This window comes from Salvia miltiorrhiza, chromosome 3, assembly GCF_028751815.1.
Source record: "Salvia miltiorrhiza cultivar Shanhuang (shh) chromosome 3, IMPLAD_Smil_shh, whole genome shotgun sequence".
NCBI classification, from domain to species: Eukaryota; Viridiplantae; Streptophyta; class Magnoliopsida; order Lamiales; family Lamiaceae; genus Salvia; species Salvia miltiorrhiza.
This window is the reverse complement of record NC_080389.1, coordinates 50,100,409-50,172,497: the sequence shown is the minus strand read 5'-3', so window position 1 is coordinate 50,172,497 and position 72,089 is coordinate 50,100,409. Positions and strand designations below refer to the sequence as shown.

Below are 72,089 nucleotides of genomic sequence, written 5' to 3'. Positions count from 1 at the left end.
TTATACTGACGGGCTTTGATTTTTTTAAAAAATAAATACACATTTCTACGTATTAATCATGGGCTTTGTTTATACTGAGCTTTAAAAATACATAATTGATAAAATTAGTAAATTACTCTTCAGTTTTTTTATTATACAATGGTCGAATTCAAAATTATATATACTACTTAAAAAAATTCATCGTGCAGCAAAAATGGAATAATTTGGTTAATTGTCTAATTCAAATCAATTCACATTGATTTTTTAAGACTTTATTGTCAAATTTGATTAATGAAAATATATTCAATATATATCTTACGAAAATAAATTATTTCGATAATTAAAAATAAATTTAAAATGAATAAAGAATAATTATTTAAAATTTCAAATTATTTTTTCTACTCTCTTTTTAATGTTGAACGTTATGTCATCGGCAAAAGTTACAAATTAAAGGTTTTTTCAAATTAATCTTATTTTTAATATTAATATTTAATAAAATATAATAATCTCAATCACAGATATCATACATTATTTCATACCTAAAAAATTAGGCCTAAACATACATACAATTCGGTTAAAAAAAAAAAAAAACAATTTTCCAAGAAAACATATTATAGCACCTTCATATCACACAAGATTATTACCACATCTCTTTTTCTTTTTGTTTAACTAACATGTAACAAAAATGTCAGCAAGAGAGAAAATGGGCACTTCTTAATTTCTCTATATTTCAGTTTCGGGACAAAGTAAAACTTTATATTGGGCATAAGAAGAAATTAATACCCGAGCCACATGGTAACCAGATCAGAGCTGCCAGAGCAAGAGCTAACCAGAGCAGAGATGCCAGAGTCAGAGCTAACCAGAGCAGAGCTGCGAGAGTTTCTAGAGCCGAACTGCGGAGCCAAAGCCAAACTACCAGAATCAGAGTCAGGCTGCCAGAGCCAAAGTCAGAGCTAAGTCATTAGAGTCAGAGCCAAGTCGACAGATCCAGAGTCAGAGCCAGAGCCAAGTCGCCAGATCCAAGGCGGGTTAAGCTCTGCACTCTGGCAAGGCGGGGGCTGTGCTTTGGCTCTGGTAAGGCGGGTTAAGCTCTGCACTCTGGCAAGGCGGGGTTGAGCTCTGGCTCTAGCAAGGCGGGGGTTGAGCTCTGGCTCTGGTAAGGCGGGTTAAGCTCTGCACTCTGGCAAGGCGGGGTTGAGCTCTGGCTCTGGCTCTGGCAAGGCGAGGGTTGAGCTCTGGTTCTGGCAAGACGGGTAGCTCTGCTTTGGCAGGGTGAGCAGCTCTGCTCTGGCAAGGCGGGTTGAGCTCTGTTCTGGCAGGGCGGGCAGCTCTGCTCTGGCAAGGCGGGTTCAGCTCTGCTCTGGCAGGGCGGGCAGCTCTGCTCTGGCAAGGCGGGTTGATCTCTACTCTGGCAGGGGGCAGCTCTGCTCTGGCAAGGCGGGTTCGGCTAATAAATACACATTGCTAAGTATTAATCATGCGCTTTGTTTATACTGAGCTTTAAAATACATAATTGATAAAATTTGTAAATTACTCTTCGGTTTTTTTATTATACAGTGGTCGAATTCAAAATTACATATACTACTTAAAAAAATTCATCGTGCAGCAAAAGTGGAATAATTTGGTTAATTGTCTAATTCAAATCAATTCACATTGATTTTTTAAGACTTTATTGTCAAATTTGATTAATGAAAATTTATTCAATATACATCTTAAGTTAAATATTACGAAAATAAATTATTTCGATAATTAAAAATAAATTTAAAATGAATAAAGAATAATTATTTAAAATTTCAAATTATTTTTTCTACTCTCTTTTTAATGTTAAACGTTATGTCATCGGCAAAAGTTACAAATTAAAGGTTTTTTCAAATTAATCTTATTTTTAATATTAATATTTAATAAAATATAAACATCTCAATCACAGATATCATACATTATTTCATACCTAAAAAATTAGGCCAAAACATACATACAATTCGGTTAAAAGAAAAAATAAAAACTATTTTCCAAGAAAACATATTATAGCACCTTCATATCACACAAGATTATTACCACATCTCTTTTTCTTTTTGTTTAACTAACATGTAACAAAAATGTCAGCAAGAGAGAAAATGGGCACTTCTTAATTTCTCTATATTTCAGTTTCCGGACAAAGTAAAACTTTATATTGGACATAAGAAGAAAATAATACCCGAGCCACATGGTAACTAGAGCAGAGCTGCCTGAGCCAGAGCTAACCAGAGTCAGAGCTAACCAGAGCAGAGCTTCCAGAGCAGAGCTAACCAGAGCAGAGCTGCGAGAGTTGCTTGAGCCGAACTGCAGAGCCAGAGCCAAACTACCAGAGTCAGAGTCTGTTAGGTCCTGAGGGTCTCGAATAGGTGTATGGGGAGGGGGGAATACACCTATAGGCTATTTTTACTTAATCTACTGACCTCAATCAGAGGGATCTCAGTCAGAGATCAAAACGAAACTTTGCACGCAAACAATGACTCCTGTTTTACTGAAATCAGTTTTGACCAACAGGGTTGACGACTGATACTGAATGCTCTTCAGTAATGATTTATCAGTTAAGTTGCTGGAACTTAACTGATCCAAGTATGGGCTTCAGTCGTGTTTGCTAAGATAGAGATGATATCACTCTTCCTTACTATCAGAGGATAGTTTAGTCAGATTGATATCATACGCAGCGGAAATTAAACTTAGTTTCGTAATAGCCTCGGTGGAACAAGTTGTAGGATTAATGTTTCTCTTTGCTGTTAGTCAGTGTTCAGTTTTATCAATTGAAATAGCACAAGTAAGAATGTAAAACTGAAAGCTGTAAACAACACATAGACTTTTACGTGGTTCGGAAAAACCCTTTCCTACATCCACGGCTGGTTGATCAGACCAACAATCCACTCCGCAAGTGCTTCACTGGTGCACTGCAAACCGTACCCGTGTGCTTGCCTGGTGCACACAACCGTAAACTGAAGAAAACCCTTCTTCAGCACCCACACAACCTCGCGTAGGATTTCCCTGCTAAGCACACCTCGTGCGCAGACTTTTCACTCAGAGTTCAGAGTACCTTCCTGAACTCCGAACCACTCAAACACTCTTATGGGGGGGAGGTTTGAACGAGTGCCAACTATACTTACAAAGAACAAGTTCTTTGAAGCAAGTTTGACCTTTGGTTTCTGGGTAAACAGATATATGCCTAGGGTCTAAGAGAATGTATGTAATCAGCACTGACTGATTTTGGCTTTGGAATTCTCTTCTTCGATTCAAGCTTTTGGGCGGTTAAGCTTTAGGCTGAGTAGCAATTTTGGCAGAGCTTCAGCTTATGTCGTTGAATCGGTGAAGGTTGATGTGATCCTCGAGCGCTATTTGTAGGAGAACTCTTGAATAGATCCGTTGGCGTAAATCGTCCTCAAGATTTCTTCCGTTGGAGAGCAATTCAAATTTGGGCTGAGGCTTCAATCTTCGAGGTTTCTTGTCTGTGTGGAAATGGCTCTCTTCGATGGACAGGAGATGTGAGGTCTCTGAAAAGTAACCACCAGATAGGAATGACCTCTGCAGAGATAAGATATTCTGAGATCTCTGCATTTAATGCGGCTGTACTTGTGCGTACGTGGCTTCCTCTGAACGTTGGAAGATCAGTCCTAGGAGGAATGTTCAACTGATACTTGACTTTAGTATCAGTCCATTGCGCGCATTAAATAATCAGTCTTCAACTGATTCTTCAACTGATACTTCAGTTGGTATCTGCAGTCTTCAGTCTTCAGTCTTCGTTCTTCAGTCTTCAGTCTTCGACACCGCAAGCTAAACTAGAAACGAACTCTAACACTTGAGTTCAAAACGATTCTAGTCTATTACAGTTAAGTCCTATGAATTTTGGTATCATCAAAACAAGGGTTATGATATTCCACAATGTTCCCAGCAATTTCTCCCTTTTTGATGATGCCAAAACCACACAGCACTTCTAGACAGCAAAAAGACTGAACTCACAGTACAAGTTCTAAAACTGGGGTGAAAACAGTTCCCCCTTAACAATAGAACCTAAAAACTTGTACTTAGAGTAAGAACGAAAACAGTTCTAAAACAGAACATAAAGAAGACAGAAAAACCATAATCAGAGCCTGGACAAAGAGTCATTGTCTTCAGGTTGAGATCAATAAGAAGTTCATTTCATTAATGAAGACTGATAAGCCATCAGTCGAGGTACAGAGCAAGACTTACATTGGAGTAAAAAGAAAAACAAAAACATCATGGGAAACCCATGGACTCCAGTAGTCTGGCTGCGCCTTGAACTTCTTGATCTTCATATTCTGTCTTCGTGTCTTCATGTTCCTAAGCTTGTTCCACTCTCACTTGTGTTCCTTTGAATTGAGGTCTTTTCCTCTAGCTAAACTTCCTCATGATCATCCTGATGAAATAGGATGATCATTTTGCTTGATCGTCTTCAGTCTTTTGAGAATAAGTCTCTTAAGAATTTTCCCCTTTTTGGCAACATAAAAAAGGTGGGATTTTGACTGAAGGATGAAGCTAAGACCATTGCGTGGAAACAGAATCGCAGAATGGTCCAGAGAAAGATGCTGAGGGTCAGAGGTAAACGGAGAACGCAGAGGGTTTAGAAAAGAAAAAATAAAGAGTGAGGAGAGGAGGGATGAAGGAGACGGAGAACAGGGTGGGATCAGGTTTGCATGGCTCTCGAGACTGGGAAGAAGAGAGCAGCCATCATGCAAACCAAAGGAGGTTGAGGAGAGGGTTGATGGTGAAGAGAAAGAAGCACACGAGAAGAGGTGTGTGGGAAAGTAAAATCGAATTAGTGGCTATCGTGAGGATAGACACTGTCGATATTGCACCGGTTGACAACGAGCTCCTGCTCATTGTTGTTGCTTGGCATCGAAGCTTCACAGTGGACGAGAGGCCTTTTTGTGAAGACGATGAAGTCTGTGTTATTTCAGACAAATACTTCAAGCCGATGCACCGGGCATGAGGATAGAAGACACTCGCTTCGCTGGATACAAGTGAGGGTAGAGCAAACTTTGACGCCGGAGAGACGTTGAGATCCAGTGGAAGGGTCCGGTGAAGACCAAGTGTGTGAGCGTCATTCTTCCACTCCATGACTTTGCAGTCATAGATTCCTCCTTTAGTCGGAACAAATTTTCTCTGCAACTTTTGGAAAGATTGAAAATATTTCTCACAGTGAAGGCTGTGGAGAGTTGTTAGTTGATGCAGAAAAAACGTGAAGACAACATGGTATAAATAGACAAGATGTGAACCATGTAAGAAGATGAAAAGGTTTTTCGAAAACTGTGCCCAAAATGCATTTGAAGAGAAAATTCGCATCCGCCGTCACTGCGAGGGACTGCGTCTTCAAAAAGTTGAAAGGCATCATTGCATTCTGTCACGTCAATGAGCTTTTCAAGAAATTTTATAGCAGGGGCAAAAAAGTTGGAAAGATTTTTGGCAAAAAGATCAGGACAAGTTCAATCAAAACAGATTTTCCCTTTATAAAAATCTTGTCCTTCTCGGATATTCCATTTTCCAACAATTCCAACAATCAGTTAAAGTTTTTGAAAGAAACTGATCAGTTAGAGAAAAGATTTTGAACTAAAAACTTAAAGCTCTTAACTGAAATAACTGATTTTGAAAGGTAAGCATTAAAAAATACTTACTGATCAACTGAACATCGTAGTCAGTTCATACCACGTGATCCTGGTTGATTCATCAGGATGTCTTCTTCTTCAGATGAGCATTCAGACTTCATTGCTTTCCACGTTGACGATCGTAGAAGCAGCAGTTGGTTGACCACCAGTCAGCATGACTGTTTGAGAAAATCTTCAAACACAGCATCACTCTTCAGGGTTGATGAGGCCGATCTCTGCACATAGATCATTGAACCTCTCTTCTGGAAGAGCCTTGGTCAGCAGGTCCGCTCTCTGAACAGCAGTGGGAATCCATTCCACAGAGACATTCTTCTTTTCGACATGATCACGAATGAAGTGATGTCGAATTTCAATGTGCTTTACTCTGGTGTGGTGAACTGGATTCTGGGAGATTGCAATAGCACTGGAGCTGTCGCAATAGATAGGAACTTCCTTTTCGTCGATCCCATAGTCCTTTAGTTGATGGACTAACCACAAGATTTGTGAGCAGCAGCTTCCGGCAGCAACATATTCAGCTTCAGTTGTAGAGGTGGCGACTGAAGTCTGCTTCTTTGAAAACCAAAAGATGAGCTTGTTGCCTAGGAATTGACATGTTCCGGAGGTTGATTTGCGATCAAGCTTGCATCCACCGAAGTCTGAATCTGAATATCCGATGAGCTTGATGTCGTCGTCTGCTGGATACCACAATCCTAAATTGGGCGTGCCTTTGAGATATCTCAGAATCCGCTTTGCTGCATCCAAATGAGCGTCCTTAGGATCTGATTGATATCTTGCACATACCCCGACTGTAAATGCGATATCTGGTCTGCTCGCAGTCAAATACAACAAAGATCCAATGATTTCTCTGTACTTCTTCGAAGAGACAGATTCTCCTGCTGAACCTGGATCAACTTTCCAGTTTGTGTTAATTGGGATCTTGACTGACTTCATGTGCTGAATACCGAACTTAGCTATCAGTTCATTGGCATACTTGGACTGACTGATCAGTATTCCTTCGTTGGTCTGCTTGACTTGCAATCCGAGAAAGAAATTCATTTCTCCCATCATGGACATTTCAAACTTGTTGGTCATGATGTCAGCAAACTTCTTGCACATGCGTTCGGATTTGGATCCGAAGATTATGTCATCGACATAAATCTGAACAAGCAAGAGATCTTCTCCTTCTTTGAGAGTGAACAAAGTTCTGTCCACAGATCCCTTTTTGAAGCCTTGTTCAACAAGATACTCCGAGAGAGTGTCATACCACGCTCTTGGTGCTTGCTTCAACCCATAGAGCGCTTTCTTCAGCTTATACACCTTTTCTGGTCCAGCAACCTCAAACCCTGGAGGTTGTTCAACATAGACTTCATCTGTGAGCACTCCATTGAGAAATGCACACTTGACATCCATTTGGTGTACCTTGAAACCTTTGTGAGCTGCGAAGGCTAAGAAGAGTCTGACTGCTTCCAATCTGGCAACTAGGGCGAACGTCTCGTCGTAGTCGATTCCTTCTTCTTGACTGTATCCTTTAGCCACAAGCCTTGCTTTATTTCTCACAACGTTTCCTTCTTCGTCTTCCTTGTTCTTGAAAATCCATTTCAAGCCAATCACCTTTGCATCATCTGGTCGATCCACAAGCTCCCAAACTGAATTCCGGTTGAATTCATTGAGTTCTTCTAGCATTGCGATGACCCACTGAGTAGACTTCAGAGCTTCTTCAATATCCTTGGCCTCTGTAGTTGATAAGAAACAGCTGAAATTCTTATCTTCGTTGATGCAGTTCTGATTGATGTCGAAGACGAGGTTGCACATTGATCTCCGAGTCTTGACGCCATCTGATGGTTCTCCAATGATGTTCTCCTTTGAGTGGAGTTCAAACCATCTTCTATACTTCTTGATCTCATCTGGAGATGGTGGGGCTTCTTCGGTCAGAATGGTTCTGAGGTGTTGAGCACCTTCTGGAGCAGGGGAGAGTTGAGCTGGAGCTGCTTCTGTGCGTTCAACTCGAACTTCAGCAACTGGAGTTCCCCCTTGACTGATGCCGTCTGAATTGGCTCAATTCTGAACTTCAGACCTTTGGTTGATCTTCTGATACTGAAGCATCTCAGCATCATCATCTTTGCCAGGTCCCCACACCAAAACAGTAGAGGGCTCAGTGTTGTGGATTTCAGCTTCGGAACCTTCAGTGTTCTGAACACACTTTTCAGCTTCTTGTTCCCTGAAACCATCTGTAGACTCATCAAAGATCACATGAGGTGTTTCTTCAACACAAAGAGTTTGAGTATTAAACACTCGATAGGCTTTGCTTGAACGTTCTGTTCCAGAGTATCCAAGGAAGACTCCTGGATCAGCCTTGCTATCGAAAGTGTTCAACCTCTTCTTATCATTGTTGTGTATGAAACACTTATAACCGAAAGCATGAAAGTAGGCAATCGATGGCTTTCTTGTCGCAGCCCGATTCCCGACACTAGTGATAGTGGGGTACGAGTATCGATACGACTATTTTTAAAAGAATAAAAGATAAGAAGAATAGGTCGAACATCAAGCGGAAGCTCGCATCAAAGCATGCTAAGGAAAATCATCATAAATGAACCCAAGGGTAAAATCGTCAACGTCGTTATAACTTTTTAATTATCAGGAATTTCACGAACAAAAACAAAACAGGTATAGCTTATTTTTCATAAGGAAACATAATATGCAGAGTATCGCAGCAAAAGGCGAACCGATCATATGTATGAAGACACATAACCGTGAGTATATTACTTGATTAGTATTCAAAGTAACTTCACATCGAGACTTTATCGATAAAAAGGAAATACGATAAAGTAAATACGTCATCTAACGATCCCCCATCAGCACCAGACCAATCTCACTCCTCGCTTAGCCTGCACATTTAGAAATATATGCAGGGCGTGAGTACATAATACTCAGTGGGCAAACGCCGAAAAAACAAGAAAGGTGCTCTTAGAGCTATAAGTTTGAAGCTTGCCACATCTCAGCAATACACAGAAATAAGTTAGCATTAAAATGAATCTGTGCATGCAGTTTTCATAATCAACATCATAAATAAGTGTCTGCAGACAAAGTATTCGACATGTATGTACCGCATCTACAACTCATCATCATAATTAAGGTACTGAGAAGTAGGCCTCCCTCTCAAGTACCGTGACCGGCCGACCCGAAGACGGCTCACAGTCACCTCTGTGCACAAAATCCCGCTTATGGCAGGACCCAATTTGTCTCATCTCATCAGTAGAGGGTAACACACAAACTCAACATAAAAAAATTGGCAAGTCAAATAGTTCTCGAATATCATTTATCTCAAAACATTTGTTAATCTCATAACATCATAAAATCATTTGAGAAAGCTCATATGATAAACATATACTCAAAATATTGCCCACCTGAAGACCTTACTCAAAATCTCCCGTCAAAGCGGAGTTACTTACTTCCTTGCTCTGCTTGTGTCTTCAGGGATCATCGTCATCATCGAAGGTTCATGTCAGAAAATGAATCTCGATTAGAAACTCATTGGCAAAATCTCATGCCTTAACTCATGTTCTATCTCATATTCTATTTCCTTATTCTACTCTATATAGACTCTTCACTCATCTCAAATCCTTAAGCTCAAGGATAGGTTTCAAGAAAATCATGGTTCTAAGTCTCGATTTATCTCTCATGTAAGACTCGTCTAATTTTCACTCAAACACATAGGCAACACAAACACATAAGGCACATAAGAAAATACAATCAAACATTATCAAAACATGTTCTGTTTTTAACTCTGATTCAACTTCAAACTTTAACCTGTTCTGACTCCGACATCTACTGGACTCGAGACTCATACCAAAAGAAAGGTCTTCGAGTCTAGTTTCATATAAAAAAAAGTAGAGTCGAAAACTCCAAGTGGTTTGGGAGATATGACTGTTTTACTACAGTCTACCATATTCGGCAGTTTTGAGCAATCGCAAACTTTGATTTTTTAAGAATAGTAAATATTGTCAAAATGGGCTCAAATTTGGTGGGTATCTAGATAACTTAATAAGGTTAACACCATAAAAATTTGGAAATCTAGATCACACAGGAAGCTACTGAAATGAATAACTCTTTCCCCTGTTCTCTGTAACTCTCAGTAGAAATGTGCAGTTTAAGTATTGCATTTTATAAAAATAGAAAACGAAGTCCAAATGACTTGAAATTTTACAGGGGTGATCAAGACTCATGTAGAGACTTGCTATAAAATTTTCAAAGCTTGTTGACATCGAAAAACCGTCGATCACAGTAGGTCAGTAGGCCTACGAAAATCACCAAAAACTCATCTCAAACTCTTAAATGTTCAATTCAACATTCCTTCAAAGAAAACCAATCAAAGCTCATTTTAAACACATATATCACTCAAAAACATTCAAGCACATTAAAATACTCATCATACTCAAATTAACTCTCCTCTTTTACATCATAAACTCAAATCTCAAGGAAAACGTTTCTACAAACGTATCAATTCAATCCTCTTCTCAATTTCATGCCCAAACTCATCCAATCATTCAAAATGACCTCATACTTCATATAACTCATTTTACACAAATAAATCCCCTATAATCATGCCAACTAAACTCTAATAAAAATTTATATATCCACATAAACTCTCAACAAAAACATGACAACTTTCACATAATGGTCATAAAGCAAATTAGACCTCATGTTATCAATCATTGACTTCTCAAAATATGAAAACTCAAAAACTCTCATAAACTAACTCAAGTCAAAATTTCACTTAGCCTACAAAAGACTTAATCAAACATATTAAAACACTAATATCATGCTCAATAACATATATCTTAAGCTAAATCACTTAATAGACACATAGACATGAAAGTCCTAATTTTTATTAAACTAATTTCTTTGAAATTCTATAAACACACATGGATCTTTAATCTCATCATAAATCTATCCATTTTAGTCATATAAACTCACATATATTCCATCAATTTACAAATTAGAGCATAGATACACATAGCCCTAATTTTTAGTGAACTAACTCATATCAAAATTTGAATCTCAAAGCATAGCTTTTCAAAACACACATCAATCATCACCAAACATATCATAGATCATTTTTCTCACCTCAATTCAAGGAAAGAAAAAGAATTTTTTTTTGAAGGGTATGTGACCCATATTTTCGAAAATTGTGAAGAATAAGAGAGGGGGTGATTTCTTGCTTCAATCCTTCAATTATACTCATATATATCATCATACAAGTTATATCTATGAATTTAAAGCTCACTTACCCAAACTTACACCCAAAACCAAACTTTCTCTTTCTAACTTTGAAGATCAAACTCCAAAGATCTTCTTGGATTCAAGGAGGTGGAAGTGTTTAGTGTAAGATTTAGAGGGTGATTTGAGTTTTGGTATGAATTTGTGAAGCTCCGAAGGTGCATCAATGGAGGAAAATGGTGGAAAGTGAAGTGAGAGATGAGGGAGAGGGAGAGAGATCGAAAATTAGGGAGTGAGGAGTGAGAGAGGATTTTGCAAGATATGCTTGGATTTGGCTAATCTTTGGAAAGATTTGTGAATCTTATAGAATATTTGGCATTAATGCCTTGATCTCTCTCTCTCTAATCTCTACACTCTCAATCTCTACACTCTCAATCTCTACTCTCTCAATTAATCTCTACACTTGGCAAAATGGGGGAATTAATCATATGGTAGAGAAATTAAAATAAAGTGTGAGAAGGGTGATCAATTAATAATCACAATAATTATGGAAAAATTACTCATTAAAAAAATACCATAGCATAATTATTCATGTGATTAAATAAAATAATTATAGCACTAATATTAGTGCACTCACTCAATTATAATATTCCTCATCATAGGAAAAATAATTTAAAAATATTATGCTTGGAAAAATTTTCCATAAACCGGCATCATTTGATTTCCCGGTAAAAATAAACTGCACTTGCTTTGCAAACTTAATAAAAATTCCAAGTGCTAAAGTCTCAAATAAAAATCATAATAACTTGGTTAAAATGACTCACGTAACAAAATCACATAATCAATCAGTCACGTAAATTCACATATCATCACATCAAAGTAGTCGGCAAACACAAACAGACTAAACGTCTATCAGACCGACTCTATTTATCAAGGTTTCTCACTCTTTCTTCCTCGACTCTATTTCCAACTCATTATACCCATTTTCTTAATAGGACAGTCAATCTCTGATAACTCGGTATCCGGTAACTCTATTCCCGGTAGTTGGAAATAAAATAAAATCTCAGCTCAATTCAATCAGCATCTCTATCTCAACTCATTTCTCAAATCTCATCACTCTAATTCCATCATCGGTTTATTCACTCGTATTTCTATTTAAAAGACAATCTGTCTTATCTGCTCATAAAAAAAAAATAGTCTCGTATTTCGACATCTCAGTACTCTCAATAGTGTTAAGACACTATCTCACAACATGAGGAAAAGTACGGGGTGTTACATTTCTGTTCTTCCATAACTCGTATGGAGTTCTTCCATGTCTCTGAGTGAGGAAGGAGCGATTCTGCGTGTAGCATGCGTTGTTGACTGCTTCGGCCCAAAACTTCAAGGAGAGTTTTAACTCGGCTAGCATCGTCCTTGCTGCTTCCTTTAGAGACCGGTTTCTTCTTTCTGCAACTCCGTTCTGCTGTGGAGTTCTTACTGCAGAAGTTTGATGACTGATTCCTTGTTCATCACAATACTTACGAATGACAGTATTGAGGAACTCAGTCCCACGATCAGATCTGATGCTGATGATGTTGACTTCATTTTCAACGCTCAGTCTTCTCAGCAGCTTTGGCAGTTCCTCCAATATCTCTTTCTTCTTGAAGAGAAAGATAACCCAAGTATATCGTGAATAATCATCCACAACTACTAAGGTGTACTTCCTACCGTTGTAGCTTCTTGGAGTGATCGGGCCAAACAGATCCATGTGAAGTAGATGCAGAATCCTTCCAGAGGAGTGTCCTGACTTTGACTTGAATGACATCCGCGTCTGCTTTCCTCTGAGGCATGCTTCACATTCTTGCTTCTTCTGGAACACAATAGAAGGAAGGCCTTCTACCAGTTGATGTTTAGCAAGTTTGTTGATCGTCTTGAAGTTGAGATGGTTGAGTCTCTTGTGCCATAGCCAATTGAGCTCCGAGCTGCTCTTGCTGATGAGGCACGTTTCTGGTGGGCTGTCTTCCCAAGAAACGACGTAGAGACTCCCTTGTCTGAATCCTTTCAGAACCACCTTCTTTTGATTATTTCTAACAGTGAATTCATCCTTCTTGATCTTCACTGTGAAACCACTGTCACAAAATTGACTCACAAACAACAGATTATGTTTAAGACCAGAAACAAAGCTAACATTACTGATACTGGCGTTACCCATGTCGAGCACACCGTAACCTTTTATTTCTCCGATTGAGTTGTCCCCGAATGCAACTTTGGATCCAGCTTTCTCAACATACTGAGATAGATATTCTTTGTAGCCCGTCATGTGCTTCGAACAGCCACTATCCAGATACCACGTTCTGATTGAAGCTTTGGCCTCTTCCTTCTTTTTGTGTTTCTTGACATTGACCTGCAAGAAAGAGTTGCTTCAGGCACCCAATCAAGCTTTGGGTCCTTCGATGTTAGCACGAGTTCCCTTTGGAACCCATATCTGCTTCAGAACTGGTCTGGCTGATCTCTTGCGCTATGTTGAATGTCTGATTGACGTCGTTGGCGCTTCAGGTGGCACATGAGCATTCTTCTGTTGAGAAATTCTTTTGAAGGCCTCACTCTTGTAGCAGTTCTGTCTGATGAGTGGTTGAGGTCTTCTTTGCTCGGCGAAGTATCTTCCCTGAGATACTCGAGTCTTTGCAGACTTTTGGAGACTTGGCTGATGTCCAATAGCTTGTTGTCGTGGATGGCTCTTGGCTCGTCTGGACTCAGCATTGCTTGGTCTACATGGATGTTGTTCCTTCTGAAACTGAACTGAGGATGTCAGTTTTTGATTGATGTGGCCTTTCTTCCCCCTGGATTGGTGAGGAAGATTCTTCTTGACTCCTGATGTTCCTTTCCGGATCTTTGACTGAAATCTGCTTTCCAGCCTTCTCAGTAGAATGATCTGGTTGGGGGCCTCCTTAGCTCGTCTGTAGCTTCGCGGAGGTGGAACATTTGATCTAGCCATCAGTCTGCGCTTGCGAACTTCATCCATATCATGATCTCTTGATTCTTCTGAGGTTGTGTTCTCATAAGGATCGTCCTTTGAGATGATCATGATATCCTTTCCTTTGTCAGCTACAACCTTTCATCCGATGCTGTTGACCAGGCCTTTCGATGGAAAGTTGCTCATCATGGGAGATTGCATCATGCAGTTCTTGACCGTTTCTTTTAGCTTGTGATTGAGCCTCTTGATCTCATGAGATGCTCTCTCACATTCTGAATTGGAGATTCTGAGCTCTTCTTCCAGTCGGCTGTTCTCGATGATTAGCTGATCAAGACAAGTTTCATCCGGAAAGTAGATGATTGTCTGATTCTTAGCTCGTTCATCATTGATCTCCTTGTCCATTTTCTGATTCTGCTTGAGGAGATCTTCGAACATTTTCCTCAGCTGACAGTGATCAGTCATGAGCTGATCAAACTCGTCAGTTTCATCGGATGAGCTACCTCCAGATTCTGAGTGGTCTCCTGAAAGCATCAGGAAGTTATCAGTATAAGGAGTTTTTGAGTGAGAGTTTACCTCTGAGCCATTCATTCCATTGTCGTAGCTGTTGTCAGCCACGCTTTCTGATTCATTGGCCATCAGGGCTCGGCTCTCATCATCTGAGCTGGAACTGTCGAAGTCGGATGATTCTGATGTGTCTTTGGAAGAGTCAGCATCGTCAGCAACCATCGCTTTCTTCTTCGAAAAGCTACGATCTTTCTTAGCTTTCAGTTCTCTGCGCTCAGCTGGAGTCAGATCAGGGCATTCATGTCGAAAGTGCCCTTTCTTTCTACATCCAAAACATTCCATATCTTTGATGTCGTAAGCGGCTGACTTCCTTTCTCCGCTTCGATCTGTGGAATGTCTGGAGTTGTCTTCTCTTTCTTTTCCTTTGTAGTGCTGCTTGTGGAACCTTCTGTACTTCCGGAACTTGGACTCCATCTTGTTGAATCTTTCAGTCAACAAAGCATATTGACTGAGGAAGTCCTCTGGGTTGAGTTCCGTTGGCTCCTTGATCTGTTTCTTGCCTTCTCTTGTTGAGGCCTTCAGTGGAACTCCTCTTGAGGTTGATGGACCATCTTCGTCTGATCCTCCAGCCTTCTTGTTACCAAGATTTCTCAGAAGGTCGAACTCATTTGCCATGAGATCGCAGAAAAGCTTGTTTGTCGGGAGCTGACTGAATCCTGGCTTATGCTGATGAGCGACTGAGTAGATATGCCATTCTCCACGTGGCAGTGCTCGAAGAATCTTCAGGTTGATTTCTCGTTGAGTGTATTTGTCTTTGGAAATGGATTGAACTTCATTCAATATAAGATTGAATCTTTGTTCCATTTCCTCGACAGATTCATTCTTGAGCATGAGGAAGGAGTCAAACTTCTGGCAAGCTATGGATAGCTTATTCTCCTTGATTTCCTCGGAACCTACGCACATTCTTTCCAGAATGTCCCACATCTCCTTTGCAGTTCCGCACTTGATGATCTTCATGATGTGCTTGTCGGGAACGGTGCCGGAGATGATGCTTTTGGCGAGGTTGTCTAACTCATCTTGCTTCCTTTCTTCTGTGGTGAAGTCTGCCTTTGACTTGGGCTGGACCTCATCGTAAGGATCCTGACGGAGATCAGCAGGAACCCTTTTGATAGTTTCGGTGATGGTGATCGGTCCGCTGGTGACGACTTCCCACATTCGGCAATGTTGGGCGGTGAGAAAGCTTTCAAGCTGAAACTTTCATATGTCGTATTTTTCAATACTAAACATAGGTAGAGAAGATAATCTGCTGTGGTTAGTCTCCATCAAAAAAGAGAGAACAGATAACAGCAGATAGGGCATATAGCAAGCACAAAAAGAAAGAGTAAAACTCTTTCGAGACCTTTAAGAAAAAGGATCTAGTTCAAATAGAACCTAGTCAGATGCAGATAGTTCTTGCGAACAACCTGCTCTGATACCAATTGTTAGGTCCTGAGGGTCTCGAATAGGTGTATGGATGGGGGGGGAATACACCTATAGGCTATTTTTACTTAATCTACTGACCTCAATCAGAGGGATCTCAGTCAGAGATCAAAACGAAACTTTGCACGCAAACAATGACTCCTGTTTTACTGAAATCAATTTTGACCAACAGGGTTGACGACTGATACTGAATGCTCTTTAGTAATGAGTTATCAGTTAAGTTGCTGGAACTTAACTGATCCAAGTAAGGGCTTCAGTCGTGTTTGCTAAGATAGAGATGATATCACTCTTCCTTACTATCAGAGGATAGTTTAGTCAGATTGATATCATACGCAGCGAAAATTAAACTTAGTTTTGTAATAGCCTCGGTGGAGCAAGTTGTTGGATTAATGTTTCTCTTTGCTGATAGTCAGTGTTCAGTTTTATCAATTGAAATAGCACAAGTAAGAATGTAAAACTGAAAGCTGTAAACAACAAAGAGACTTTTACGTGGTTCGGAAAAACCCTTTCCTACATCCACGGCTGGTTGATCAGACCAACAATCCACTCCGCAAGTGCTTCACTGGTGCACTGCAAACCGTACCCGTGTGCTTGCCTGGTGCACACAACCGTAAACTGAAGAAAACCCTTCTTCAGCACCCACACAACTTCGCGTAGAATTTCCCTGCCAAGCACAACTCGTGCTCAGACTTTTCACTCAGAGTTCAGAGTACCTTCCTGAACTCCGAACCACTCAAACACTCTTATGGGGGGGAGGTTTGAACGAGTGCCAACTATACTTACAAAGAACAAGTTCTTTGAAGCAAGTTTGACCTTTGGCTTCTGGGTAAACAGATATATGCCTAGGGTCTAACAGAATGTATGTAATCATCAGTGACTGATTTTGGCTTTGGAATTCTCTTCTTCGATTCAAGCTTTGGGGCGGTTAAGCTTTAGGCTGAGTAGCAATTTTGGCAGAGCTTCAGCTTATGTCGTTGAATCGGTGAAGGTTGAAGTGATCCTCGAACGCTATTTGTAGGAGAACTCTTGAATAGATCCGTTGGCGTAAATCGTCCTCAAGATTTCTTCCGTTGGAGAGCAATTCAAATTTGGGCTGAGGCTTCAATCTTCGAGGTTCCTTGTCTGTGTGGAAACGGCTCTCTTTGATGGACAGGAGATGTGACGTCTCTGAAAAGTAACCACCAGATAGGAATGACCTCTGCAGAGATAAGATATTCTGAGATCTCTGCATTTAATGCGGCTGTACTTGTGCGTACGTGGCTTCCTCTGAACGTTGGAAGATCAGTCCTAGGAGGAATGTTCAACTGATACTTGACTTTAGTATCAGTCCATTGCGCGCATTAAATAATCAGTCTTCAACTGATTCTTCAACTGATACTTCAGTTGGTATCTGCAGTCTTCAGTCTTCAGTCTTCGTTCTTCAGTCTTTAGTCTTCAGTCTTCAGTCTTCGACACCGCAAGCTAAACTAGAAACGAACTCTAACACTTGAGTTAAAAACGATTCTAGTCTATTACATTTAAGTCCTATGAATTTTGGTATCATCAAAACAAGGGTTAGGATATTCCACAAGGTTCCCAACAGAGTCAGGCTGCCAGAGCCAAAATAAGAGCTAAGTCATTAGAGTCAGAGCCAGAGCCAAGTCGCCAGATCCAGAGTCAGAGCTAAGTCATTAGAGTCAGAGCCAGAGCCAAGTCGCCAGATCCAAGGCGGGTTAAGCTCTGCACTTTGGCAAGGCGGGGGCTGTGCTCTGGCTCTGGTAAGGCGGGTTAAGCTCTGCACTCTGGCAAGGCGGGGTTGAGCTCTGGCTCTGGTAAGGCGGGGGTTGAGCTCTGGCTCTGGTAGGGCGGGGGTTGAGCTCTGCACTCTGGCAAGGCGGGGTTGAGCTCTAGCTCTGGCAAGGCGAGGGTTGAGCTCTGGTTCTGGCAAGGCGGGTAGCTCTGCTCTGGGAGGGGCGGACAGCTCTGCTCTGCCAGGGTGAGCAACTCTGCTCTGCCAAGGCGGGTTGAGCTCTGTTCTGGTAGGGCGGGCAGCTCTGCTCTGGCAAGGCGGGTTCAGCTCTGCTCTGGCAGGGCGGGCAGCTCTGCTCTGGCAAGGCGAGTTGATCTCTACTCTGGCAGGGGGCAGCTCTGCTCTAGCAAGGCGGGTTCCGCTAATAAATACACATTGCTACGTATTAATCATGGGCTTTGTTTATACTGAGCTTTAAAATATATCATTGATAATATTAGTAAATTACTCTTCAGTTTTTTTATTATACAGTGGTCGAATTTAAAATTATATATTGGTGATGCACTGAATCACCAACACCTAAACTAGAAGATTGATAGTAGATCGAAACCTGAAATAAATAGACGGATGGATGTTTCTTTTACTCTTCAATGGAATAGTCCTAGTCCTTTACAGATACCAAAGCATACATGTAAAACTGGAGAGAAAAGATCGGTCCCTTCTACTATTACAGACATGCTATTTATAAGAGATGGAGAGGAGAGGGTAAGATTGTCTTTTCCTTCATGGCACATGCTCGGTACGTCCTTGAAGTCGTTGTCACTGGTGATTGTCCTTGCTCCAACGGCCTTGCAGCTTTTGTATCCTTCAGAAAGTAGTTGGGAGCTCTTCACTCGTGCCGTCATCTCTAGGTGTTGAAGCCTGCGCTGCCTTCTCCAAGGAGTGCTGGTGCTGCGCCGCCCTCTCTTAGGGTGGTGATGGCTGTGCTGCTCCTTCTACGGGTGGAATGGCTGCGCTGCTCCTTCAAGGGGTGGAATGACTGCGCTGCTCTCTCAAAGGGGCACTGGGATCTCCGTTCTTTGTCCTGCACTGTTAGTTTTCCTATTTTGTGCGATAATCATTAAGGCAGTAGATATTTCATATTGGTAACATATGGAATACGGGTCATGTGCTGCACTGATGAGGACCTTATCCCTCATCAGCTACTCCCCCCTTATTCTACGAAAAGAAGTAGATTTTCACGTGAATTTTCGTAGATGAAAAGTGTTTGCTTTGAGGTATGGAGGAATGGCCGATATCAGGGAAGGCAATGAGTGAGCCTGCGCAGGAGGGCTTCGTATCGCCGCCTGCGCTGACTGCCATGGTATAGGCCTTGTCCCATCGCATTTAATGTGATCTGATGTTTTTGAGTACTTTGTGACGTCCTTCCACGCTTCTACTTTTGTGAGGGTAAGATCTCGACCCTCCGTTTTCACCCACCATTCTGAGATGAAATCCCAACCTTCCATTTTCCTTTCACATATCCCAACCCTAATGATTATTCTCCCTCCTTTCCCTCGATTCAAATTCCCCTCTTATAAATACCCCCCATCACCTTCATCTTCTTCTTCTCCGAACTTCCTTTCAGATTTTTCCGGTTTCTCCGATCTCTCGTCGTCCCCAGTTTCCTTGTTAGGCTTCCCCTCCGACCATCACTTCTCCTACCAGGTTAGGTTCTCCCCTCCTCCATTATCCCCTGCGGCCTGCTCGCTTCCTCTCGGTTGTGTTGTTGCGTGTTTGTTTTCTTTTTGTTTTGTGTGTTTTTTCGTGCGTTCGCCATGGCCACCGTGGGTGCCAGACAACAACAAATAAATGAGGCGGATGATATGACGTGCCAAGGTTGTCGTTTTCCTCGTTCCACCATCTCTACTGCCCAAATGGCGGAAGTACGGGGGTTATTACGCATCAAGCCGGATGATCGTGAACTGAAAATCCGGATGCAGCGGGAATCCGACGATATGCCTGATGCGGACGGGCAATGGCGCCCGGACACCATCCCTATTTGGCATGCGCAGGTGAAGGCGGGTCTGCGCTTACCCCCTTTCCCTTTTCTTGTGGGGATATGTGAACGATTCGGGATCCCCTTTTTTCAGATCTCCCCTTCTTCTCTCCGTAGGGCCCATATTCTACATATCCTCTGCGCTGCTAATAACTACCCCCATAGTGCAGAGTTGTTTCACCAGACCCACATCCTAAAAAAGACCGATTGTCACTACAACTTTACTGCCAAGCCAAAGATGAACTTGACATTCCTAGGTAATCTTCATTCTAGGGATAAGAAATTTCGTGACAAGTATTTCTTTGTACAAGTACGGAATGGGACTTGGGCGGACTGCGCAGGGACTAACGAGGTGGAGTGGCATCGGACGAAGCACTCCTCTCCCCCAAATAGAAAACCCCTAGGTACCCTAGAAATTGCCTTCATCGATCTCCTGGGCCAAGCCTTTGCTAACAAAGATTTTGATGTCCTTAAACTAGTCGCTTCTCCCTCTGTCTTGGCTGGGGCTGGCCTCTTCTCCCGTTATCCCCAAACCTCCATCGGTATATTCCAAATGTTTGTATCGTCTTTCGTGCTGAGATTTTTCATTTCCTAATCATTCTCCTTCCTGCGCAGGTATGTGGAGATCTGCTGAGCACGGTGCCATTGCTTCATTCAGTTTCCTCCCCGATCCTGCTGTTGAGGGAGACACTACCCCGCAGACTGGGTCAGCGCAGCACGTGTCCCCTGAGTCTTTCAATCCTGGGCGGCCCCGTCCGGGTTCGTCTGCTGCTGACATTCAACCTCTTCAACTCCACGACGAAGGTGATGCGAGTTCCGCTGAGGGTACTCGTAAGCGTCGCAAGACTCGACAAGTAGTCTCATCCAAGAAGAGAAAGGTCCCTGCTTCTGGTGCCGGGAGTAAGGATTCTCTCGAAGCCTTACTCGATGATATGCCTCATCAAGCTGCGCCGGCAAGGGAGGGGTCTGACTCCGTTGTGGAGATTCCAGGCCCTCGTGCTTTGAGAGATTTGACCGGTCAGGAGTGCAGCAAAAATGGAATAATTTGGTTAATTGTCTAATTCAAATCAATTCACATTGATTTTTTAAGACTTTATTGTCAAATTTGATTAATGAAAGTATATTCAATATACATCTTAAGTTAAATATTACGAAAATAAATTATTTCGATAATTAAAAATAAATTTAAAATGAATAAAGAATAATTATTTAAAATTTCAAATTATTTTTTCTACTCTCTTTTTAATGTTAAACGTTATGTCATCGGCAAAAGTTACAAATTAAAGGTTTTTTCAAATTAATCTTATTTTTAATATTAATATTTAATAAAATATAAACATCTCAATCACAGAGCAGAGCTGCCAGAGTTGCTAGAGCCGAACTGCTGAGCCAGAGCCAAACTAGCAGAGTCAGAGTCAGGCTGCCAGAGCCAAAGTCAGATCTAAGTCATTAGAGTCAGAGCCAGAGCCAAGTCGCCAGATCCAAGGCGGGTTAAGCTCTGCACTCTGGCAAGGCGGGGGTTGTGCTCTGGCTCTGGTAAGGCGGGTTAAGCTCTGCACTCTGGCAAGGCGGGGTTGAGCTCTGGCTCTGGCAAGGCGGGGGTTGAGCTCTAGTTTCTGGCAAGGCGGGTAGCTCTGCTCTGGCAGGGGCGGGCAGCTCTACTCTGGCAGGGCGAGCAGCTCTGCTCTGGCAAGGCGGGTTGAGCTCTGTTCTGGCAGGGCGAGCAGCTCTGCTATGGCAAGGCGGGTTGAGCTCTGCTCTGACAGGGGGGCAGCTCCGCTCTGGCAAGGCGGGTTCAGCTCTGCTCTGGCAGGGCGGGCAACTCTGCTCTGGCAAGACGGGTTGAGCTCTGCTCTGGCATGTCATCTCTGGAAGCGCTGCCTCTGGCAGGGTTGTCTCTGGTGAAGCGGGCTCTTCAGGCATCTTCGACTGCGCTGGCACCTCTCGACTGCGCATGCTCTTCATATTGCAGTTCATACCAGAATTCCTTGCTGTTTTATGTTTGGATAGTTGTAGTTCAGTTGGAGTACTGTTGAAGGTGAATCCATTCTTCAAAGATGATAATATCAAATAAAATTATGAGGAGGCAGGGTGAAGAAGCATGAAACAAAAATGTTGTGGAAAAATGTACATTACATGCAATTGAGATTAATTAATCATTATTCAATTTCATTTTGAAATTGTGAAGCTACAGTACAACAATATGACTAAAAATAGCAAGCATCATCATCAAGAACAAGAACTTAGTAATGTGGTTGCTACAAGAACAAGAACATTGTGTTTTCTTCGGTAAAATCGAAACAGTAAATCAAATAGATTAAGAACAACAACTAGAATCAATGAAATATACAATGCAAAGGTAGCTATTAGAAATCGAAGTTCTAACGTGGTGGATTTCTTCGGCCGTTGACTATGATTTTGACGGTGAAGAAGAAGAAGTTTAAGTGAGTGCATTTTCAATTTCTAAATCAATGGCTTTAATTAATTATTTTCAGCTTTTTCTCTCTCTCTCTATTTATTTTATTCAATCGAGAAAAAAATGAAGTTTGATGGAAGTGGTTGCCTGGTTGGTAATTAATACTCCTTTGCATTAATGAAAGAAAATATCTTAATACACGGATTAAAAAAAAAGAAATACTATAGAAATTTCTTCAAATATAATTTTAGATTATTTTAACAACTCATAGACTTTAATAATGACACTCTTTTAAGTTATTTTGTAAAAAAACAAATATGATTTAATGTCAATTAATAATATGTATTTAAGATATTGGAAATAAATATGGAACATTTCGTTTGTATATATATAATAGTTACTTTTAAATTAATGAAAGAAAATATCTTATGTGTTTTTTATGAAAATAAATATAAAGTTAACGATTTTTATGTTTTTCAATAGTCAAATATATAACAAAATATATAATAGACATCAACATTTTACAAATGTTGGGCTTTGATGTCAGCGTCATTCTTCAATTATTGTTAAAAGAAAATATATATTAGATATACAATTTATTGTTAAAACTGAAACTTTTCATTTTTTTATTATTTAAATAAATAATTTCTATGATATACATAGAAATTTACATTGAACTAACTTTTTTTTTTCATAAGCCCAATACTTATTTAATGCTTTTAGTCCGATTAATTACTTGCTCTTGGGCCTTCATATTTTTTTGTGGGACAAATTAAAATAATAACAATAAATATGATTTTTTGTCCATATGTAGAATTACTTTATATGCACACAGATTTTTTTTATGTATTTTAAATATTTTTAATACATAAGTTACTTATTTAATATGAACTGTAATATGGTTTAATATGAATTGTATGATATGAAAGTCATTTATTATTTTAATTCCTATTTTTTGTATTATGTAATATACATGATTAATATTGTATTATGAACCAATACTATACCTGACAAATACGTATGAATATTCATGTCGTATCATGAGTACGTTACTCTTATTATATATATTACTTTTATTAAATACGTATGAATATTCATGTCGTGTGAAAAATTGGATCGTGCGAAGCACGGGTATAATACTAGTTTATGTTCAAAAAGAAGAAAAAAAGTTACTTATTTGAGTCTATGTATAAAATTGGCCACTTCGTAAAATTAAAATTTGTTTACACAATAATCAAGAAAGAGCTCATTGGAGTTGAGATTTTCTCTCACTAGAAAGAACGTTCTGCCTTCTCTCTAGACTCCATGCTCGGTCTCTTTCTTGAATCTCGTCGGAGTAACTATCTCCATTACACACGGATTCCAAATCCTTCCCCTTCCCCTGTGATTCATGACGAAGCTGTCGTTTGAGCTTCGCGCAAATAAAATATCCTGTGCCCACAACTAAACTAGCTAGTGGTAAGTCCAGAGTCGAATCCACAGGGAACTTAGCAGTAACTTTTCCTGCAAAGGTGTCACTAAAAGGGGTTTGTATTCTGCCGTGTTCTGACCACAATGTGCTTATGGGCAGAACAGAGTTTCCAACTAAAACTGAAATAACAAGGTAAACAAATCAAATAACAAAACAATTCTGACTTGGGTTTGAATCACTAAACATGAACTAGGCACTCGATCATTGGTGCAAAGATAAATTACTATACTCGCATACCAATGGTTATAGGCATAAGAATTGTTGCGCCCCTATTGTCACTCGTCACGCACGCAAAAACCCCTCGCCCAATCTATCATTTCAGTTTATGATCCCTTAGAAGGGTCAGCTAATGGAAATCTGAAGGAATATTAAATTGAATTAATACTCGATTGCCCGATGATCGTTTCTTGGATTATTATTAATTCATCATACAACGATTAAATCCTAACATGCTCCTATGCATTTAACAGCTGCACACAGGTGTTAGGAAAACTTACTTGAGAATCGGATGCACAAACTGTTGATGATCGTGTCGAAAGAATCTGACTCCAGTTCTGATCTTCTCGACTGTATCCCGCTCAATTCCCAACGTTGGATGGACAACGAGCTATGGAAATTCCCAAGACAGAAAATCACCTCACGTTTCCTGCACCCCACTCTGATCTCAAAACCCTAATTTTTATCAGTCTATTTTCCTGAGAGCTGACAGCTGTATTTTATATTAAATAAAATACGTAAGGGGCGCTTCTTTCTTGAGGGGAACGATTTCTGTCTCTTCTAGGGCTAGGAGACATTGGGCCAGCCCAGGGACCAGATACAAGGAATAAAGATGGGCCTCAAATAAATTAATTTATCCATGGTCAGCCAAGACCATAATTAATTCATAAATATCAGTTCATTCCACTAGAGAACCGATACTGACTTACCCCTTTATTGCCGGTGATGAGTCGGGGCTTGTATTTAGACTTATTAAATCTCCGTATTTAAAATATCTGACATCCATTAATTAATTAGAGCTCTGACAGCTTAAATTAATTAATCTCTTAATAATTCCTTAAGCAGTACCACTCAAACTTTATTATTACGCCTGAACTTAATCAACCTGCAGGGTTTAGCGTAATAAACCTTATTGAGCTCCTTAAGGGGATGTCATTATCCTATACCGGATACGGGTACTAATACAGATACTCAAATATCATATATTAACCGCTACCACCCAAGATACAAAGTACTCGAGTTAGTATATAACTTTCACCCATAGTAAGTCAAAGTGATATACGAGTTAACATATATATCTGAATACTTATTAGTATTAAGATTTATAAGTCACCGAGATCTTGATTCTTCACTTAAGTCAGATAGAAGAATACATCTCAAACTGTGGTCCTATCAATACGTAATGACGTACCAGTATAGACAAGTAGCCAAGACAAACTACTTCCATCTATACTGCAGCCTAAACCAATAACTTGTCCTAGAGTTATTTCGGCTGTGATCATATTATATCTCTTAAGGTTATTCCAATTATATGGTCTTCTGTGATCTACAACACACCATATAATCTACTTATACAGAGATAAAGAACATACATATGCAATCATGAACACAATCAGATAGGAGATAAGAATAGTGAATACAGGAATCATTGTATACAAGCATAAAGTTCTTGCTTTCAGTATACAAATCCAACAATCTCCCACTTATACTAAAGCAAAACTTTTAGTATACAATGTGTCTAAATACTAGCTATTACAAAAACTTCACTTCATCTCTCCCACTTATACTGAAAGTTTTTCTCTAAGTGGGTGGCATCAACCGCAATCCCATCCCTCGAGCATGCTTCTCATAGGTCTTTTGCGGTAAGCTTTTCGTGAAAGGATCAGCTAGGTTCTCCAATGTGTCAATCTTCTAAACTAGCACATCTCCTCTGTTTACGATTTCTCGTATGATGTGGTACTTTATCTCTATGTGTTTGGATGCCTTGTGGTTCCTGGGTTCCTTAGAATTTGCCACTGCACCCGAGTTATCACAATAAATTATGATACTCTTAGGCAAATTAGGGACCACTCCTAGATCCAAGAGGTAGTTCCGGAACCATACAACCTCCTTAGCAGCTTCCGAAGCAGCTACATACTCGGCTTCCATGGTGGAGTCTGCAATGCACTTCTGCTTTGCACTCCGCCATGATACGGCTCCACCTCCCAAGGTAAACACATAACCAGAGGTAGATCTCTTCTCATCCCGGTCAGCCTGGAAATCCGAATCGGTGTAACCCAAAGGAAATAGACTATCTGACTGGTAAACTAGCCTATAATCTCGAGTCCGTTTCAGGTACTTGAGAATATACTTTACCGCAGTCCAGTGTCCTGGTCCAGGGTTTGACTGATATCTTGCAACCATGCCAACGACATAGCAAATATCAGGTCTCGTGCATAGCATCGCATACATGAGGCTACCTACGGCGGAAGCATAGGGTATCTTCCTCATCTCCTCAACCTCACTAGGCGTCTTAGGACACATGTCCTTAGACAGAGGAATGCCATGTCTAAAAGGTAGCAAGCCTTTCTTGGCATTTTGCATGCTAAAACGAGCAATCACAGTATCAATGTAGGTCGCCTGAGATAAGCTCAACATCCTTTTCTGGCGATCACGGACAACCTTGATCCCCAGGATGTACGCTGCATCTCCTAAGTCCTTCATTTGAAACTGTTCGGATAACCACTTCTTTATGTCCGATAATAGCTCAACATTGTTGCCAATGAGGAGGATATCATCTACATAAAGTGCAAGGAAAACCACGTCACCATCGGCATCTAAACGGTACACGCAACTTTCATTTTCACAGCGAGTAAATCCATAGGATTTAATCACTTCGTCAAAACGCTTGTTCCATGACCTCGAAGCTTGCTTAAGTCCATAAATGGACTTCTTCAACTTCCAAACAAGATGCTCTTCGCCCTTCTTCACAAACCCTTCGGGTTGCTGCATATAGATGTCCCTTCCTTCTTCAAGGAAACCGTTTAGAAAAGCGGTTTTGACATCCATTTGCCAAATCTCAAGGTTCATGTGGGCTGCTATGGCAAGGAGTATTCGGATAGACTTAAGCATGGCAACCGGCGAAAAAGTTTCATCATAATCTATACCCTGTTCCTGGGTATAGCCTTTCGCCACCAGTCTAGCTTTAAAAGCTGCGACTTCGCCATCCGAATCTCGCTTTCTCTTGTATACCCACCTACTACCTATAGCTAAGAAGCCATCTGGTAGTTCGGTCTTTTCGTATACGTCCATAGCACCCATGGATTCTATTTCAGAAACCATGGCTTCGTACCAAGAATCTGCATCTTGATCTTTCATCGCTTGTCTATAGTTATCAGGGTCGACATCCTTTTGTTCATCAACAGGGAGTAGATCCGAAGATTCTCCCAAGAACATAAATCGATCGGGTTGAACTACAACCCTCCCACTACGACGAAGCGGTGGTGGTACAGCTGTGACAATGGTTTGTGCAGTGTCTTGTGGTGCATTCACTTGCACACTTGGCTGGGGTGATGGAATCGCCTGTCCATTGCCTTCGATTTCTTGAAGAACAATCTCGGACTTAGACTTGTGATTATTTTCATAATCGTGTTCCAAGAATCGTGCGTTGGTGCTAACAACCACTTTCTGATCCTTCGGATTATAAAAATAACCACCTTTCGTTTCCTTAGGGTATCCTATAAACAGCATTAATTCGCATCTCGGCTCCAATTTCCTCGCTTCCTTGTCTAGCACGTATGCAGGACAACCCCATATCTTTATATGATTCAAGATGGGCTTACGCCCTGACCATAACTCAATAGGAGTTTTAGGAACCGATTTGGACGGTACCCGATTCAGCAAATAAACCGCTGTTTCCAAGGCATATCCCCAAAACGAAATAGGCAATGATGCATAGCTCATCATAGATCGTACCATTTCCATAAGAGTCCTGTTTCTTCTCTCTGCTACACCGTTCTGTTGGGGAGTACCCGGTGCAGTCAATTAGGATGTAATCCCAAAATATGACAAGTATTGCAAGAACTCGTTCCCGAGGTATTCGTCACCGCGATCAGACCGCAATGACTTGATAGATTTACCCGTTCTCTTCTCCACCTCCGCCTTGAATTCTTTGAATTTCTCAAAGCATTCAGACTTGCGTTGAAGTAGGTAAATATACCCATACTTTGAGTAATCGTCAATGAAAGTGACGAAGTACTCGTAACCTCCACGAGCTCTAGTGGACATCGGTCCACACAAGTCAGAGTGAATCAATTCTAACACATCCGAGGCCCTATTCCCCTTTGCCTTAAAAGGCCTTGCCGTCATCTTTCCCTCTATACAGGATTCGCAGGTTCTAAATGGCACATCTTGAAAGTCTTTCAAGATTCCATTTGAAACGAGCCTTTGGATCCTATTTAGATTGATGTGGCCTAATCTTAGGTGCCAAGTATGTGTATATTGTTCATGAGAATAATATTTTCTCTTATTTGGATTTGGAAGAATTTGTGATGTAGATGCAACATGGACAGAGTTATTCATTGGACATGTAATAGTATAGAGAGAGTTGTTCAAAATTCCAGAACAAATAATCTTGTTATCTCTCATGATAGAGACACCCCCATCAAAAGTAACAGAATATCCATTCAAAAACAACTTTGAAACAGAAATTATGTTCCGCCGAAACTCCGGCACATATAAAATATCTCTCAAAACTAAAATGTCATCACCAAAACATAAAGATAAATCTCCAATAGCAACAGCTGCGACCTTCGACGCATTGCCCATGGAGATGGTGATCTCATCACTTGCTAGCTCCCTTGTTGGGTTGAACCCCTGCAAGGTGTAACAAACATGGTCAGTTGCCCCCGTATCCACTACCCACGAATGAGCAGAAAACGAAGCTAAACATGTTTCTGTTACCAAAACTTGTGACGTACCTTGTCCCTTTGCCTTGAGCACTGGACAATCTTTCTTCCAATGCCCAATCTTGCCGCACTTGAAGCACTTTCCCTTGGCCATTGGCTTGTTCACGCCGCCGGTAGGGCCATCAACTTTGGCTTTACCGCTCCCACTAGCTTCTTTGTCATGCTTGCCCTTTGGACCTTTCCACTTCTTTTTCCCGCCTTTCGACGAAGAAGTAGATCCCTTGGCAGCAACAAGGACCTCTTTCCCTTTGCGCGAGCCCATGACTCCCTCTGCCGTAACTAGAGCATTCAATAACTCATTAAGAGTATAGTTGACTTTGCTCATAACGACATTGAGACGGAAATTCTCAAAGGATTTGGGGAGGGAGTTGAGGATGATATCGACCTTGGCTTCGCCTTCGATACCCCCTCCTAGCAGATCAAGCCTGTCAAACAGATTTGTCATATGCATGACATGATCGTGCACATGACTACCCTCGCTCATAACACATGCTAAGATTTCTCTCATGATGTTAAAGCGGGCAGACCTTTCTGACTCCCCATAAACCTCTAAGAGGTTTAACATGATGGTCGCCGCATCATCCATGCCCTGATGCTGGAGTTGCAAAGTTTGCGACATAGTCATCATAATATAGCACTTGGCCATATTATTCGACTTGTGCCACCTTTTATGCGCCTCACGTTCCGCATCAGTCGACTCATCAGTTAAGGCCGCGGGACGTGGAGTAGTAAGCACAAAACTGTGCTCATCAGCGTCAAGTATGTACATAATATGACGTTTCCATTCGGTATAATTTGGACCGATGAGAGGATTGTTTGCTAGAATGTTAATAATCGGAGACATAGACATATCTGAAAGTAAACAAATAAACATGTAAGAGCATGAAACGCATATAGTTCGTAACAGTAATATTGTAACCTTTTGATAAAACAATATTAATGAAACCTCCAACGGCTCAAAGAATCCCATGTGCAAGCCACGTTGGGTGGACGTTTACACATGAACTCCTCAACCAGACTATTTACCTAGTCATTTAATTTCCATCCATGTCAACTTAACCTTTTGACAAAGGAAATTAATAGTTGGCACCTTAACTAGACCATATCATCATCAAGAAGGGACTCCTTTGGGAGTTGTACATTGTACTTGATATGATATCTAAGCAATGACCACATTTTAACCTTGAAAATTAAATTCTCGAAATTAGCATACTCACTCGGACCATGCCGCTTTCAATTTAATTTTCTTGGTTATCTTATTTAATTCCATTCTCCAAAGTACTTGTGAAAATTACACAAGTAAGCCACGTTGGGTGGACGTTTACTGCATAACTCCCACTACTTTAATGGTTTAAATATTTTTTATAGAAACCTCTTCTGACAAACTTATGAAAAACAAATATGAAGTAAGCCACGTTGGGTGGACGTTTACTCATATTGCTAATCACTTTGTCTAGAGACCGCATGTGGAGGTCTAAAATAATTTCTAATTACTATAAAAATCATTAAACAGCTTAGTCTTTTTCTTTCAAAAGGTTTGTTCATGCTCAAGCACATAAACCTAAACATGCTTCTCTAGAACGCAACATGTAAATCATGCTCGCAGAATTCTAAAACATGCTTAAGAAAACGGCAAACCTACTATCATGCTCGTCTAAGCGCAATTAATAAATAAATATTAACAAGCAAAGACGTGCAAAAGCAGGTAAAGAGCATAAGGGATTAACAACAACGACATGCAAAGAACAGTAATAAAAGAATTAAAATTCTTCGTGACCCATTCGTGGAAACCCAACATCTATTCTATTACAAAATAAAATAGAAAACAAGAATGGACAAAAAAATGCCCAAAAAAATGGCTGGAAAAGCTCTCCAGCCCAGCACTTGGGCCCAAAACCGCGGCCCAGCCGCCCAGGCCCGATCAGCAGCCCAAAACCGCAAGGAGCAGCCCAGACCCGCGCTCAGGACCCGTCGACCCGCGCCCTGCCCGTCTGACCCGCCATCGACCCGCGTCTGGGTTTAGGGTTTCGGAACCCTTTTCGCGCCGCCTAGGGCTTTCTGCTGCCAAGAGCGGCGCCGCTGCCTGCCATCTTCTCCGGTCACCCACACGCAAAGACGCCGCCTCCCTTGCACAGCCGCCGCACAGCGCCGCCCGGCGCTGCAGCAGCCCGGCGCACGCAGCGCCCTAGCGCTTGCAGCAGCCTCGGTGTCTCCAGCACAGGCGCAGCAGCAGCAGACCTCGGCGTGGGCGGAACGGCAGCGGCAGTGCGTCGCCCGCCGGGCACGCCGCGCGCACAGCGCGCAGGCGCTGCCCCAGGCGCGCGCTGCCCCCATCGCTCGCCTCCTCCTCGCCAGCGATTAAACAGACCAGAGAACAGCAGCGGCCGCGCGGTCGCTGACCTGGGCGCGCTGCGCGCGGTGTGCACGCACCCGCGTGCGCGCCGCCCCTCGGCGCCCGCAGCCCCTCGCTCTCGGTCACCCTCACCTCGCCACGATCCGGCAGCCTCGGTGACAGCAGCACGCGGCAGCGTGGCAGCCTGACCAGGCGCGCGCAGCACACGGTGCCGAAGCGCCCGTGCGCGCGCGGCCCTCGGCGCCGGCAGCCCGTGCCGCACCGTGCCCGTGACGTCCTCCTTACACCGTTCTTCGTCGTTGAATCATTGTCATCTTCGTCTTGTTCCTCAGTTTTTACAGATTACAAAGGAAAAACAAATACAATTTGAAATCCTAATCTAACCACGGATTTTCTCGTGGTGAAAAACAATTACAACGTCAAAACGACGTATCCCACGAATCAACGAACCACGAAGAACAACAGCAGTTAAAAAACGCACATTATTAATCGTACATAAATTAATAATAGAGCCAAGAAATTAATCCTGGGCTCTGATACCAATTGAAGGAATATTAAATTGAATTAATACTCGATTGCCCGATGATCGTTTCTTGGATTATTATTAATTCATCATACAACGATTAAATCCTAACATGCTCCTATGAATTTAACAGCTGCACACAGGTGTTAGGAAAACTTACTAGAGAAACGGATGCACAAACTGTTGATGATCGTGTCAAAAGAATCTGACTCCAGTTCTGATCTTCTCGACTGTATCCCGCTCAATTCCCAACGTTGGATGGACAACGAGCTATGGAAATTCCCAAGACAGAAAATCACCTCACGTTTCCTGCACCCCACTCTGATCTCAAAACCCTAATTTTTATCAGTCTATTTTCCTGAGAGCTGACATCTGTATTTTATATTAAATAAAATACGTAAGGGGCGCTTCTTTCTTGAGGGGAACGATTTCTGTCTCTTCTAGGGCTAGGAGACATTGGGCCAGCCCAGGGACCAGATACAAGGAATAAAGATGGGCCTCAAATAAATTAATTTATCCATGGTCAGCCCAGACCATAATTAATTCATAAATATCAGTTCATTCCACTAGAGAACCGATACTGACTTACCCCTTTATTGCCGGTGATGAGTCGGGGCTTGTATTTAGACTTATTAAATCTCCGTATTTAAAATATCTGACATCCATTAATTAATTAGAGCTCTGACAGCTTAAATTAATTAATCTCTTAATAATTCCTTAAGCAGTACCACTCAAACTTTATTATTACGCCTGAACTTAATCAACCTGCAGGGTTTAGCGTAATAAACCTTATTGAGCTCCTTAAGGGGATGTCATTATCCTATACCGGATACGGGTACTAATACAGATACTCAAATATCATATATTAACCGCTATCACCCAAGATACAGAGTACTCGAGTTAGTATATAACTTTCACCCATAGTAAGTCAAAGTGATATACGAGTTAACATATATATCTGAATACTTATTAGTATTAAGATTTATAAGTCACCGAGATCTTGATTCTTCACTTTAGTCAGATAGAAGAATACATCTCAAACTGTGGTCCTATCAATACGTAATGACGTACCAGTATAGACAAGTAGCCAAGACAAACTACTTGCATCTATACTGCAGCCTAAACCAATAACTTGTCCTAGAGTTATTTCGGCTGTGATCATATTATACCTCTTAAGGTTATTCCAATTATATGGTCTTCTATGATCTACAACACACCATATAATCTACTTATACAGAGATAAAGAACATACATATGCAATCATGAACACAATCAGACAGGAGATAAGAATAGTGAATACAGGAATCATTGTATACAAGCATAAAGTTCTTGCTTTCAGTATACAAATCCAACAAAATCAACTACCCCGGGCAACATCCACACTCTCTGCGATGGCCTATCGCTAGTTGTGCTTTGCCCAGAATGCTTTAAGAATTAGATAGACCCACTTGACTCTTACGCCGATATTTCACAGCAGTCACGGCTCCAACATTCGTTGTACTATTTTGGAGGTCGATGGCAACTCGTCTTTTGCCCAAAGTATTACTTGTGGCCAGAACTCCCTAGTTAACTAGTGATCAATTAATTAACCAAGTTGTTACAACCTTTTTGGAATCAAACCTAGTGTATCGGGAATATGCTCATACAGTTTTTATGCCCAAATTAGACCTCTCGAGTTAAGTGTTCATGCTTAGATCATCTTGCCCAAATCAGAATATAAAACTTAGCCAAACATAAAATAAATAACAAAGGCAAAAGACATAAAGGAAAACATAAAGTAAAAACTGAAATAGAAACTTACTTAAGGCAAAAGGGTACTTACGGCCAAAAGTGCCGTAGAAAACATGAACAGAAAATTAAACTGCTATGCCCATAAGGGGCGACTACTCCTACCTAACTATGGAAAGTAAAACTACAGCAATGGTCTCTCAAAATTCGTCCTCCACTATCTTTCTCTACTCTTTTCCTTTTCCCCCCTTCAATGATTCACAGCTATGTGGTATTTATAGGCATGAGTTAGGGCTACACAGGCTAGGCCCAAAAGGAGTGGGCTGGAATTAGGGCTCCTTCTGCCCGAGATTGCATCCTGATCTGGAGGCTGATTCTTTCCTTATCCAAACCTCAAGGGATAAGGTTTTGGATATCTTTCCTTATCTACATCTTCTGATCAGATTATGCCTTTGCCCACAGCACGAATTTATGTACTCCATCTCCTGCACTCTTCTTCTCTGCCCAGTCTGTACCTTCTGCCCACGATCATCTTCTGGTGCAACTGGGTCCCACATGGTACTTATGGGCAAAAGGGTCAGTTTGCCTTGAGCAACTCCAAACTTCATCTAAGCTGTTGTAACATGCTGCTTCAATCTCCAATTGGCTTTGTATCGTGCTCATACTTCTTTACCAAACTGAAGTCGCATTATGCCGAGAACCCTCTCCCGATACAACTGGATCCCGCGTGGTACTTATGGGCAAAAGGGTCGGTTTGCCCAACATCCTGCTTCTCGGACTTTTGATCTTCAAAACAAGCTTCTGAGTGTCCCAAACTCCTCTGCTTCAAACTCATGACTCTTTCGCGGAATGCAGCAGCATTATGCCTTAAGAGCTCATTCTGCCCAAAGAACGGGCCTGCCCTGGAACTACGCCCTCCCAGGCGACAAACTCTAGCAAAACAAAGGAAAAAGACTCTATCTAGACCTAAAACAGACACGAAAAATGAGCACAAACATGGGCTCATCACACGCACACACTTTAAACACGATTGTCCTCAAGCGTGCACATGCAATTATGCCCAAAAGACAGACACAAACAAAATGGACAAGACTTGAAACAAGGGTTAGCACAACCAAAACGCAATACAAAAATGCAAGAGAATATCTAAGCAAAAACATGCAAGCAATAAGAGACAAAAAAAATATCATGCAATGCCATCAGTTGAGTCAAGAAGGGGTCTGTGGGCGTAAGGATGTTCCTCCCCATCGCTCATTCTCTCAAGTGTTTTTGGAAAGTGTTTACGCTCGTGACATCATGCTAGGTTCTGCCATAGGCTTGCCTATCTTCTATGTCTCCCCCTTTAGTCAAAGTTCTAGGTGCATCTCATTAGGTCTTTTATGGGTTGTAATGTGGCTTAAGGCATAAGGTGAGAATTTTTGGTACGAGGCTAAGGTCATTCTGAACTTCATTCTGGGCAACAGACTTCCCAGATTTTTAAGATCCCTGCCTATTCTTGCGGGCATAAGCACATACTGACCAATACATTAACTTTTTTTTTTTGGTTTTTTCTTTTTTTTATTTCTTTTTTTTTCCTAGACTTTTTCTCTATTTTGGGATTAGATGTCCCATTTTGCAATTTTTTTGCACTAGTCCTGCCCATAGGATCCACTACACTATCTCCCCTTCTTTTGCCCTTAAGTTCAGTTTGACCGGGACGGCTCAAATCTAGGCAAATTTATAAGTGAATTCAAATGAATTATTAAGCTCAAAAGGGTTCACAAGTGATAGATGTAGGGTTGGTCAGTTTGGCTTTGTGGGCTAAATAAAGAATTGCCTAAATCATTTAACACACCTAGACTATGCACACAGGGTTCGACTAAGAATCAAGGCAAGTTCTAGCATTACCCTAGTCAAGATGTCAATTTTCACACAAGAAAGAAAAAGCTGTTATGGGCATAAGATAGCATATATCAAAGCTCAAAATCTCACATGGTATGCCCACAGCCCTATCCATCGTCCTCAACTACATACGACATGCATTGAAATTCAAATCTCAGATTACTTGCACAACAAACTCAGAATATAATCATGCTTATTTGATTGCAAATTGAAAGGCTAACCAGAGGACAAAGAAACAACGCTCGGCCCACCCCACACAGACACTTTGCCTTGGGCAAAGTAGGTGTGTAGAGGGGGTCGAAAAACAGACTCAAAACGAAACTAAAAAGAAACAAAGACCTAGGGAGGGTTATGCCCAGAACAGAGTTCAGGTGGGCACCTGAATCTAGTGCTCGGAAAGTAGGCAAAGAGTGCTTTTCTGATCTCCATCATCATGGCTTCTGTTATGCCCATACTGTAACACCCCGTACTTTTCCTTATGTTGTGATATAGTGTCTTAGCACTATTGAGAGTACTGAGATGTCGAGATGCGAGACTACTTTTTTTGACCAGATAAGACATTATGTCTTTTAAATAGTGATACGAGTGAATAAACCGATGATGGAGTTAGAGTGATGAGATTCGAGAAATGAGCTGAGATAGAGATGCTGATTGAATTGAGTTAAGATTTTATTTTATTTCCGACTACCGGGAATAGAATTACCGGATATTGAGTTATCAGAGTTTGACTGTCCTATTAAGAAAATAGGAATAATGAGTTGGAAATAGAGCCGAGGAAGAAAGAGTGAGAACCTTGATGAAAAGAGTCGGTCCGAGAGACGTCTAGTTTGTTTGTTTTGCCGACTGCTTTGATGTGACATTATGTGAATTTACGTGACTGATTGATTATGTGATTTTCGTGATGTGTGTCACTGTGACCGAGTTATTATGATTTTTATTTGAGACTTTAGCATTTGGAATTTTGATTAAGTTTCCAAAGCAAGTATGGTTTATTTTTATCGAGAAATCGAATGATGCCGGTTTATGAAAATTTTTCTAAGCATAATTTTTTTAAAATTATTTTTCCTACGAAGAGGAATATTACAATTGAGTGAGTGCACTAATAATAGTGCTATAATTATTATTTTGGTCACATGAATAATTATACTATGGTATTCTATTAATGAGTGACTTTTCCATAGTTATTGTGATTTTTATTTGATCACCCTTCTCACACTTTATTTTAATTTCTCTACCATATGTTATATGCCTTAAATGACTAAGTATAGAGTTTGAGAGAGTAGAGATTGAGAGTATATTATGGAGAGTGTAGAGATTAGAGAGAGATTAGAGAGAGAGAGATCATCCATTAATTGCAAATATTCTCCAAGATTTGGAAATCTCCTTTAAAGATCACAAGATCAAATTCAATCTTGCAAAGCCAAACCTCTCTCTCCCTCACTACAATTTTCGGCCATCATCTCTCTCCCTCACACACATTTTCTCCCAACACACACTCATCTTCTCCATTTATCAATTCCACCATTTTCCTCCATTGATGGAAACCTTCGAAGCTTCCTAAAATATTACCAAACACTTCAAATCACTCTAATATCCTCCATAAACCTATTCTATCCACTTATAATCAAGAAAATCCTTGAAGAAGAAGCTCCAAAGTAGAGTGAGAAAGTGAGAATTTTGGTGAGAACTTGGGTAAGTGGCCATGTTTTTTTTAAATTCTTGCTTGAAGGATGTTGTGTGAGTGTATTCTTGAAAGATGAAGCAAGAAAATCACCCCTCCCTATTTTCCATAATTTTCGAAAAAAAAGGGTCTCCACCCCTTCAAAAATTTTCTTTTTCTTTTCTTGATTTGGGGTGAGAAAAATGAGAGTTATGTGATGTGTATTGATGATTGAGGTATGTTGTGAAATATGTGCCGTGAGATGTGAAATTTTGATGGGAGTTAGTTTACCCAAAAGGGGAACTTTTGAGTCAAAGAGTTAATAGATAAATTGATGATGTAAATGAGTCTATGAGATGTATATGATGATGATTGATGGAGTAATTTGAGTATATGATGTCAATTGGAGTCTTTGACGTGAGTTAGTTTACTAAAATTAGGGATATGTGTATATATGCCCTTATTTGTGAATTGATGGTTTTGATGTGAGATTAATTGGTTAAAAATGAAAGATCTATGAGTGGATTAAAGATTCATATGTGTTTATAAATTTTGAAAGAGTTTAGTTTAGTAAAAATTAGGACTTTTTGGTCTATGTGTTATTTAAGTGATTTTGCTTAAGATATATGTTTTTAAGCATGATAGTAGTGTCTTTGTATATTTGATTAAGTCTATTGTAGGCTAAATAAAATTTTGGCTTAGTTTAGTTTGTATGAGTTTTGAGTTCTTGTATGATGTGAGTTTGATGCTTGATAAAATGAGGTCTAATTGCTCTATGATCATTATGTGAACTTTTGCCATGTTTTGTTAAGAGTTTTATGTTGATACATGGATTTTCATTAAAATCTAGTTTATATGATAAAGAGAGAAGGAATATGTGAATAATGAGTTATATGATGTAAAAGATCATATTTGAGTATTTGAGTAACTTTGAGCATGAGATTGAAAAGAGAATTTGTTTGATGCGTTCGTTGAAGTGTTTTCTATGAGATTTGAGTTGATGATGAAAGAAAAGAGTCGAGATTGAGTATTATGAGTTTTATGTTGTACTTGAATGTTTTTAAGTGCTTAAAGTGAGCTTTGATGAGTTTACTTCGTTTAAATGATGAGTTGAGCATGTTTGCTTGTGTGTATGTTTCGGAGTCGTTTTTCACGACGCGCTGACTCACTGTTTTCGAGGGGTTCTTGATACCCAAACACCCTGAAAATTTTATGGTAAGTATATTTGAGAGTCTTGAGAATACCGGTAAAATTTCAAGTCATTTGGACTTCGTTTGCTATTTTTATAAAATGTAAAACTAAAACTGCTACGTTCTGCCGAATTGTTCGGTGAGTAGCCAATAGAGTCATCGTTTCCAGTAGCTTTCCTTAGCATTCTGGAACCCAAATTTTTATGGTTGAGACCTGAGTGTCTTAGCTAAGTTACCAAAAAAATTTCAGATCGTTTTGACAACGTTTACTATTTTAAAAAAATCAAACTTTTCGATTGCTAAAAACTGCCGAATATGGTAGACTGTAGTAAAACAGTCATATCTCCTAAAATACTTGGAGTTTTTGATCCTACTTTTTTTTAAATGAAACTAGACTCCAAGAGGTTTCTTTTGGTACAAGTTACGACCCCAGACGAGTTCCTTACAGAGTCTGGTGAGGTTTTAAAGTTGAGTCAGTGCAGAGTGAAGTTTGTTTTTGACTTGTCTATGTGTGTTTTTCATATGCTTAAGTGTTTATACTTGTTTATGTGCTTGATTGCTATGAGTTTGAGCCGAGTTGAGAGTTAAGTCGATAATAGGACGTGTGAATCCTTAGAACCCGAGTATACCTAGGGATTGAGTTTTAATGGGTAAATAGACGTTGAGTGAGAAGTTATAGTTGAGATGAGTTTGGATTCAGAAATTGAGTTCTGACTAAGGTTTGTTTTATCACATGAACCTTCGATGACGATGACGATGTGATGATGACATATGAAGGCCCGAGCGAGACGAAGAAGTAAGTTGCCTGATTTCTTTCCAGAATAAGCGAAGGACTTCAGGTGGGCAATATTTTGAGTATACATATATCATACGAGCTTTCGAAACTGTTTTGATGATGTTATGAATTTATCAAATGCTTTGAGATAAATGATATTTGAGAACTGTTTGACTTGCCGATTTTTGTTGATAATGACTTGTGTGTTACCCTCTACTGAGACGAATTCGGTCCTGCCACAAGCGGGATTTTGTGCACAGAGGTGACTGTGAGCCGTCTTCGGGTCGGCCGGTCACGGTACTTGAGAGGGAGGCCTACTTCTCAGTACCTTTGATAATAACGAGTTGTAGATGTGGTGCATACATGTTGAGATCTTTGACTGCAGTCGTTTCTTTATGATATCATGATTATTAAAACTGCTTACACAAGTTAATTTACGCTAAATTTATTCCTGTGTATTGCTGAGATGGGGCAAGTTTCAAACCTATAGCTCTAAGAGCACATTTCTTGTTTTTCGGCGTTTGCTCACTGAGTATTATGTACTCATGCCCTGCATGTATTTCTAAATGTGCAGGCTAAGCGAGGAGCGAGATTGGTCTGGTGCTAGTGGGGGAAACGTTTCAATCGATGTAATTATGTTTTCGTATTGCCTTCATGTTAATAGAGTCTTGAGGATTGAGATACTTTGTTTTCTTTTGAAATCAAGCAATTTACTCACGGTTATGTGTCTTCATACATGTAATCGATTCGCCTTTTGCTGCGATACTCTGCATTTTATGATTCCTTATGAAAAATGAGCTATACCCGTTTTGTTTTTGTTCGTGAAATTCCTGATAATTAAAAAGTTATAACGACGTTGACGATTTTACCCTTGGGTTCATTTATGATGATTTTCCTTAGCATGCTTTGATGCAAGCTTCCGCTTGATGTTCGACCTATTCTTCTTATCTTTTATTCTTTTAAAAATAGTCGTATCGATACTCGTACCCCACTATCACTAGTGTCGGGAATCGGGCTGCGACAGGGTGGTATCAGAGCAGGTCATCTGCTCTGAGTCTATTGCTTGACTAAGTTGAACCCTTGATTGCTCCTACTCTTTTAAAATTGAGTACTAGTCTAATTTGAATTCTTAGACTAGTTTGAGAGAGTCAGTTCGAAACGAAACCCCAGCACCCCAATCGAATTAGAGCATCCAAACGTGAAATCCACCTTTTTCCGGACGAGGGCAAGAAGGAAAGAGAAAATGGGACGACCGAAGTCAAGGCCCTAAGAAGCCGTGGCAGAGTCAGAATGTGCCACCGCCATATCAGAACTGAGACAAATGGCCTTATGTTGGCCCAGCTGCCCCAGCAGCAGTCTTTCAAGGACCGCGAGGGATATCGCCTTGCCCGAAGAGCAATAAACTACGTTTGGGAGGGTGTAAAATGGGACAATATACTTGCTACACCTGCGAAAGGGTTGGACACTACTCGAACCAGTGTCCGAATCGGCAGCAAAGTGGAAGCGGAGAACGACCGAGTCAGTTTTGGCCGCAACTCGAAAGCAATGGAGGGAACTCTACCGCTACCTCTACCACAGCGACAACAGCCAGCCTATCGACCACGTCAGTCAAGAAGGCAACCACCAGCCCCGTAGATGAATTAATCCCATCACCAGATACTGTTCGCGCTTGAGCAGAAAGCACCGGACAAGAATCGAGGAAATTTGACAGGTATAGGCGAGATGAAAGGTGTGCCCAGAGTATTTTTGTTCGATACTGAACGTAGAGCCTGCTCCACAACCTCTAAAGAGTAACCACACCCATAGGCAGAACTACTACGGTTTCGCACGTGTGCCCTAACTTAGAATTTAAGTTAGAATCGATTAAGCTCGAGGCAAGAGACCTGAGATTGATGCCTATGTGACACTTGGATATAATTTTGGAATGGACTGGTTACAGGAAAACCATGCGAAGATACAATGCAAGGAGAGACGGATATCTTTTCAGCCACTTGGCCAAGAACCTACTTCCTTCATTAGCATTAAGAGAAAATGAAAGAAGACGCCGATCATATCGGTACTACAAGCAAGGAAACTCTTGCGAAGAAAAGATACAACAGCGCACGTTGTATATTTGAACCAGAGAGACGAATCCAAGGCGAACGTTGATGACGTACCCGTCGTGCGAGAGTACAAAGATGTTTTCCTGAAACTTTACCAGGATTACCACCAGATTGACAACTTGAGTTTACGATTGACCTTGAACCCGGTACCGCACCGACGTCGAAAGTGCCGTATAGAATGGCCCATGTAGAGTTGCAAGAGTTAAAGCTGCAACTCCAAGAACTTCTAGAGATGGGTAGATTCTTTTGACGTTGGAGACAACGTTTTCTGTAAGTTCTCCCTATCTTGGGGAGTGTATCGTTTTCGAATAAAGGAAAGTTCAAACCGAGATATATAGGACCTTATGATATATTAGAGAAGGTAGGCCCTGTAGCCTATAAACTAGCGTTGCCTCCGAGCTTCGCGAACGTCTATGACGTTTTCCATGTTTCTCAATTGAGAAAGTACATGTTTGATCCAAAACACGTCATCCATCAAGAAGAAGTATCCCTGGAATCAGATTTGAGCTATGAAGAGAGACCTGATGCTATTTTGGACCGGAAGATCCAACAATTGAGGAACAAGTCGATTCCTTTGGTGAAAATCCAATGGAGACATCACGGTCAAGAAGAATCAACATAGGAACTTGACGAGAAGATGAAAGAGAAGTATCCAGAGCTTTTTCCCGAAGATGAATAACTCAAATTTCGGGACGAAATTTTTTTTAAGGGGGGTAGGATGTAACACCCCGTACTTTTCCTTATGTTGTGATATAGTGTCTTAGCACTATTGAGAGTACTGAGATGTCGAGATGCGAGACTACTTTTTTTGACCAGATAAGACATTATGTCTTTTAAATAGTGATACGAGTGAATAAACCGATGATGGAGTTAGAGTGATGAGATTCGAGAAATGAGCTGAGATAGAGATGCTGATTGAATTGAGTTAAGATTTTATTTTATTTCCGACTACCGGGAATAGAATTACCGGATATTGAGTTATCAGAGTTTGACTGTCCTATTAAGAAAATAGGAATAATGAGTTGGAAATAGAGCCGAGGAAGAAAGAGTGAGAACCTTGATGAAAAGAGTCGGTCCGAGAGACGTCTAGTTTGTTTGTTTTGCCGACTGCTTTGATGTGACATTATGTGAATTTACGTGACTGATTGATTATGTGATTTTCGTGATGTGTGTCACTGTGACCGAGTTATTATGATTTTTATTTGAGACTTTAGCATTTGGAATTTTGATTAAGTTTCCAAAGCAAGTATGGTTTATTTTTATCGAGAAATCGAATGATGCCGGTTTATGAAAATTTTTCTAAGCATAATTTTTTTAAAATTATTTTTCCTACGAAGAGGAATATTACAATTGAGTGAGTGCACTAATAATAGTGCTATAATTATTATTTTGGTCACATGAATAATTATACTATGGTATTCTATTAATGAGTGACTTTTCCATAGTTATTGTGATTTTTATTTGATCACCCTTCTCACACTTTATTTTAATTTCTCTACCATATGTTATATGCCTTAAATGACTAAGTATAGAGTTTGAGAGAGTAGAGATTGAGAGTATATTATGGAGAGTGTAGAGATTAGAGAGAGATTAGAGAGAGAGAGATCATCCATTAATTGCAAATATTCTCCAAGATTTGGAAATCTCCTTTAAAGATCACAAGATCAAATTCAATCTTGCAAAGCCAAACCTCTCTCTCCCTCACTACAATTTTCGGCCATCATCTCTCTCCCTCACACACATTTTCTCCCAACACACACTCATCTTCTCCATTTATCAATTCCACCATTTTCCTCCATTGATGGAAACCTTCGAAGCTTCCTAAAATATTACCAAACACTTCAAATCACTCTAATATCCTCCATAAACCTATTCTATCCACTTATAATCAAGAAAATCCTTGAAGAAGAAGCTCCAAAGTAGAGTGAGAAAGTGAGAATTTTGGTGAGAACTTGGGTAAGTGGCCATGTTTTTTTTAAATTCTTGCTTGAAGGATGTTGTGTGAGTGTATTCTTGAAAGATGAAGCAAGAAAATCACCCCTCCCTATTTTCCATAATTTTCGAAAAAAAAGGGTCTCCACCCCTTCAAAAATTTTCTTTTTCTTTTCTTGATTTGGGGTGAGAAAAATGAGAGTTATGTGATGTGTATTGATGATTGAGGTATGTTGTGAAATATGTGCCGTGAGATGTGAAATTTTGATGGGAGTTAGTTTACCCAAAAGGGGAACTTTTGAGTCAAAGAGTTAATAGATAAATTGATGATGTAAATGAGTCTATGAGATGTATATGATGATGATTGATGGAGTAATTTGAGTATATGATGTCAATTGGAGTCTTTGACGTGAGTTAGTTTACTAAAATTAGGGATATGTGTATATATGCCCTTATTTGTGAATTGATGGTTTTGATGTGAGATTAATTGGTTAAAAATGAAAGATCTATGAGTGGATTAAAGATTCATATGTGTTTATAAATTTTGAAAGAGTTTAGTTTAGTAAAAATTAGGACTTTTTGGTCTATGTGTTATTTAAGTGATTTTGCTTAAGATATATGTTTTTAAGCATGATAGTAGTGTCTTTGTATATTTGATTAAGTCTATTGTAGGCTAAATAAAATTTTGGCTTAGTTTAGTTTGTATGAGTTTTGAGTTCTTGTATGATGTGAGTTTGATGCTTGATAAAATGAGGTATAATTGCTCTATGATCATTATGTGAACTTTTGCCATGTTTTGTTAAGAGTTTTATGTTGATACATGGATTTTCATTAAAATCTAGTTTATATGATAAAGAGAGAAGGAATATGTGAATAATGAGTTATATGATGTAAAAGATCATATTTGAGTATTTGAGTAACTTTGAGCATGAGATTGAAAAGAGAATTTGTTTGATGCGTTCGTTGAAGTGTTTTCTATGAGATTTGAGTTGATGATGAAAGAAAAGAGTCGAGATTGAGTATTATGAGTTTTATGTTGTACTTGAATGTTTTTAAGTGCTTAAAGTGAGCTTTGATGAGTTTACTTCGTTTAAATGATGAGTTGAGCATGTTTGCTTGTGTGTATGTTTCGGAGTCGTTTTTCACGACGCGCTGACTCACTGTTTTCGAGGGGTTCTTGATACCCAAACACCCTGAAAATTTTATGGTAAGTATATTTGAGAGTCTTGAGAATACCGGTAAAATTTCAAGTCATTTGGACTTCGTTTGCTATTTTTATAAAATGTAAAACTAAAACTGCTACGTTCTGCCGAATTGTTCGGTGAGTAGCCAATAGAGTCATCGTTTCCAGTAGCTTTCCTTAGCATTCTGGAACCCAAATTTTTATGGTTGAGACCTGAGTGTCTTAGCTAAGTTACCAAAAAAATTTCAGATCGTTTTGACAACGTTTACTATTTTAAAAAAATCAAACTTTTCGATTGCTAAAAACTGCCGAATATGGTAGACTGTAGTAAAACAGTCATATCTCCTAAAATACTTGGAGTTTTTGATCCTACTTTTTTTTAAATGAAACTAGACTCCAAGAGGTTTCTTTTGGTACAAGTTACGACCCCAGACGAGTTCCTTACAGAGTCTGGTGAGGTTTTAAAGTTGAGTCAGTGCAGAGTGAAGTTTGTTTTTGACTTGTCTATGTGTGTTTTTCATATGCTTAAGTGTTTATACTTGTTTATGTGCTTGATTGCTATGAGTTTGAGCCGAGTTGAGAGTTAAGTCGATAATAGGACGTGTGAATCCTTAGAACCCGAGTATACCTAGGGATTGAGTTTTAATGGGTAAATAGACGTTGAGTGAGAAGTTATAGTTGAGATGAGTTTGGATTCAGAAATTGAGTTCTGACTAAGGTTTGTTTTATCACATGAACCTTCGATGACGATGACGATGTGATGATGACATATGAAGGCCCGAGCGAGACGAAGAAGTAAGTTGCCTGATTTCTTTCCAGAATAAGCGAAGGACTTCAGGTGGGCAATATTTTGAGTATACATATATCATACGAGCTTTCGAAACTGTTTTGATGATGTTATGAATTTATCAAATGCTTTGAGATAAATGATATTTGAGAACTGTTTGACTTGCCGATTTTTGTTGATAATGACTTGTGTGTTACCCTCTACTGAGACGAATTCGGTCCTGCCACAAGCGGGATTTTGTGCACAGAGGTGACTGTGAGCCGTCTTCGGGTCGGCCGGTCACGGTACTTGAGAGGGAGGCCTACTTCTCAGTACCTTTGATAATAACGAGTTGTAGATGTGGTGCATACATGTTGAGATCTTTGACTGCAGTCGTTTCTTTATGATATCATGATTATTAAAACTGCTTACACAGGTTAATTTACGCTAAATTTATTCCTGTGTATTGCTGAGATGGGGCAAGTTTCAAACCTATAGCTCTAAGAGCACATTTCTTGTTTTTCGGCGTTTGCTCACTGAGTATTATGTACTCATGCCCTGCATGTATTTCTAAATGTGCAGGCTAAGCGAGGAGTGAGATTGGTCTGGTGCTAGTGGGGGAAACGTTTCAATCGATGTAATTATGTTTTCGTATTGCCTTCATGTTAATAGAGTCTTGAGGATTGAGATACTTTGTTTTCTTTTGAAATCAAGCAATTTACTCACGGTTATGTGTCTTCATACATGTAATCGATTCGCCTTTTGCTGCGATACTCTGCATTTTATGATTCCTTATGAAAAATGAGCTATACCCGTTTTGTTTTTGTTCGTGAAATTCCTGATAATTAAAAAGTTATAACGACGTTGACGATTTTACCCTTGGGTTCATTTATGATGATTTTCCTTAGCATGCTTTGATGCAAGCTTCCGCTTGATGTTCGACCTATTCTTCTTATCTTTTATTCTTTTAAAAATAGTCGTATCGATACTCGTACCCCACTATCACTAGTGTCGGGAATCGGGCTGCGACACATACGGGCGTCATTACTTGCACTCACATGGGTAGGGTTCTTTGACTTCTCCTTGTTCTTACTTGCTGGGGTAGATGGCTGAAAGCTTGCTGTGGGCGTAACCTCTCTTCAGGGGTGGTGAATCTAACTCTCTTGCCCTTAATACGTACGTCCTTCAGGAGAACCATGCTGAAACACAAACAAAACACATAAATAACAGGTATTCCTCCCCACTCACACACTTTGCCTTAGGCAAAGGGTGTTAGAAGGAGGAATACCAACAACAAACGAAAACAAAAAGGGTGACCCTCCCCACACACACACTTTGCTTTGGGCAAAGTGGGTGTTTAGAGGAGGTCAACCAAAACAGACACTACGAAAATAAAAACAAAAACAAGAAAGAAGATAGAGACGAAACAGACTCAAAACAAAACAAAACCATAGGAGGGTTATGCCCAAGAGGGGGTTTCAAGGGTCTCTCCATTACCACATCTTTCACGGTTGGATTGAGCTTTGGTTCATGAACTGGAACGTCATCCTCCTCCATGAGAATATGATGCATGCACACAGTCTGGCTTATGCCCTTGATGTCCGCTAGGGTCCAACCGATTGCCTCCTCATATGTGTTCAAAATTTCTCGGGTTTGCTCCTTCTCCGTTGGGCATATTTCCAAATTGATGATTTGGGGCAAAGTCTCATTCTCGCCCAGACAGATGTACTTCATGTGCTTGGGCAAATGCTTCAATTCGAGCTTGGGTGCTCTCTCGAGTGGCGACACCAACTTGTCCTCTGGTCCGATGGTGGGAATATTAAGGGCTTTTGTGTATCCCACTTCATCCTTTAGGGTATCCATCATTCCAGCAGCTTCCTCCATATCCTCGTTCTGGGCATAGTCCTCTGTCAGGCTTTCTTGGGTCATAACATCCATTTGGTCGAGAAGTGCTTTCTAGGGCAGGATATCTTCCCCATCCATCAGCATCACAGCATTCACCTCCTTAACCTCCATCTGGGCAGGAAGCTTGCCCTGCTTCTTTTCCATCCGAGCGATCGTTTGGGCAAGATGGGATAACTGGGCATTGATATTCTGCATTCCTCCCCTTGTCTCCATCATGAACTTCTCGGTTTCTTGCTGGAATTTCATGTTTTCTTGTGCCATCATGTACACAAGTTCTGCCAAGGAAGCCCCTCTTGCCTGTGAAGGCTGTTGTGGGCATTGCTGTCTGTAGGGCTCAAAGAGCTTCTGGCCATATCCTCCATTGTTGCTTCCCAGCTGTCCCAAAGCATTGACTTCTTCTTCATCCACAAAAAATTGAGGGCACTCATCCGTTGCATGGGTGTATGCCATACAAAGTTGGCATGCTTTCATCGGCTTCTTGATCAAAGGAATCTGGTTGCTCATGAACTTCTCCAACGTGCTGCATAGCCTGTCGATCTTGTCCTCCTGGGCAGAAGGGTTTGGATTGTTTGGGAACATCATATCCGGAAGGGTCTTATTGGCTGGATTGTCTTCTCCGGCCATATCTCCCTCTTTGTTCCTGTTCAGCTGTGTGTCTTGCTCTGCCCAACGTCGTTCTCCATTGTTTCGGTGTGCGGTCCTTTCAATCTCGGGATCATACTATAATAGCTCCTTATGACCTGCACTCCTAGTACAACGCATACACAAACGTTAAGGCAAAACTCACACAAAATTTTGCAAAAGAAATTACTAGCGCACTCAGTTCCCCGGCAACGGCGCCAATTTGACGAAGCTGTCGTTTTAGCTTCGCGCAAATAAAATATCCTGTGCCCACAACTAAACTAGCTAGTGGTAAGTCCAGAGTCGAATCCACAGGGAACTGAGCAGTAACTTTTCATGCAAAGGTGTCACTAAAAGGGGTTTGTATTCTGCAGTGTTCTGACCACAACGTGCTTATGGACATAACAGGGTTTCCAACTAAAACTGAAATAACAAGGTAAACAACTCAAATAACAAAATAATTCTGACTTGGGTTTGAATCACTAAACATGAACTAGGCACTCGATCATTGGTGCAAAGATAAATTACTATACACGCATACCAGTGGTTATAGGCATAAGAATTGTTGCGCCCCTATTGTCACTCGTCACGCACGTAAAAACCCCTCGCCCAATCTATCCTTTCAGTTTATGATCCCTTAGAAGGGTCAGCTAATGGAAATCAACTACCCCGGGCAACATCCACACTCTCTGCAATGGCCTATCGCTAGTTGTGCTTTGCCCAGAATGCTTTAAGAATTAGATAGACCCACTTGACTCTTACGCCGATATTTCACAGCAGTTACGGCTCCAACACTCGTTGTACTATTTTGGAGGTCGATGGCAACTCGCCTTTTGCCCAAAGTATTACTTGTGGCCAGAACTCCCTAGTTAACTAGTGATCAATTAATTAACCAAGTTGTTACAACCTTTTTGGAATCAAACCTAGTGTATCGGGAATATGCTCATACAGTTTTTATGCCCAAATTAGACCTCTCGAGTTAAGTGTTCATGCTTAGATCATCTTGCCCAAATCAGAATATAAAACTTAGCCAAACATAAAATAAATAACAAAGGCAAAAGACATAAAGGAAAACATAAAGTAAAAACTGAAATAGAAACTTACTTAAGGCAAAAGGGTACTTACGGCCAAAAGTGCCGCAGAAAACATGAACAGAAAATTAAACTGCTATGCCCATAAGGGGCGACTACTCCTACCTAACTATGGAAAGTAAAACTACAGCAATGGTCTCTCAAAATTCGTCCTCCACTCTCTCTCTCTACTCTTTTCCTTTTCCCCCCTTCAATGATTCACAGCCATGTGGTATGTATAGGCATGAGTTAGGGCTACACAGGCTAGGCCCAAAAGGAGTGGGCTGGAATTAGGGCTTCTTCTGCCCGAGATTGCATCCTGATCTGGAGGCTGATTCTTTCCTTATCCAAACCTCAAGGGATAAGGTTTTGGATATCTTTCCTTATCTACATCTTCTGATCAGATTATGCCTTTGCCCACAGCACGAATTTATGTACTCCATCTCCTGCACTCTTCTTCTCTTCCCAGTCTGTACCTTCTGCCCACGATCATCTTCTGGTGCAACTGGGTCCCACATGGTACTTATGGGCAAAAGGGTCAGTTTGCCTTGAGCAACTCCAAACTTCATCTAAGATTTTGTAACATGCTGCTTCAATCTCCAATTGGCTTTGTATCGTGCTCATACTTCTTTCCCGAACTGAAGTCGCATTATGCCCAGAACCCTCTTCCGATGCAACTGGATCCCGCGTGGTACTTATGGATAAAAGGGTCGGTTTGCCCAACATCCTGCTTCTCGGACTTTTGGTCTTCAAAACAAGCTTCTGAGTGTCCCAAACTCCTCTGCTTCAAACTCATGCCTCTTTCGCGGAATGCAGCAGCATTATGCCTTAAGAGCTCCTTCTGCCCAAAGAACGGGCCTGCCCTGGAACTACGCCCTCCCAGGCGACAAACTCTAGCAAAACAAAGGAAAAAGACTCTATCTAGACCTAAAACAGACACGAAAAACGAGCACAAAAGACAGACACAAACAAAATGGACAAGACTCGAAACAAGGGTTAGCACAACCAAAACGCAATACAAAAATGCAAGAGAATATCTAAGCAAAAACATGCAAGCAATAAGAGACAAAAAAAAATATCATGCAATGCCATCAGTTGAGTCAAGAAGGGGTCTGTGGGCGTAAGGATGTTCCTCCCCATCGCTCATTCTCTCAAGTGTTTTTGGAAAGTGTTTACGCTCGTGACATCATGCTAGGTTCTGCCATAGGCTTGCCTATCTTCTATGTCTCCCCATTTAGTTAAAGTTCTAGGTGCATCTCATTAGGTCTTTTATGGGTTGTAATGTGGCTTAAGGCATAAGGTGAGAATTTTTGGTACGAGGCTAAGGTCATTCTGAACTTCATTCTGGGCAACAGACTTCCCAGATTTTTAAGATCCCTGCCTATTCTTGCGGGCATAAGCACATACTGACCAATACATTAACTTTTTTTTTTGGTTTTTTCTTTTTTTTATTTCTTTTTTTTTTTCTAGACTTTTTCTCTATTTTGGGATTAGATGTCCCATTTTGCAATTTTTTTGCACTAGTCCTGCCCATAGGATCCACTACACTATCTCCCCTTCTTTTGCCCTTAAGTTCAGTTTGACCGGGACGGCTCAAATCTAGGCAAATTTATAAGTGAATTCAAATGAATTATTAAGCTCAAAAGGGTTCACAAGTGATAGATGTAGGGTTGGTCAGTTTGGCTTTGTGGGCTAAATAAAGAATTGCCTAAATCATTTAACACACCTAGACTATGCACACAGGATTCGACTAAGAATCAAGGCAAGTTCTAGCATTACCCTAGTCAAGATGTCAATTTTCACACAAGAAAGAAAAAGCTGTTATGGGCATAAGATAGCATATATCAAAGCTCAAAATCTCACATGGTATGCCCACAGCCCTATCCATCGTCCTCAACTACATACGACATGCATTGAAATTCAAATCTCAGATTACTTGCACAACAAACTCAGAATATAATCATGCTTATTTGATTGCAAATTGAAAGTGATGAGGAGTGAGGATCCCATCAGCCATCCTACCCCAAACAAGGACAGCGGCGCTGACTAAGTCCTGGAACACACTCGACTTAAGAAGCGTGAATACACCGCACGATCGTCGAAATAATACAACGACGATGATTAATGTCGGCGCAGACAAAGAAAGAAGTTGGTTTAAACTCCAAGCTCACTTGGATCGAAAGAAGCAAGGCCATATCATAAAAGACAGCAGCGCCGACGAATGTCTGCGCAGACTAGAGAGGACGACGCAGCACTAAAGCGACATACGGAGAAGACCCAGGGAGTGGAAACAACCAGCAGTGAAAGCTTGAAGAGAGCACGTGTTCAACAAAAAGCTGCAAAGTAGTTAGAGAGTTTGTTAGAGGAGAGAGAAATGTTCACGTACGCCGCATGTGGAGTACGTGAACGACATGAAAAGCCCCTTTTACCCTTCGCCCTAATGTAACCCTATAAATACGCTTTGTAAATCAATATATCAGATGCACACTCTTACCTTAAGAAATCTGATCTGCAAGTTTTCAAGCAAACTCTCTTTCACACTGCAATACAGCGAACAGGTACTTCACAATGGCAACTCCTGAACACTGCAAGGATCTAAACAAGGACTTTGAGGCCGCTGCAGGGAACACATCTGGCAAACCTACTGACAACACATCGACTAAGGGAATCGATTTGACTGGGCTTACTCCGCCGGGCTTCACTACAATCAACAACATGATCCCTGGCTCTGTACAATCTAATATGGGAACAGCTATGCCCGCCGTGGCTACTATCACTACAGCACCAGGGCCAACCAATGCCCTTATCACTGATCAAGTTTTGGTTATGCTCAACTATGCGACTATTCGCTCTTTAATGGGTATTACTCAGCCAGCTGCCTCACCAGAGGGAATCATAACCGCTCAGAAAGCAGCAACTGCGCCTGCGCAGGCCGGGGGGGGAGAGACAGCGATGGCCGCTCAGACAGGGATAGACAGAGGAGAAGGAGGAGGAAAGAACAAGCGGAAATTTATTACGAACAGTGTCCAGATCGAGGATGTGACTGACTCAACCAGCGGGACTACTCCACAGCGCAGCTTGGGAGCACACAAGGACAATGATAGGTTGAAGGAAAAAGTATCCTTCCTCCGAGACCAGTTGAAAAGTCTGGAGACAGAACTCAGGGAGCACGATCATAACACGGAGGTGAACAAATCCCCCGACCAACACGGGCCGATACTTGAAGAGCCCGGGAGGGAGCTCCTTAAAAGAAGTCGGCGCAGACCGAATGATACCATATTCACAAGAGACCGGGAGGGACACCACTCTGACATCCCTATATCGACACCTGCCCACAAGAGCCCTTTCTCAGAAGAAATATTGTTGGAACCCCTACCAGGAAATTACCGCCCTATCTCACTGGATTATGATGGCACCACCGATCCGGAGGTGCATATAGCCCGTTTCGAGGGGCTGGCTGCGCTGCATCAATACGGGGAGGGAATCAAATGCAGGATCTTCGCCACAACTCTGTCGGGCATGGCCCAGCGATGGTTCCACAACCTGAGAAATAATTCTGTACACTCATACGATGATCTTCACCTCATGTTCATGAGACAGTTTGCCAGCGCAAAACGGGTTGGGAAAACGCCCATTTCCTTGATGGACATCAGGCAGGAACCACAAGAAACGCTCCGTGAATATGTAGCACGATTCAACACAATCGCGCTAGACATACCAGACGCAGAATCTCAGATTAAGTGGTACGCTTTTGTTAGAGGGTTAAAACAAGGTCCACTCTTTGAGGCACTCCAAATCAAGCCGCCCACTAGTTTTGAGGACATCATGACAATAATACCAGGATATCTTCAGCTGGAAGACGCTAAAATGGCAAGAAAGGCAGAGGCCGACAAACTCAAACCCAAAAAGCAAGACATCGCAGACACTGGGGATAAGTACATCACAAGAAACCCTTATCGGGGATTACCTCCAAGAGTTCCAACAATGGCCATTGAGACTGGAGCTGGTCCACTGATCACGGCGCAGGCAGAGAGGAGGGAGGAACGCAGTGGCTACCGAGATGACTTACAAAATCCGACTCAATGGAATCGTCACATCGATGAGATTTTCCATCAGATCAAGGAAGAGAATTATTTCAGAGCCCCAAAAGATTACCAACCCGGAGCCCCAGCCCCAGGCAGGAACAATTTGCTATGTGAATATCACAACCGCTATGGTCATCTCACCCGTGACTGCGGACATTTGAAGCATCAGTTGGAAATTTGGTCAGGAAGGGGTTCCTGGATTGATACATAGAAAGACCACGAGGCTCATATAGAGAGAACCGTTACGATGAACGCAGGCAAGACAGGGATGATGAGCGGCGCCGACAAGATGACAACCACCGCGATCATGATGACAGGGAGAGAAGAGACAGACATGAGGAAAGAAGGGAAAAAAGAAATCATAGGCGAGACAGCCAGGACAGACACAACCCCGCGAATCACGCCCCGTACGACAGAGAGGTGCACATGATTACAGGAGAAAATAATATACCAACATCTAACAGGGCCAAAAAGCAATTAGCCCGCACGGTCAGATCTGGATACTATGACAAAGCTGTCATGACAATCAACACCGCGCCCGATGAACCGATAATATGTTTTGGACCAAAGGATGCTAGGTCTCTATTCTATCCTCATGATGACGCCTTGGTATTTTCTGCCAACGTGGCCAACGTATTGGTACACCGCATCTTTGTCGATTCAGGCAGCGCCGTCAACATCTTATATCTAGAGTGCTGGCAGGCAATGGGTCTGGAGGCTAAGCTAGAGCCCGCTGTGGCTCCTCTTTATGGGTTTTCAGGGGAATCAGTCCTACCGGTGGGAATAATTGAATTGCCAATAACGATAGGGCAACCAGGGGGAAAAAAGACTCGAATGGTCAAGTTCTTGGTCATCGACGCACTGAAACCCTCTTACAACATGATCTATGGGAGACCGGCGTTGAACTCTTTTAAAGCAATCATCTCTACTCTTTACCTGAAGATGAAGTTCCCCTTGGAAGGAGGCAAAATTGGAGAAGTGTGGGGGAACCAGGCTGTGTCAAAGAAATGCCACGTACAAGTACTAACTCAATACTCAGGACAAAAATGGGAAAGGTCAGTACACAGAGCAGAGACAAGCAAGAAGGGAAAAACTGGAGTGATCACGGCTTCAGAGCCCGAGCAGAGAGAGATCGCAGAGCTGCAAGGGGGAAATGATAAGATACCCCTCGTCACCACCAATTATACGTGCATGATTATTGAGCTTTTCACGGACAAGGAGGGATTTACTACCAAAATCGGGGCACATATGGAACCAGAGCTGCAAAGAAAGGTAATAGTCTGCCTGCGCAGAAACGCTGACATATTCGCGTTCACTACGGCGGATCTGAAAGGAATTGACAGAGAGCTAGCCGAGCACCGATTGAACGTGGACCCCACGATCAAGCCAGTAAAGCAAAAGATGAGACAATTCGGTACTGAGAAAGACGCTGCTATTCGAGAACAGATACAGGCGTTGTTAGAGGCTGGGCATATCATAGAAGTGCAATATCCGGAGTGGGTGTCAAACGCTGTTATGGTAGAAAAGAAGGCTAAGACTTGGAGGATGTGTGTGGACTACCGGGACCTCAATGCAGCCTGTCCAAATGATTGTTACCCATTGCCACGAATTGATCAGTTAGTGGACGCAACGTCAGGGTGTGAACTCTTATCAATGATGGACGCTTACCAAGGGTATCATCAAGTTAAGATGTACCGGAAGGATGTTATTAAAACAGCATTCGCAGTCTGCGCAGGGATCTTTGCATATGTGAGTATGCCGTTCGGACTAAAAAATGCGGGGCTACATATCAGAGGATGATGGACAAGATCTTCAAAGACCAATTGAAAGAGAATGTGTCGTTCTATGTAGATGACATGCTGGTACGCAGCGCTAAAGCACGCACACATGCGGATGACTTGGAGGAAATTTTCTCGGTAATACGAAGACACAAGCTCATGCTCAATCCGGCCAAATGTACTTTCGGAGTTCAGTCGGGAAAATTCCTGGGTTACAAGGTCACACCTGAAGGGATAGAGGTGAATGCAGACAAGGTTCGAGCTATTATCGACATGACGGCGCCGCGGAACATCAAAGAGATACAAACACTAAACGGACGAATAACTGCACTAAGTCGGTTCATATCAAGGTCGGCAGAACGAAGTCTGCCTTTCTTCAAAATTTTGAGAAAGGGAAGTCGATTTGAGTGGAGTAACGAGTGCCAGCAAGCCTTCGAGGACCTCAAGGAATACCTCAAAGGACTACCCGTCCTGACCAAGCCGATACCGGGAGAGCCACTATACCTATACACTTCGGTGGGGGTAGAATCTTTGAGCGCTGAGCTAGTGCGGGAGGAAGGGGGCATGCAGAAGCCAGTCTACTTTGTGAGCAAAATCATCCAAGGAGCAGAGATCAGATATACCGCAGCGGAGAAGACAGCTTACGCTATCATGATCACGGCAAGAAAGTTGCGCCTATATTTTTTATCACACAAAGTTATCGTCAGAACAGCACTGCCTTTTCAACAAATTCTGGGAAGGCCAGACCTCGCAGGAAGAATGGTAAAATGGGCCATTGAACTGGGCGAATATGACGTGACGTTCGAACCTCGCACAACCATCAAAGCACAGGCCCTGGCTGACTTCATTCAAGAGACCACGAGATGGCCGTCGAGAGGACCATGGACGGCACAGGTCGACGGCTCCGTCACTAAGGAAGGGTGCGGAGTCGGAATATACATTGAATCACCGGAGGATGGAGCCTACCAGTTTGCGATCAAGTACGAGGACAAGTTGTCGAATAATGAGACAGAATATGAGGCAGTGATAAGGGCCGCCCACATTTTGAGAGAGCTTAGAGCCGACACAGCAATAATCAAGACTGATTCACAACTAGTAGCCCAGCAGCTGAGAGGTGAATGTGAGGTTCGCGACGACAGAATGAGAGCTTATTATGATCAGATGCAACAACTCAAGGAAAAATTTGAAGAACTGGAAATCGTACAAGTACCCCGAGAGGAAAATCGAAGGGCTGATTTACTAGCAAGAATGGCCAGCGCCGTTGAACAATTATGGAATGACGAAATCACGCTCTTATTTGAGCCAAAAAGGAGCCCAGAGATTCAAGTCTGCGCAGTCGAGGTGGGGGATGATTGGCGAGCCCCAATTATTCATTTCTTTCGTACAGGAGAAAGAATGGAGGGAGACACAGCAAAATACGCTAGATATGAGAATTTTTGTTTGATCAGTAACCAGCTTTATTAGAGATCTTTCACAAACCCGTTCCTTAAATGTTTATCATCAGAGGAGGCAGAATTCGCTCTAAAGGAAATCCATCAGGGATGCTGTGGAAACCACGCAGGATACAAAGATCTAACCAGAAAAATCATCAGAGCAGGTTTTTACTGGCCTGGCATCGACAGGGATAGCAAAGCTTATGTAAAAAAGTGTGAATCTTGCCAAAAACATGCGCCAAGAATTAACGTCCCAGGGGAAGAAATGGGGGTGATGTATGATGCGTCTTCGACTTTGGGGCCATTTGGCCCTATTTTTTCTCTTTATTTGTGTCAGTACAGGTCTGTCCGGGGGAAAAACGAAGTTGTGAAGGAAGGAAGGTCAGTAGAGCGGAAACGGAAGAAATGCGGTCAGAATGGGCATTACCGAGCCCAGATTGCTAAGTCATGTTTACCAACATGGAGCTTCGGCCAACAAGTACCTCTCCAATTCAACTTGGGGCATGGGAACCTGGAGCGACCACCTGGTATGAGCCATACCGATAAGAGCAGTCCATCTGATCGTTACCAGGAGAAGCAGACAGCCAGAGCCATAAAAAGAAGGTCAATCTCGGAGATCTCGAAGAAACTGGAAGGATCGAAAGAATGGGAAAGGTTGACTAAGCTTGCAGCTGGACGCCATCTTCAATCGGATCAATCAAAGATTGAGATAATTATGGAAAGAAGATCCCGGCGAAGATTTGGAACTGGCGCGGCTAGGGTTAGGCCTCTACCATCCGGCAGTATAAAAGACAAACGGTGTGCAGCGTGCATAACTTCTTGGCACCTTGAAACACTTATTTTACTTTAGTTATCATTTAAGTTCGCCGCGTGTGGCATCCAAAACAATTTACATTTCTGTGCTTTTCCCTATTTCGTTGTTTTTCTACTTTTGAACAAGTTCGAAGGCTTGAAGACTAGGTACTATTTTATCTATTCCAGTATTTCTTTTCATTCTATCATGTGTTTAATCACTTTTGCATTTATGAATTGTGTTATGTGTGAGTAATCCCCTTTGGTGAGGTTTTAGGGGTGGAAATAATTGTTGTTAACATGTAAACATTCATGAGGCACTTGTTCTTTCAGTTGAAACTCGTGGTTCCGGAAGGATCTGTTCGAAACCATGGGCAGTAGGTGTTGGATTTGTATACTGAAAGCAAGAACTTTATGCTTGTATACAATGATTCCTGTTATTCACTATTCTTATCTCCTATCTGATTGTGTTCATGATTGCATATGTATGTTCTTTATCTCTGTATAAGTAGATTATATGGTGTGTTGTAGATCACAGAAGACCATATAATTGGAATAACCTTAAGAGATATAATATGATCACAGCCGAAATAACTCTAGGACAAGTTATTGGTTTAGGCTGCAGTATAGATGGAAGTAGTTTGTCTTGGCTACTTGTCTACACTGGTACGTCATTACGTATTGATAGGACCACAGTTTGAGATGTATTCTTCTATCTGACTTAAGTGAAGAATCAAGATCTCGGTGACTTATAAATCTTAATACTAATAAGTATTCAGATATATATGTTAACTCGTATATCACTTTGACTTACTATGGGTGAAAGTTATATACTAACTCGAGTACTCTGTATCTTGGGTGATAGCGGTTAATATATGATATTTGATTATCTGTATTAGTACCCGTATCCGGTATAGGATAATGACATCCCCTTAAGGAGCTCAATAAGGTTTATTACGCTAAACCCTGCAGGTTGATTAAGTTCAGGCGTAATAATAAAGATTGAGTGGTACTGCTTAAGGAATTATTAAGAGATTAATTAATTTAAGCTGTCAGAGCTCTAATTAATTAATGGATGTCGGATATTTTAAATACGGAGATTTAATAAGTCTAAATACAAGCCCCGACTCATCACCGGCAATAAAGGGGTAAGTCAGTATCGGTTCTCTAGTGGAATGAACTGATATTTATAAATTAATTATGGTCTGGGCTGACCATGGAGAAATTAATTTATTTGAGGCCCATCTTTATTCCTTGTATCTGGTCCCTGGGCTGGCCCAATGTCTCCTAGCCCAAGAAGACAGAATTTTCGGCCCTCACTAAGAAAGTGGCGCCTCCTCCCTTTTTCTGTATTATTAAATACAGCTGTCAGCTCTCAGGAAAATACACTGATAAAAATTAGGGTTTTGAGAGCAGAGGGAGGCGCATGAAACGTGTGAGGCAGTTCTGTCTTGGGAATTTCCATAGCTCGTTGTCCATCCAACGTTGGGAATTGAACGGGATACAGTCGAGAAGATCAGAGCTGGAGTCAGAATCTTTCGACGCGATCATCAACAGTTTGTGCATCCGATTCTCAAGTATGTTTTCCTAACACCTGTGTGCAGCTGTTAAATTCATAGGAGCATGTTAGGATTTAATCGTTGTATGATGAATTAATAATAATCCAAGAAACGATCATCGGGCAATCGAGTATTAATTCAATTTAATATTCCTTCAGTAGGGGCCTAACGGGTGATCTCCGTTCGGTAAAACGCTGTCCATGTTAAGCAAAGGCCAGGGTATACCAAGGCACAACAATCGGTATGCCCAAGACCGAGTAGCTGAGTAGCGTCAACAAAAGGCGTTGTAGATCCAGAAGGTGGGGAAAGGGTTGATGGGATACACTGCCCTTCCTCAGTCTTGGACTTCTCTAGAGACTATCCATCAACTATGACGAGGCATAAAGCCATGGTTATCAAACGAGGAAAGCAATCTCGGCGCCGTAGCATGTCTATGACTGGTCGGCTGACAAAGCCGGAAATAGTTGAGTCCAGTAGGCATGTGTCACTAAAAGCGTGGAGTTGGGGACCTCGGGAGAGAAGGTTGGTGAGGGCCATACTTGGTGAGTAACGGGTATGGCTACTATCTAAGGAGAAGTGAAGCACTGCCTTGTGACCGGGGATTGTGTGACCTTCGGACCAAGTGACCACAATGAGATCAACTATCCTATATGTGAAGTGTAACCCCTTGAAACGCCCCAATGTCTTTGGGCCACGCCTTGGGCTTGCATGGATCATAGACGGATCATCAGTGTGCCTATGACCGAAACGAATGTTAACAACAGTTATGACCTAACCGAATAACTTCACCCCTTTGTTATTATTGATCTTGTTTATTTCTTGTGCAGCGTATACAGATTGAGAATTGTGACACCTCAGTTTGTCGTCGGAGAACAAAGTGGTTCCTCACTCCCTGTGGGATTCGACCCTACACTTACCACTAAGGCTAAGTTCTTATTGTGAGAAGTAGGAGCGTGTATTGTCTGTACTGGGCATACACAGGTATTTTGTCCGCACCGCACGATGGGTGTGTGTCAATGTACTCGGCATACCCTTTCGACAAGTGGGGAATTGACATCGTGGGTAAACTGCCAACGGCACCAGGAGGAAAATGTTTCTTGATAGTGGCAGTAGACTATTTCTCAAAATGGGTGGAGGCAGAGGCCATAACAAGGGTGGATGAGGCCACCGTCGAAAAGTTCATCTGGAAAAACATCTGTTGCAGATATGGGGTGCCCAGAGTTCTAATATCAGATAATGGAGCACAGTTCACTAGTCAAAGAATCGAGGATTTTTGTTCAAGGATGGACATCGAGCAGAGATTCGTCTCAGTAGCCCATCCCCAAGCCAATGGTCAAGTCGAGCTGGCTAACCGCACTATCTGTGAAGGGATCAAGAAAAGATTGGAAAAAAGTAGAAGGGCGATGGGCAGAGGAATTGGACACGGTCCTGTGGGCGCTGCGTACCAGTCCCAAAACAGCCACATGAGAAGCCCCGTTCACTTTGGTTTATGGCTCAAATGCGGTCATTCCAGCAGAGGTAAGGCTAGAATCACATCGAATTTGTACATATGATCCGGCGCAGAATGAAGAACTGCGCAGGTTTGAGCTGGACCTCATAGATCTAAAGGGAGAAGAAGCCCAGGTCAAGGCTGCCAAGTACAAAAGCATTATTAAAGCGGGGTATGATAAGAAGGTCAAGCAGCGCCGATTCCAGAAGGGCGATCTAGTACTCAAGCGTGCGAATGCTCTGAAAGCTACCGGGAAGTTCGAAGCTAATTGGGAAGGACCATATATCATCACCGAAGTCTTAAGAGGCGGAGCCTATCATCTGTCTGATCAAGAGGGGAGAGCTCTCGTGAGGCCGTGGAACATCAACCACCTCAAGAAATTCTATGTGTGAATCTCATTCATGTCCCATCATTATGTAGACCAGATACTCTTTTTCCCCACAGGGGTTTTAATGAGGTCTGGGGCCATGGTCGTCATCAATAAAGATCTATAGTTTTAGGGGAAATTCGCCTCTTATGTTTTCTTCAACGTAATTTACAACACAGGTTAAGAAGACGGCGCAGGCACAACTCAAGGCATTAATTGCACAAGTTCAAGGCATTAAATTGCAAAATTCAAGGCATTAATTGCACAAGTTCAAGGCATTAAATTGCAAAATTCAAGGCATAAATTGCACAATTCAAGGCATAAACTGCACGACGAGGGCATTAATTGCACAAGTTCAAGGCATTAAATTGCAAAATTCAAGGCATAAATTGCACAATTCAAGGCATAAACTGCACGACGAGGGCATTAATTGCACAAATTCAAGGCATTAAATTGCAAAATTCAAGGCATAAATTGCACAATTCAAGGCATAAACTGCACGACGAGGGCATTAATTGCACAAATTCAAGGCATTAAATTGCACAAATTCAAGGCATTAAATTGCAAAATTAACGGCATAAATTGCACGACGGGGGCATTAATTGCACAAATTCACGGCATAAATTACACGACGAGAGCACTAATCATACAAGTTCCAAGCATGGATCGCACAAGGAAAGCATTATGGGCAAGAGCTCATCTGCGCCGCTGCTGCCGATTTCACTCAAAACATCACCCCTAAGATTCAAGGCGATTGATCACAAGTAAGAATATAGGACATGACCACAAAAGCATTGATCGCAGAATAAGGGCATAAATTGTGAAAACAAAGAATTACAACGATCTAAGAGACACTGATGATAACCTCAAGTCGGCGCCGATGGACGCGATAAAGCGATAGAGGGCATTAAATTGCGATGTCTAAGACATTAACTGCACGATAAAAGGTGTGAATTGCAAAGTCTAAGGCATTACGAGGGTACCAATGATAACGATTGAGGCATTAACTGCAAAGCTTAAAAGACAATGGTCTAGGTCCCTAGTCTGCGCAGACCGAGGTCCCGAGTCTGCGCAGATAGACGTTTTGTCCAAAGAAGCAGCCAAAATTTCCATGGTTAAACCACGAGCCCAAACATTCTGACGGGCATGGGGGTGTAGAACATCAATCAAGATTATGGTCCTAGCTATCATTCGGAGAGTAATCCGATTCGAGAAATATCATTGCATAATAGCAATAGAGAATTTATGAGTAACACACGACATTTACAAAAACAAAACGCGAAATAATGAATAGCTACAAAGAAGAAGAAGATACCAAAAAGAAAAGATTCATACGAAAGCCAAACAAATTACACCAATTCTTGACAGTTAAAAATCCTAGTACAAATGTGCGAAGTTTTCAAGTCCAGAAGCAGAAGTGTTCTAGCATCTAAGGGTTGGAAGGCGGAGTTGGGGGTTTCTCCATCTGTATATCCTCATCCGTGTTACCGTCGCTGTCCCTACCGGAAGGTTCGGGCTGTGGAGATTTATGTGCGGAAGAGGTCGGCGCCGCCATGACCACGGGAGCTGGCTCATAGAACACTCCACCACCCGGGTAGTTACCCCGAACCGATCGGATACGAGAGCGGATCTCGTCCAGATAAGGCGTCCTAATAAAGGGCTGAGCAGGCAGAGTAGGTGGAGGGTTAGCACCGCGGCCCATCACAAACAAGTTGATGGCCTTGTCTACAATAGGGAACCACCACTCGGGAGTTGGTGGCGAGTCAGCGCGGATACCCAAAATTTTGCCAAGAGCATTGGAATCGATGGCGTTCAGCACCGCATCATTTTCGCACAAGGCTCTCTGCTCAAGAGAAGCTTGGGTCAAATTAAGAGTAATCTGGGTAGACTCCTTGACAAGCCATTTCAATGCTGGGGCTGCAGCAGTCAGCAATTCGGGGGTATAGGTGAAAGCGATGATGGTCTCTTGCAACATGATACGCAAAAATGCATGACCCTCCGGGGAAAGAAAATAGCGCAGCTGGTGTTGCTTGATGCCATTCTGGAAGGCCACGTTCTCTTTCGCCACGATCTCCTGCTTGAGGGCAGCCAACTTCTCCGCGTGATCCTGAGTGGCCGCTACGAGCTCTTTTTCCTTCTCATGCTTCACACGCGCTAACTCTCCCTGAACCCGAGCCAGCTCCGTATCAACGGACAACCTCTCAGCCTTCAACTTCTCGTTTTCCTCTCGCAAGCGGCGAGCTTCTTCCTCAGCAGTAGTACATCGGGCCAGCGCCGCTAGGAACTCTTTATCTTTGGCCTGGACCTTGCCCTCTGCACGGAGAAGACTTTGAGCAACGGCCAAACACTCAACCCTAGCCTGCGCAGACGATATAACAAAGGAACTTAGGGAACACACATCTAAAAAAGCAAAAATAGAATAAACAAAAATAAGCCCACCGTCTCAATTGTCATCACAAGGCCATCTGCCATTTGCTGGCGGCTCAAGGACTCTTGAGCTTGAAGATCAGCCGGAGCAATCTGGGCGATCATTTGAGATCGACATTCTTCACCAGTTAGATCTCCAAGGACACGAGGGGCGATCCCCATTCCAACATCGTGGGGGCGGTGAGGAGAAACAGGCATCTGAGCAGAGGAGGTGGCATCCTCTGAATATAGTACGACGGTTTCCGGCTGCGCCGCAGGCGTCGTGGTTTTCTTTTCTTCTGCTGAGATTGCTTCTTAGTCGTAGCACCTTTTCGTTTCTTCAGAACTGGAGGATCATCCTCTTCCACATTTTTGGTATCCTCATCGCGAAGCTGGAGGGGATTATCTAGGGGGCGCCGTGAGCCGGAAGACCCCGCGGCAATGGCTTGCACAGCGCTGCCTACAGTCTGCGCAGCTCGAGATGGTTCAACAGCACCCCTCTGAGAGAAGTTGAAACTATCAATGACACCGACCGACGGTGTTTTCCACGTATCCATACTTGACACAGAGCAAACAAAATGGAAAATCACATCAGAAACATAATTCAAAGAACAAACCAGACATTCACAAGAAAGAGGAGCGGACGTAAAAGCAAAACAGGACAAGTATTAATGTTAAAACACATTTAATACCCTCGGGAGATAGGGGATAGTGGGAGAATAAGCCCGCACCGGCCAGGACAGAGGGTCTAGTCACCAGCACCTTCACATCCAAAACTTCCTTGACCCGGGCCTCGGCCAATTGCGTCAGAAGAATATGTTCAATATCAGTGACACGCGCAGAACTAGAAGGGGCGAGATGCTTAGTTTGATGCCATTAAAGTTGGGCATCGGCGCCGATAATGTCTGGCCAAGTGCCATTTCGAGTTTGGACAAAGAAATATTTATCTTGAAAATCTTTATCTAAAGAGGTCATTTTTTTCATAAAAGCCATATAACCCCCAGCCTTGGAGGTGAAATTATAATGGGACCCTGTTCGTTTCAGAACATGGGTCTTATGGAACAAGGCAGCGCTGTAAGGATAATTGTTAGCGGCGCAGATTATATGTAGCACATGGGCTCGACGAATAGAAGAAGGAGAAAGTTGAAAAAAGGGAATGCCATACAAATTACATAATTCAATTAAAAAAGGCGAAGGAGGGATGCGCAGTCCAGCATCAACTTGATCGACCCAGATTGGAATAACATCAGGATTAATGCCCCGGAAAGTATCAGGCATATCGGAATCAGGGTTAGCGGGATTCTGGATCCGGATTTTGTAATCCGAATCACCAACATCGATACGAAGGGCATCCCTTATCATCTTCATGGACCGAGCCGACATAGTGGATTGGGGGAGTGCAGACAAGCGGCCATGGATAATGCAAAGTTGCGAACAAAAAAACAGCACGAGGCGAGAAAGGGGAAGGCAGGGGAATGAAGAAACCACTAAAAGAAAAAAGTAAAATATTGCAAAACTAAAGGAGGAAGAGAAGAGGTACCTGGTTAAACCTAGCGACAGGGAAGGCGAGAAGAAGAAGGGGAACGACCAGCGAGGGGAGAGGAGAAACCGAAACAAGGAAAAAACACAGAAGAGTGAAGGAGGAAAGAGAAGAAGGAAAAGGAGAGAGAACGAACATTTATAGAGGAGGTGGATTCGAAAAGACCGAAAAGGAGGGAAATCATTAGGGCTAAAAACCTAAGGGTCCAGATTTAATCACGAAAATGGCGGTTGAAAAGGGAGGGTGTAGATCGAGTCTGGGGCTGCGAAAGGACGTGTATGGGGAATAGCAAAGGTGTCAGTCATTAAATGACAAGACGTCATAGACAGAGGAAAAAACCCTACGAAGACAAGAAGGCACCAAACGCTCAGTACAATTACAAAAAGAAATTCAAAAACTTCTCACCCCAGAAATACCAAGGAAGCGGCACCGACTAACGCCTGCGCCACTTAGAAGAAACCCGAAGAACCAGTGCAGCCACGAAAATTAAAAAAACTTTCTTTTTTCGTAGACTAGGGGGGAGTAGCTGACGAGGAATAAGGATTCCACCAGCCATCTTATGGATCGGTGGCGCCGACTCAGGGCCCTCAACATACTCGGCTCAGAAGACATATTTGACAAGAAGGCAATGCAGATTTAAGGCATCACTGATTGAGAAAGAAACTGACCCAAGCTCTAAACATACTTGACTCAGAAGAGCAGAGCCGTGTCACGCAATGATCAAGGTAAAGTAGCAGTACCGATACAAGTCGGCGCAGGCTAGACTAGAGGAAGCCTGATTTCAAGCACAGCTACGAAAAGTCAAAGCTCTCTTTTTCGTAGACTAGGGGGGAGTAGCTGATGAGGAGTGAGGATCCCATCAGCCATCCTACCCCAAACAAGGACAGCGGCGCTGACTAAGTCCTGGAACACACTCGACTTAAGAAGCGTGAATACACCGCACGATCGTTGAAATAATACAACGGCGACGATTAATGTCGGCGCAGACTAAGAAAGAAGTTGGTTTAAACTCCAAGCTCACTTGGATCGAAAGAAGTAAGGCCATATCATAAAAGACAGCGGCGCCGACGAATGTCTGCGCAGACTAGAGAGGACGACGCAGCACTAAAGCGATATACGGAGAAGACCCAGGGAGTGGAAACAACCAGCAGTGAAAGCTTGAAGAGAGCACGTGTTCAACAAAAAGCTGCAAAGTAGTTAGAGAGTTTGTTAGAGGAGAGAAAAATGTTCACGTACGCCGCATGTGGAGTACGTGAACGACATGAAAAGCCCCTTTTACCCTTCGCCCTAATGTAACCCTATAAATATGCTTTGTAAATCAATATATCAGACACGCACTCTTAGCTTAAGAAATCTGATCTGCAAGTTTTCAAGCAAACTCTCTTTCACACTGCAATACAGGTTATTCCGATCTCCTTTCCCGATTAGCTCCCTTTCCGGTTAGTTTAGATAGGTTCGAAAGTTAGACTTCACCAGAAAGGCTAACCACAGGACAAAGAAACAACGCTCGGCCCACCCCACACACACACTTTGCCTTGGGCAAAGTAGGTGTGTAGAGGGGGTCGAAAAACATACTCAAAACGAAACTAAAAAGAAACAAAGACCTAGGGAGGGTTATGCCCAGAACAGAGTTCAGGTGGGCACCTGAATCTAGTGCTCGGAAAGTAGGCAAAGAGTGCTTTTCTGATCTCCATCATCATGGCTTCTGTTATGCCCATACGGGCGTCATTACTTGCACTCACATGGGCAGGGTTCTTTGACTTCTCCTTGTTCTTACTTGCTGGGGTATGTTGGATTTGTATACTGAAAGCAAGAACTTTATGCTTGTATACAATGATTCCTGTTATTCACTATTCTTATCTCCTATCTGATTGTGTTCATGATTGCATATGTATGTTCTTTATCTCTGTATAAGTAGATTATATGGTGTGTTGTAGATCACAGAAGACCATATAATTGGAATAACCTTAAGAGATATAATATGATCACAGCCGAAATAACTCTAGGACAAGTTATTGGTTTAGGCTGCAGTATAGATGGAAGTAGTTTGTCTTGGCTACTTGTCTATACTGGTACGTCATTACGTATTGATAGGACCACAGTTTGAGATGTATTCTTCTATCTGACTTAAGTGAAGAATCAAAATCTCGGTGACTTATAAATCTTAATACTAATAAGTATTCAGATATATATGTTAACTCGTATATCACTTTGACTTACTATGGGTGAAAGTTATATACTAACTCGAGTACTCTGTATCTTGGGTGATAGCGGTTAATATATGATATTTGATTATCTGTATTAGTACCCGTATCCGGTATAGGATAATGACATCCCCTTAAGGAGCTCAATAAGGTTTATTACGCTAAACCCTGCAGGTTGATTAAGTTCAGGCGTAATAATAAAGATTGAGTGGTACTGCTTGAGGAATTATTAAGAGATTAATTAATTTAAGCTGTCAGAGCTCTAATTAATTAATGGATGTCGGATATTTTAAATACGGAGATTTAATAAGTCTAAATACAAGCCCCGACTCATCACCGGCAATAAAGGGGTAAGTCAGTATCGGTTCTCTAGTGGAATGAACTGATATTTGTAAATTAATTATGGTCTGGGCTGACCATGGATAAATTAATTTATTTGAGGCCCATCTTTATTCCTTGTATCTGGTCCCTGGGCTGGCCCAATGTCTCCAAGCCCTAGAAGACAGTAAAATCGGCCCTCTCACCAAAAGTGGCGCCTCCTCCTTCTTTGTGTATTATTAAATACAGCTGTCAGCTCTCAGGAAAATATACTGATAAAAATTAGGGTTTTGAGAGCAGAGGGAGGCGCAGGAACGTGATTGGCTTTCTGTCTTGGGAGTTCTCATAGCTCGTTGTCCATCCAACGTTGGGAATTGAGCGGGATACAGTCGAGAAGATCAGAGCTGGAGTCTGAATCATTCGACGCGATCATCAATCATCTGTGCATCCAATTCTCAAGTAAGTATTTCCTAACACCTATGTGCAGCTGTTAAATTCATAGGAGCATGTTAGGAATTAATCGTTGTATGATGAATTAATAATAATCCAAGAAACGATCATCGGGCAATCGAGTATTAATTCAATTTAATATTCCTTCAGGGTAGATGGCTGAAAGCTTGCTGTGGGCGTAACCTCTCTTCAGGGGTGGTGAATCTAACTCTCTTGCTCGTGATACGTACGTCCTTCAGGAGAACCATGCTGAAACACAAACAAAACACGTAAAAAACAGGTATTCCTCCCCACTCACACACTTTGCCTTAGGCAAAGGGTGTTAGAAGGAGGAATACCAACAACAAACGAAAACAAAAAGGGTGACCCTCCCCACACACACACTTTGCTTTGGGCAAAGTGGGTGTCTAGAGGAGGTTAACCAAAACAGATACTACGAAAATAAAAACAAAAACAAGAAAGAAGATAGAGACGAAACAGACTCAAAACAAAACAAAACCATAGGAGGGTTATGCCCAAGAGGGGGTTTCAAGGGTCTCTCCATTACCACATCTTTCACGGTTGGATTGAGCTTTGGTTCATGAACTGGAACGTCATCCTCCTTCATGAGAATATGATGCATGCACACAGTCTGGCTTATGCCCTTGATGTCCGCTAGGGTCCAACCGATTGCCTCCTCATATGTGTTCAAAATCTCTTGGGCTTGCTCCTTCTCCGTTGGGCATATTTCCAAATTGATGATTTGGGACAAAGTCTCATTCTCGCCCAGACAGATGTACTTCATGTGCTTGGGCAAATGCTACAATTCGAGCTTGGGTGCTCTCTCGAGTGGCGACACCAACTTGTCCTCTGGTCCGATGGTGGGAATATTAAGGGCTTCTGTGTATCCCACTTCATCCTTTAGGGTATCCATCATTCCAGCAGCTTCCTCCATATCCTGGTTCTGGGCATAGTCCTCTGTCAGGCTTTCTTGGGTCATAACATCCATTTGGTCGAGAAGTGCTTTCTGGGGCAGGATATCTTCCCCATCCATCAGCATCACAGCATTCACCTCCTTAACCTCCATCTGGGCAGGAAGCTTGCCCTGCTTCTTTTCCATCCGAGCGATCGTTTGGGCAAGATGGGATAACTGGGCATTGATATTCTGCATTCCTCCCCTTGTCTCCATCATGAACTTCTCGGTTTCTTGCTGGAATTTCATGTTTTCTTGTGCCATCATGTGCACAAGTTCTGCCAAGGAAGCCCCTCTTGCCTGTGAAGGCTGTTGTGGGCATTGCTGTCTGTAGGGCTCAAAGAGCTTCTGGCCATATCCTCCATTGTTGCTTCCCAGCTGTCCCAAAGCATTGACTTCTTCTTCATCCACAAAAAATTGAGGGCACTCATCCGTTGCATGGGTGTATGCCATACAAAGTTGGCATGCTTTCATCGGCTTCTTGATCAAAGGAATCTGGTTGCTCATGAACTTCTCCAACGTGCTGCATAGCTTGTCGATCTTGTCCTCCTGGGCAGAAGGGTTTGGATTGTTTGGGAACATCATATCCGGAAGGGTCTTATTGGCTGGATTGTCTTCTCCGGCCATATCTTCCTCTTGGTTCCTGTTCAGCTGTGTCTCTTGCTCTGCCCAACGTCGTTCTCCATTGTTTCGATGTGCGATCCTTTCAATCTCGGGATCATACAATAATAGCTCCTTATGACCTGCACTCCTAGTACAACGCATACACAAACGTTAAGGCAAAACTCACACAAAATTTTGCAAAAGAAATTACTAGCGCACTTAGTTCCCCGGCAACGGCACCAATTTGACGAAGCTGTCGTTGAGCTTCGCGCAAATAAAATATCCTGTGCCCACAACTAAACTAGCTAGTGGTAAGTCCAGAGTCGAATCCACAGGGAACTGAGCAGTAACTTTTCATGCAAAGGTGTCACTAAAAGGGGTTTGTATTCTGCAGTGTTCTGACCACAACGTGCTTATGGGCAGAACAGGGTTTCCAACTAAAACTGAAATAACAAGGTAAACAAATCAAATAACAAAATAATTCTGACTTGGTTTGAATCACTAAACATGAACTAGGCACTCGATCATTGGTGCAAAGATAAATTACTATACTCGCATACCAGTGGTTATAGGCATAAGAATTGTTGCGCCCCTATTGTCACTCGTCACGCACGTAAAAACCCCTCGCCCAATCTATCCTTTCAGTTTATGATCCCTTAGAAGGGTCAGCTAATGGAAATCAACTACCCCGGGCAACATCCACACTCTCTGCGATGGCCTATCGCTAGTTGTGCTTTGCCCAGAATGCTTTAAGAATTAGATAGACCCACTTGACTCTTACGCCGATATTTCACAGCAGTCACGGCTCCAATACTCGTTGTACTATTTTGGAGGTCGATGGCAACTCGCCTTTTGCCCAAAGTATTACTTGTGGCCAGAACTCCCTAGTTAACTAGTGATCAATTAATTAACCAAGTTGTTACAACCTTTTTGGAATCAAACCTAGTGTATCGGGAATATGCTCATACAGTTTTTATGCCCAAATTAGACCTCTCGAGTTAAGTGTTCATGCTTAGATCATCTTGCCCAAATCAGAATATAAAACTTAGCCAAACATAAAATAAATAACAAAGGCAAAAGACATAAAGGAAAACATAAAGTAAAAACTGAAATAGAAACTTACTTAAGGCAAAAGGGTACTTACGGCCAAAAGTGCCGCAGAAAACATGAACAGGAAATTAAACTGCTATGCCCATAAGGGGCGACTACTCCTACCTAACTATGGAAAGTAAAACTACAGCAATGGTCTCTCAAAATTCGTCCTCCACTCTCTCTCTCTACTCTTTTCCTTTTCCCCCCTTCAATGATTCACAGCCATGTGGTATTTATAGGCATGAGTTAGGGCTACACAGGCTAGGCCCAAAAGGAGTGGGCTGGAATTAGGGCTTCTTCTGCCCGAGATTGCATCCTGATTTGGAGGCTGATTCTTTCCTTATCCAAACCTCAAGGGATAAGGTTTTGGATATCTTTCCTTATCTACATCTTCTGATCAGATTATGCCTTTGCCCACAGCACGAATTTATGTACTCCATCTCCTGCACTCTTCTTCTCTGCCCAGTCTGTACCTTCTGCCCACGATCATTTTCTGGTGCAACTGGGTCCCACATGGTACTTATGGGCAAAAGGGTCGGTTTGCTTTGAGCAACTCCAAACTTTATCTAAGCTTTTGTAACATGCTGCTTCAATCTCCAATTGGCTTTGTATCGTGCTCATACTTCTTTCCCGATTTGAAGTCGCATTATGCCCAGAACCCTCTTCCGATGCAACTGGATCCCGCGTGGTACTTATGGGCAAAAGGGTCGGTTTGCCCAACATCCTGCTTCTCGGACTTTTGATCTTCAAAACAAGCTTCTGAGTGTCCCAAACTCCTCTGCTTCAAACTCATGCCTCTTTCGCGGAATGCAGCAGCATTATGCCTTAAGAGCTCCTTCTGCCCAAAGAACGGGCCTGCCCTGGAACTACGCCCTCCCAGGCGACAAACTCTAGCAAAACAAAGGAAAAAGACTCTATCTAGACCTAAAACAGACACGAAAAACGAGCACAAACATGGGCTCATCAATTCATCTGCCTACAATACGAAGGATTGTTACGCTTCTTCAAAATATCGGCTGATTGTGACGGAAGTGAAACATCACCGGAGGGTTCCCCTCTAAACCTTCGGGTTTGAGGTTCCCTCTCACCCTCTACAACTCCGGCAGTGAAAGTCTTGAGTACACTGCCTGCTGAAACTATTGGTGAAAGGTTACAAGGCGGTGGAAGTCTGAGTACATCGATTTTTCCTCACGGAGTCATATCACCGGTGAACGGTACACGTTTTTCTTGAGCGCTCTTGTTGTTTCTCCCTTTTGATAACTCCGGCTGTACCTTCCTGGACTGTAATAATCAACCAAATCCTTCTTTTCTTGCACTTACTTGTTTTATCACGTTTGATTATTACGTTTGTTTTACTTGTTTTTATCACGTTTGATTATTACTTGTTTTCTTGCTCTGGTTGTTCATTTCACATGTGTTATAACAAGTCTTGTTTTCTAACTTCTTTTATAAGATCATTCCCAAGATCTTAGCCACTCGTCTTAGTACGGTGGCGGCAAAGTACGTGACGAAGAATCAGTTTGGCTTTATTAGTGGCCGCTCTATTCATGACTGCATCATGCTTGGATCGGAGGGGATTAATTACATGAAAAGGACGTCTGGTGGCCATAATATGGCGTGCAAAATCGATATTAAAAAGGCTTTCGACACCCTCAGGTGGGATTTTCTCCTGGCTGTTCTGAAAGTTGGTGGCTTTGCTTATCAGTTTATATCTTGGGTGGAGATCCTGCTTCGTTCGGCGAGGCTTTCCATTAGATATAATGGTGGTACTCATGGGTACTTTGCGTGTTCTAGAGGGGTGAGGGAGGGAGATCCGATGTCTCCTATCTTGTTTGGCATTGCGGAAGATGTTCTGAGTATGCTTTTTATCAATTGTGTGACTTCCGGCCATCTTAGACCTATGAAGATGGTCCGGGGTTGCCTCTTCCCCACTCATCTTTTTTATGCCGACGATATCTTAATTTTTTGTCGGGCTTCTGTGGAGAATGCGAAAACTATTAAGAAAATCTTGGACTTCTATGGGGGTATGTCTGGTCAAGTTTATAGTCCAAAGAAATCCAACGTTTTCTTCTATGATAAAGTCCCCAATGGTTTGCGTCGTGAGATTTAAAGGGAGATCAACTTCAGGAGAGGCTCTCTCCCCTTCACGTATCTAGGCGTTCCTCTCTTCATTGGACGTATCCGTGCTTCGTACCTCAGGCAGATTCATGACTGGATTGTCCAAAAGTTCTCTAAATGGCGGGGACGGCATCTGTCCATGGCTGGAAGAGTTTGCCTGGTGACGTCGATCATTCAAAGTTCTCTCACGCACTCTATGATGATTTACAGGTGGCCGAAGTCGCTCCTCAAAGAGTTGGATTTCAAATGCAGAAATTTCATCTGGTCTGGGGATGCTGACAAACGACATGCTTGCACTGTCGCTTGGGCTAGGATGTGTGCTACTAAGGAGGAGGGTGGCCTTGGGATTCGCTCTTTTTCTACTATGAATAAAAGCTTTCTCATGAAACGTGCTTGGAGTGTTATTAAGGGGCAAGATTTCGGTTTTGACATCATGAGAGCTCGTTATCTTAAGGCTTTTGGGGCCCCTAAAGTGGTGGTCACTCCTTCCTCCGTTTGGATGGGGATCAGAAGCGAAATAATGCCGCTTATAAGGAATTCTTTTTGCGCTATTGGGAAGGGAGACTTCACTAATTTCTGGACGGATGATTGGCTTGGATACAAGATTGCAGAGAAATGCAAGGTTCCGGGCTACATGCACGATTTTTTGACCAACTCTGTGGCGGATTTTTACTTTGAGGAAATATGGCACTTCACTCAGTCCTTTTTGGATAACTTTCCGGATGTGGTTTGTGACATTCTTCTTTTGCCGGTGGGAGAGGATGAGGATGTTCGTTATTGGAAGCCGTCTTTGCATGGGAATGTCACCTCCGCCTTAGCGTTTTCCCACCATTGCCATAGCTTCCCTCGCGTAAG

The 72,089-nt window shown here is 42.0% G+C and overlaps 2 long non-coding RNA genes across 2 annotated transcripts; both read left to right on the top strand.

Annotated features, from left to right (window-relative positions):
* The first annotated feature begins 36,138 nt into the window (after positions 1–36,138).
* LOC131016372 (uncharacterized) lies at positions 36,139–39,285 on the top strand. The gene is made up of 3 exons (XR_009098935.1): positions 36,139–36,536; positions 38,472–38,533; positions 39,044–39,285. It is a non-coding gene; the product is annotated as an uncharacterized LOC131016372 (long non-coding RNA).
* A 2,840-nt stretch (positions 39,286–42,125) lies between these two features.
* LOC131016371 (uncharacterized) lies at positions 42,126–45,047 on the top strand. Its single transcript, XR_009098934.1, has 3 exons — positions 42,126–42,527; positions 44,463–44,524; positions 45,035–45,047. It is a non-coding gene; the product is annotated as an uncharacterized LOC131016371 (long non-coding RNA).
* Positions 45,048–72,089: the final 27,042 nt, after the last annotated feature.